This window comes from Miscanthus floridulus, chromosome 1, assembly GCF_019320115.1.
Source record: "Miscanthus floridulus cultivar M001 chromosome 1, ASM1932011v1, whole genome shotgun sequence".
Lineage (NCBI taxonomy): Eukaryota > Viridiplantae > Streptophyta > Magnoliopsida > Poales > Poaceae > Miscanthus > Miscanthus floridulus.
The window spans coordinates 180,792,357-180,864,445 of record NC_089580.1 but is presented as its reverse complement, the minus strand read 5'-3'; the positions used below and the strand labels follow the sequence as shown (position 1 = coordinate 180,864,445).

Here is a 72,089-nt window from a genome sequence, read left to right as displayed (position 1 = left end):
CGGCATTCAACAAATAGTGCCAAAATTTGGTACATGAGTAATACACACACAAGCAAAGTTTTTCTGTAGCCGAATACCTTGTTTCCGGGTCTAACAGCTTTCGGCTAAGATAAGCTATGATTCTTTCTTTTCCTTCAAATTCTTGCATAAGGGCCGATCCTATCGTTAGGCTATCGGCCGCCACATACAACCTAAAAGGCTTGTCAAGTTGTGGAGGTACCAGCACAGGTGGTGCCTTCATATATTGCTTGATCTCATCAAAAGCCTTTTGTTGTATGTCACCCCATACAAATTTTTTATCCTTCTTGAGCTTTAATAAAGGAGAAAAGGGTAAAACTCTCTCTGATAGATTAGATATGAATCTTCTTACAAAGTTGATTTTGCCTAACAATGACTGTAATTCTGTGAGATTGGTTGGCGGCACAACTTTGTCTATTGCTTCCATGCTCTTCTTCCCAACTTCAATTCCTCCTTTATGAACTAAAAATCCCAAAAACTCACCAGCCGAAACTCCAAAGGCACATTTGTTTGGATTCATCTTAAAGCCATGTTTTCTTGTGCACTCTAGAGTCTTTCTTAAATCGGCTAAATGTCCTTCATGATTTCTAGACTTGACCACTACATCATCGATGTAGATCTCTACAATCTTGCCTATCAGCTCATGAAAAATATAATTCATAGCTCTTTGATAAGTTGCACCGGCATTCTTTAACCCAAATGTCATGACTATCCATTCAAACAAACCAATATGACCGGGACATCTGAAGGCTGTTTTTGAAATATCTTCCATTACCATAAAAATTTGATTATAGCCAACATTACCATCCATAAAACTAATGACTTCATAACCTGCTGCTGCATCTACTAGTAAATCGGCAATTGGCATTGGGTAACCATCCATGGGAGTGGCCTTATTAAGATTTCTGAAATCTATGCAAACCCTCATTTTTCCATTTTTCTTGTATATCGGTACTATATTTGAAATCCATTCTGCATACTTGCAGGGCCGAATGAAGTTTGCTTCTATTAATCTTTCAACCTCTTTCTTCACATCGGCCAATACCTCCTCTTTGTATATCTTCCGTGGAGGTTGTTTGTAAGGACGAAATCCAGGTTTAATGGGTAATCGATGCTCAACAATGGAACGATCCAATCCAGGCATTTTCGTATAACCCCAAGCAAAACAATCTTTAAACTCTTTCAATAAGTCTATCAACTTTGATTTATATTCTGGGTCTAACTTTGCACTAATATACATCGGCCTTGGCTTAGAACCATCACTAACATCAATTTCTTCCAACTTATCAGCCGACATAAAACCACGTCCCAACTTTCCTTTGTTGCCATCGACAGGATTTCCCATTAAAAATTACTATGAGAGCCGACTGCTTGGATCGGCTGTTGGCCCTCGCTGAAAACATTTATAGGACCTTCTTTTCATAGTTTTCCAGAGAAACAATCGACGCCTTCATATTCCCAGTAGGTAGATTCTGTGGCAGCAACACTTACCGAATCGTCAGCATGCACAACTTCAACATCATCTCCAATCCATTGAATGAGAATTTGATGCATGGTCGAAGGAATGCAGCAATTAGCATGGATCCAATCTCTGCCCAAGAGTAGACTATATGCCCCCTTGCCATCAATGACAAAAAAAGGTAGTAATCAGAGTTTTAGACCCAATAGTCAGCTCGACATGGATAGCACCTCGGGTATCAGAAGGGTTGCCAGCAAAGTCCCTAAGCACCATGTCAGTTTTCAACAATTCTTCATTAGTCATCCCAAGCTTTCTGAAGGTAGTATAAGGCATGATATTGATAGCAGCCCCTCCATCAACAAACATCTTAGTTAAAGGCTTGCCATTGACATATCCCTTTAAATAGAGTGGTCTCAAGTGATGATTCTTGATTGGTTTGTCAAAAACAGCCTGCTGTGTTAATACAAGCTAGGCCATCAAATCCTGACATTCACTTTCATCAAAATCAGAGTACACTTCTTCTTGGACATCTTGGCTTTCGGGAGCTATAAACTCTAATGGGAGGAAGAAAGCCATGCAAGCGTCAGCCGAAGGACCACATCCATCAGGCTTCTTTTTAGGACGCCATATTTGCTTTGCTTCGGTAACTTCCTGTTCCAACTCCCTATTCCTCAGTCGTTGAACTCTTCTTTTCTGACTTTTCCTCAGGCCTGGAGGACACCACTGTCCTTTTTGCCATACGTATCTATAGGAATCAGCTTCTTCATCCTGCACTCTATCATGAATCCAACCTTGACCTGCAAATCTTTTCCTTTGCTGATTCTCAAAATCATCTATTTTTAAGCGCCGATCATCTTCAGGAACCTTCTTTCCAAGTCTTTTGTAGACGGGACGGCGGTTGACTCGAGATTGCCTATACTCGGAGTACTGAGCACTACATTCCGGACAATTATTTCTTGCAGGCAACCTCAAACCTTCATTCCAACAATGCCTAAAGAATGAACAACCCCAATGAGACTGCTCCTGTTCTGTCATGTATTCTTCTTGCTCCCTTCGGTATACCTCTTCCTCATACCTCCGGCATTCTTCAATAAACCATTGCTTCTTATAGTATTCCTTCTCTTGTTCTCTCTGCCACTTGTTTAGCAAAATACGTGATGTAACTCTGGGTTTGGAAGTTTGACCTTTCTCGGTTCGGCTATTCTGAAACCGAACTTGTTGCTGCAGCTCTTTACTGGTGACTTGCTGATCCGGGTCAACAGCACCACTTTCCTTTGCTCTATCAGAAGTCAACACCTTCATCTTGCCTTTACCTTTGAGATCATTGGCAGAGACCATGTTCACAGAGAAAGAAATCATATTTTGTGGAAAAGGCTGATCATCAATTTTCATTTTGCCATCAAACTTCAAATGTCCCTCTTGGATAGCTTTCTGGATTCGGATTCTGAACACCCGGCAATCATTGATAGAGTGAGAATTAGTGTTATGGAAGCCACAATACTTTTTGTCTTTCACTCCTTCAGGACGTAGCATGGGATGTCCTTCTGGCAGTTTGATGCGTCCTTCCTTTATCAATAATGCAAAAAGCCTATCTGCCTTAGTAACATCAAAATCATAGGTTCCCTTTTGTTGTTTCAACCAGCGTTGACTAACTTGAGTGGGTTCCTTTGCCCAATTCAACTCAGCTGCAGCTATCTCATCTTCATCAATATACTCAGTCGCTTCCTCCAGAAAACCTTGATACACTTCATTAGTGGCATTGTTCTTCTGAAAGCGATTATCTCTCCTGAATCCTTGGGCCTGATTACTCATAGCTGCTAAACGCTGCGCAAGTTGGCCAAGATCATCAAACTCCATGCCGAACAACTTCTCCCGGATATTCGGCAACATTCCTGCTATAGCTATTCCAGGTAGTTGATCATCTGATAAATTTAGAGAATAACACATATTCTTGGTCTCCCTAAATCTGCGAAGATATTCCAATGGTGTCTCATTTGTTCTCATCCTCAGACTCATGAGATCAACCAACTTTTTCTCATTAGTACCCGTGTAGAAATATGAATGAAACTTCTGCTCTAACTCTGCCCACGTACCAATGGAATGAGCTGGTAAAGACGTGAACCACGTGAAAGCTGGTCCTGTAAGAGACAAAGGAAAATATCGAATCCTCCAAGCTTCATCTGAAGCAGCTTCTCCAAGCTGCATTAAGTACCGACTGACGTGCTCTATGGTACTAGTATCATCTTGACCAGAAAACTTGGTCAAATCTGTTGGAGGCTTCACCCTTGGAGGTAACGCCACTCTGTTGTACCACTCTGGATAAGGAGACTTGTATGAATAGGATTGATTTTTTGGCTTCAAACCGAACTGATTCTGCATCATGTCAGCCATCCTGTGCATCAAAACATCAATGCCTGAATCCTAATTTCCTTGTACTTGCACTCTAGAAGACAATCCTGAAACACTCCTATACCCTGGATTTGGCACAGCATTGATAGCACTGTAATCAGTAAATTCTTGATACCCATCTCCATACATATTCTTCTGCAATCTGTTTGATGCTGGAGAAACTCTATAAGCTGAAGGTGGCACTTCTCCCGTGGTACCAAATGTCACCTGGCCATAGGTGGGATGTGATTGCTTTTCAGTGTGAGTCAATCCACCTATATTTGAAGGCGACGCTACTTCTTTTCCAACAGGCTTCTCTTGACGCTTTGGAACATTGAAAAGCGTCGGTCCACTGAGTGGTCCAACATTTTCTTCAAAGTATTTATCAACCATTGGACCAAAAGTACTGATCATGATTGCCCAAAAGGTATTCAGAAAAGCTGTGTGATGGTTTGTCATGGTTTCTCCCATAGCTTTATAGACCAGGGCTGCCATCTTCTGAGCATCCTCCTCTTCAGTGTAATCAGTTTGATGCGGAAGAAGAACCCTTGGCATTGACTGTTTTTGAAACACTTTATTGCTCTTGTTTTTGGAAAAAGACATCAAACACTTCCGTTGGTATTGCTCACATGCTTGTAGCACTAAATCCCTGTAATTATCTGGCAATTCTGCCATGCTCACATCCAGAACATGATCATTGTTGATCTCAGACGCCATCTTAAACTAATAGATTGTCCCACCGGGCGTGCCAAAAAGTGTGTTGACACAAAATGTGACGCACTGTGCCTCACACACAGGAAGCCGAAAAGCGTAGCTTCAATCGGGTTCCCAGGTGCTTCGTGACCCGGAAGCGTGACAGTCAGTTTGACCTGAAAGAACTAACAAGGGATAAAACAGTTAAATGCCAGACCGGAACATGTCAGGTGAGACCAGACAGTTCCAAATATACGGCCCTGAAGCCACTTACAACGACATACAGCTATAGGAAGCTGTCTGCCAACAAGTTTATAAACTATTCGGCTAATCGTAAGATGAACACACGTAAAGATCCGATTGCCGAATGCATGTGCATGGGAAGACATGTTTGAACAAGTGAAATTAACTATGAATTAATGCATAACCAAGCTCAGCAATCCAGCCAAGTTGGGATCCATGAAGAAGGAACGTGCAAATAAACACGATTAAACTAATCTAAAACCTGCATCTGCCGCACGACACCTAGTTCCGTCAAAGCTTAAACGTAATTATCATGCATGAACCCACAACATGTAACAATCTAGATTAAAATAATTCAGCCATTATGAGCATGTTATCTATTTGCAGAGGTAATATGATAGTAATGATCATTGAGGCACGAATAAGACCACAAGAGAGGGCCGAATAATATCAATCTAGATTGGGCAGAAAGTGTGTTACAAATATATGAAATATTTAAAACATGCAACACAGGATAACTTAATGAATCTATTTAGATTTTGCCGTATCTAATAGAGCCGATAACTGTCTTACTTTCACTAAGCATATTGAGCAAACGCCTGCCGCATGGTATCTACTCAATAACAAAGCATAAGCAAAGACTTCTTGATTGTCAAGCAAAGATCCGCCGCACGATCATTGAAAACAAACAAGACTACTTGCATCACGTCTAAATCCACCGCATGATACTAAACATGATAACAAGGTTGTCGGAACTTACGGAGGTCGACGGATCGATGACTCCTCTCAAAGAACTCGACGACATGACAAAAGGACTCGAAAGTTGGCACGGGGCCGGTTGTATTGATTTGGTTGTGAACCCCTATTACAATGGTCGAGGGTCAATATTTATACCCTAGACAAAACACGAGTCCTAGAAGACTACGATTTACAAAGGAACTTCTAAACAAACTTGGAAACTTACGATTCCTTACCCTAAACTCTCAGAGTCCTTTATTATTACAACTTTCATCTTTTCGATCGGCCTCACCTGCCATCTTCTGCTTTCCCGAATGGAGTCACTGCCTTCTGGAGTAACCGACCGCACAAGCATTTAGCCGACCGCTTGTTTTGTTTGCCGAATACCCTTCTTCCCGCATGCGGGTCCACCTGTCATCCTCCAGAATCGACAAAAATCCAGTGTTAACAATTATCTTGTGCACATGTGTTAGCATATTTTCACAAACATTTTGAAGGGTGTTATCACTCCACTAGATCCTAAATGCATATGCAATGAATTAGAGCATCTAGTGGCACTTCGATAACCGCATTTCGATACGAGTTTCACTCCTCTTAATAGTACGGCTATCTATCTTAAATGTGATCACACTCACTAAGTGTCTTGATCACTAAAACAAAATGGATCCTACATTTTATACCTTTGCCTTGAGCCTTTTGTTTTTCTCTTTCTTCTTTTCCAAGTTTAAGCATTTGACCATCACCATGCCATCACCATTGTCATGATCTTCGCCATTGCTTCATCACTTGGAGTAGTGCTACCTATCTCATAATCATCTTAATAAACTAGGTTAGCACTTAGGGTTTCATCAATTAACCAAAACCAAACTAGAGCTTTCACACACCCTTGACATTGAGCCTTTGGATCATCTTCTCCACCTTGTTGATTAGTTTGATTGATTCTTCATTAAAGTCAAAGGTAGTGGAGGAAGATTGATCATCTTCACTTGAATCTTAATCATCATCATCATCGTCCTCATCATCTTCTTCTTCTTCACTTGAGGAGCTTGAGCTTGATCTTGTCTCAACTTGCTTGCCCTTCATCTTCTTTTTCTCGCTACATGCGAGAGCTTTGCCTTTGCTCAATGAAGAAGCTTCTTCTTGACCCATCTTACATGACATTTTAAATGCCACTATCTTGCCAATGACTATGCCCGGGGTCATGGTGCTCAAGTTCTCCATGTTGTGAAGAATGGTGATGATGCTTGCATATTTCTTTTGTGGTAGCACGGAGATAATCTTCCTCACGATGTCCGCATCATCTAGCTTTATTAATCCTATTGAATGGAGCTCATTGATAATTAGATTCAAACGAGAATACATATTACAAACAAGCTCATCATCATTTACTGTAAAGGAATCATAATTTTGTTTAGCTACACAATGTTCTTCTACATTCTTAGGTTCAACACAAGAGACAAAAGAGTGATGTTCAATAAAAGAAGCAACCTTTTGAGATCGAGTCATTACACCCTTTGAAAGGCTCCCTATGATGAGATCTTATGGATGAGCTTGTAGTAGGGGTGAATTTCTTCTATCAACCACTTGAGGGGGAGGTTGTGGAGCATCAACATCTTATGCTTGTGCCACCATTTGATCATGAGAGACATGAGTATCTTCATTTTCTACTCTCCAATCTTTATCACCATTGAAGGCACCGTGACGCCTAAGAGGGGGGTGAATTAGGCAACTTAAAATTCTAACTCTAAACTATAGCCTTTTTTCTAACCTTAGCAAAAACTATGCAAAAGGTAAATGTGGCAGAACCGCCTAATTTAATGCCTCACAGGAGTGCTTGTCTTCATTAGACACTAAGCACTCGAGGGAGAACGCTAAATTACTCGATTCCGTCGGGCACACCCCAGGGGAGAACCCGAAAATCCACATTTTTGCCATCAGGATTGTAACACCCCAGGTGTTTGTCACCAGTTAAGCAATGGGTTTAAACTCAAACATGACATGTGAAAGGTCCTTGTTGGTTTTGGTAATTGAGTGACAACCTAGGTGGACTAATTGTGTTTATGTGAGATACACAGGTGATTAGTCCACAGGTACATGTGTGTGAGCAACATATGCCATGAAGGTAAAAATGGCTTAGAGATGTTGCAAAGCTCACACATGTGATGATGAAGGAGCTTATTGCACATGAGACATGACATTGAGTCATGTGATCAAGGTGGAGAAGATCAAGACATGACTTGGCTTGATGGACCGGTTGCAAGCGTGAAGGGCAAGTCGAAGGCTTTGGAGTGATGGACCGCGTGGCGGTGAAGCTTGAGCAAGACTTGGCGCCGATGGACGATGGCAACGGTGAAGAGCAAGTAGAGTCAAGATTGATGAACCCATATGATCATGTGATGATATGAAGTGGATCATATCATTGTTGATCGTGTTGGTGCATGTGTTGCATCGACATTGAAGGAGATGGAATGGAATGCGCAAGGCAAAGGTATAACCTAGGGCATTTCATTTCACCGGTCATAGGTGTGTAGAGAAGTTTATGACCGGGTTTAGGATAGATGGTCGTACTATCAAGAGGGGCAAACTTGTTTGCATATCGGTCATCTAGTGCCACTCGAGTGATCTAACTTTGCATTGTCGCTAGGATCGAGTGGCGTGGCAAGTTGAGTGGCTAACATCCTTTGGGAAATGATTGTGAAAATGCTAACACACATACACATGATGGTGTACACTTGGTGGTGTTGGCACATTTACAAAGGAGGTGGTGTTTGCAGGGGTAAGATGGGTTTTGGGTCCCTCTCGCCGGATGCAAACTCTTGGTGGTTGTCTCTTTGGAGCAAGGGTGAAGAAGATAGAGGAGAAAGGATTTCGGTCTCACTGTTTAACAGTGACCGGACGCTGAGTCCGAAACGACCGGACGCTGAAGTGGTGCGTCCGGTCAGGCTGTTGGTCGGCACAGTGCTTAGGGTTAAGCACCGGACGCTGGCTGCGTCCGATCAAGTGTGACCGGACGCGTCTGGTCATGCTCGGGAGCTTACTGGAAATGACCGGACGCTGAGGGTCCAGCGTCCGGTCAGTTGAAGTGCTGCGTCCGGTCGGCAGATGACCGTTGGGATCGGAAGATGACCGTTGAACGTAGGGGACACGTGGCGAGTATCGCGTGACCGGACGCTGAGGTCCAGCGTCCGGTCGATCGGACCGGAGCGTCCGGTCGGCCCGAGTTTTGCCCAGTGTAGGGGTAACGGCTCTATTTGTCCATGGGGTTATAAATAGAGGCCATGGCCGGCCTTGGGCCGGCAGCTGAGCACACTAGAGCCTTGGTGGCTTGTGTAGTAGTGCTTGGGAGCCCTCCATCTCACACATACATGATAGTGTTCATCCGATAGTGTGAGAGAGCGATTCTAGTGCGATTGCATCGTGAGGTTGCATCGAGTGGCACTAGGTGATCGTGTTGCAAGCCGGTGGTGCTTGTTACTCTTGGAGGTTGCCACCTCCTAGACGGCTTGGTGGTGGTCTCCGTCGAAGCCCGCAAGAAGATTGTGCGGAGCTCCGGAGAAGAGCTTGTGAGGGGTACTTGTGCTCGCCCCGCGGGAGCCGCGAAGAGCAACTCTAGTAAAGCGAGACGCGAAGGGCGACAAGTGGTCCGGCCAGGTCAAGTGCTAGAGCTTGTGGTAAGCACTCCACGTGGGAGAGTGTGACTTGCGAGTCACCACTAGCAAGAGGACCGGCGGCAACCTTGAAGCTTGTCTCAACGGGGACTAGCGTGTTGGCAAACACGTGAACCTCGGGAGAAAAATCATCGTGTCAACTTTGTTCTTCCCGTTGGTTTGCATCTCCGTTACACAAGCTTGCGTTTACGTTCATATACATTACGCTTGTGTTGTTGCTTTTGTAATTAGATAGCTTGTGTAGCTTGCTAATTACCTTCTTGCTTGTGTAGCATAGAAGTAGCTCCCTTGCGTGGCTAATTTGGTTTGTGTAACCTTGTTAGTCACATTACTTAGTTTGTGTAGCTAAGTCTTTGTGCTCTCTAATTAGGCATTGGTTGCCTTGTTATTGAGCATTGCTAGTGAGCTTAGTTAGCTTTGTGCTTTTGCTTACTAGCATGTGTAGGAGCTCCCTTGTTGCTTAAAGTACTAGTGGCATAGGTTTGTGTGACCTTGCTCCTAGAATTGTTTAGGAGAGCTCTAGCTAGCCCGGCACCTTAGTTGCATAATTATTATCTTTGCAAGGTGCTAGTGAACATATATAGTGGGGTATAGTCTTGGCTAGACCAATAGTTCTAATTCCGCACTTGTTTCGGTTAGCCAACGTGATTAAGTTTTAAAAAGGACTATTCACCCCCCCTCTAGTCGCCATCTCGACCCTTCAACATGTTAAGTGGTGATGAAAGTTTCAAGATCAAATCTACAAAATGAGCGACCACTTAAACATTGGACCATGCACCATTGCTTACATGTTGCCCTTTCCAAAAAGTATGCTTGAGTAATGTTGGATCTACTTCTTTCATGTGCCCCACATCAATTTCCACCCACATGGATGATTGGAAAAGTTTCGTGAAGTTTGGAATCAAAAAGTTACATGAAATGATAAGTTATAATCTTTCTTGGATTGCTTTATTAAGTGAATGGAATTATAGATCGTCAACCAAACCTTGCTACCTTGCCCAAACGACTCAAATTGAAATCTACAACAAAAGTCATGAAGGGTTCGTGTTGAGCGGAGGACAAGAAAATACCTCCATCGGTCTAAAACTTGGATTTAAGCTTTACCGCGATGCTACTTTGACCGACGTTGACCAATTGCTTATAGTGCTTGCATGGAGTTACACCTTAAATAAAAGTTGAAGTTTAAGTCAAATAGAACCAAATTTGTTTGATGCTCAAGAACTAGTTTGGTCCATAACCTAGTCAAACAGAGCTCACAAGATTCAATGAACCGCTGTTTTTGGAACCCTGAAATTTGGCTAAGTGTAGATGACGAACTTCCCGTTTTCAGTTTCAATGTACCCATATTTGGCGAATTTTAGTTTGCAAACCATTTCGAATTTGGGAAAACTCCTTTAAGGAAAGTTAGAGTACTCTTGTAGCCCTACACAACGGTATAATCGGTGGAGCAAATAATCGATCGGTTTAGGAGATATGATGGGAGGAAAATGGGATTTCAGCTTGTATTTTCGCGGTGGAATTGAAATTTTGAATTTGATGAACAGTAATGTTCATGGCCGACCGCCTGCAGTGCTTCGTTGCCGCGTGGCCTCCCGCGCTTGCGCCCGTTCGCCACCTTGCCTCCATGTGCTTGAAAGCCGAGCGCCTGAGCTCCACTCCGCACTCGCTTCCCCTCACCTCAACCGCTCTCCCAGCGCTCGCCTCGTTGCCTTGTGCTCGCCATAGCCATGGACAGCAAGCCGAACTCCATTGCCGCTGTCATTCCTCCTCCGTCGAACATCCTTGCAGCTCCCATTCGCATCCACCTTAGCCGCTCCCTGCTCCACAGCCCTTTCGCGCCCTCCTCCTTCACCTTGGCTCGGCCGTAGCTCCTCTCTGCCGGGCTGCCGCCATGCGAGCCTGTTGGTGCTAGCGGTTGCCGTGGCCGGGCCACCTCAGGCCGCCTACCGGCCATCAGTGACCACCGGCGGGTGCGCGTGGACCCCCTGGTGCTCCGCCGCCGCCCCATCGTCGCTGACGAGCCTCCTCCGGCCGGATTCGACGAGCCACAGTGCCTCCTTTGCTTCCTAATCCCGTCAGGGACTGTTTACTAGAATTCGACGTAAGTCAGGGGCCTAGCTGCAATGTCATTGACTCAAGTGAATAGTGCTTCCGAGGACTTATTTGTTGTAAAACGGGTAAAACTTTGAAACTTCATAGTAAATCATAGGAAATTCGTAAATTAGCAAATGAGGACTTTTTGGAATCCTTGTGAAGTTTTCTATGCAGTAGATCTATAATCTTTCATGTTTTAGTTTAAAATTTTAGCTGTAAAAATGGATTTATGCATCTAGGTTTTCAATTCTAGTTGTATTTGTCTTTTTCATAACTGCAGTTGTAGGGCTCCAAATGAAGTGAAATTTTTGTGGCATGCTACTCATGTGATGTTTGATGTGTGGTAAAAATTTCAGGATTTTAGGCTTGATCAATTTAGAGATATGAAAAATAACAAATGACATATGCTGCTTTGCTTCTATTCTAGATAGTTCTGCATGTATGCATTGTTTGGCTTAGTTAAGTTATGAATCATGCCTTGTTGATAATAAATGAGTTGTAGTAATTTTCATAAGCTTTTCAAAAAGCTAAAGAGCACAATTTTTGGTTAAGTGTGTGTTTAGCTATAGTTGTTTAAAGTACTGTGGCAGTTTCTGCCCAAACCCAGACAGGGTTGCTTTGTGTGCCATGTGTGACCTTGTTAGTGGTAGAATTAGTTCTAGATGTTTATAGCAAAGTTGTTCACAAATTTGTTAAGCTTTCCAAAAATTCTAGAACCATATTTATTGGACATGTGGAACTCAACTTATAGCTGTTTAAAGTAGCATATAAGTTTCTGTTCATGTTTTGGATAGAGACGTCTTCCTTGGTTTAATTGACCTTGTTAACTATGAAATCATCTTAAGATGATAATAAGAAAGTTGTAGGTAACTTTATAAGCTTTCCATAAAGTTAATAATCATGTTTGTCAGAGGTCTAGAACTCCATTTATGCTTCTCTAAAGTTCCTATAAGTTTTCTGTCCATAGCTGTGCCTCTGCTGTTTAGGCTGCTGGTGCAAGTGTTACTTGTGCAACTAGTTTCATGGTGTAAATGATGTTTACTGTAGTTTTGGTAAATACAAAAGTCGTAGATGATTATCTTATCTTGCTTGTGTTAAATTTTCATGATCCCAGGTCTGATAGTGTAGGAGTTACATGACTTTTAAGTCTTCTAGCAAGTTTTGATTTTATTCTGAGCAGATCTGAAAGATGCTAGTGTTTGATCTAGTTAGAATTTGAATGAGCTTTTGGTGATAATAACAAATTTGTAGATAATTCATGTATCTAGATTCTGTTAAAATTTGGTGGTATTTGGCCAAGTAGTTTGTGAGTTATGCCTGTTTAAAGTTGGGTTACAGAATTGATTACTCTCTGTCTTGTTTAGACCAGTTTCTGTAAAGGTATAATTTTGATCTACTTAACTTGGGAATCATGCTATGATGGTTATAGATGAAATGTAGATAATTTCATAAGCTTTCCAGAATGTCTTCTTGCAAGTCATTTGGATTTGTGTAACTCCAGTTATAGCTAAATCTTATAGCTGCTGTTTGCATGTCCAGAAATTGACAGATTCCAATTATAGTTGTTTGCTTGTATATTGCTAAGTGTGGCTCATACCTTTGATGATGGTTGAGTTAGAGTACCTGAAATCTTGGGAAACTTGTGTCATGCTTGGTGTTGTCGTCTTCTTTGCTATCGTGGCATGATAAATTGTGTGATATTTAAAGTAAGCAATGCGAAGTGCTTGTGCATGTTAACGTAACCTTGTGCTTGCCTTACTTACTGCATGCGATGCATTGTCTATTGCACTTCCATGTATTCATACACATGCATCTTGCATCTCATTTAGGTACGCTAGATGAACCACGTGAAGGATGTGATGTGGAGTCAAACCCGAAGATGGTGTTTGGTGGATCTATCCCGAAGATGGAAGGACTAAGCGAGTGCTAGGATCTGAGATGTCACCAAGTCGGTGCCAGCTAACTGAACTGACTTGTGTCGGATCCCAGGCAAGCCCCGGAGCATTATAAGTCTCCCAGTAATTTACAAATGTTTACTTACGTATTTATGATTGATGCATTAGGTTATAAGAGTTGAATGGAACCACTTGATGCATATAAATTTCTTGTCCAGATATTACACCTTTAACCGGTATAGGTCCAGGATCGAATATATGCTTAGCCATGCTTAGACTGGTAGAAGTCGGGTGATATCCTGTCACCTGCGAGATATAGGTGGATACCAGAGCACGGTTGGCTATATTTGCTATCGTAGAACAGAACCATGGGGTAAAAGAAAATCGAGGCCGGGCGGAGTCTATGCGTAGGATGACTCATGTGATTCTGTCTGTGCCGATCAAGGACCGTACCATTGTTGGAACTTCTGACAAGATTGAACGCATGCCTATCACTTAGCTGGCCGGATAACTCGTTCCGACCGCGAAGCCGAGTAGCTCAACTCAGGCCAGGACCCGTTTTGTTGTGCGCTCCTTGCGGGGGGCGATCAGACTGAGCCCAAGGGCAGGCTAGGCCTGAACGTCCTGGCATCTGGTGTCCCAGACTGTGCGGCGCGGTACGGACCTACGAAATGTGTACCTGAGTTGTACCAAAGGTGACCTAAGGTGACCGTTGATCTGGTCTGCCTGGGTTTGTGTTAGGAATAAATTCCCAGCTGGTTGAAATCGATTCGAATCGCCGTCTCTCCCGGATAGTGAGAAACTTGGCTAGCTCCAACATCGTAGTAACTGTGTTATGGAATATGATGGTTCGAATGAATTTGGAATTTCAATACCTGCTATGGTTACTATTGTATGCTCTAAAAAGATATACCACATGTTTGGCACAGGATAGTTGCTAATCTAGAGATGGATAGTTATAATTAACTGGATGACAGAATTATAATTGTATAATTGAGTTAATCGCTTTTTATGCAAATTGTTGTCAAGCTACCTCCACTTATAAAGCATTGCATACTCCTTGGAGTCAATTTTATTTCTGGTTATGACGGGTAAGTCTAGCTGAGTACATTCGAGTAATCAGGGTTTATCCCACCATGTTGCAGGTAAGGTTTTGACCTGCTGAGGATGGTGGCTAACCACCGGTGGGCTCGGTGACTCTATATTCACTTCTCATCTACATGCTTTTGCCTGAGGATGTCACTTATGCTAGCAATGTATTTGGAACTCATATTAATGAAATCCTTCGAAAGCAATGTTGTTTTCACTAATCGGTTTTGAAATCCAAACTTGTATTATTATTTATGAACCTATTTGTAATATTATTTCCGCTGCGACTCTGTGTATGTGATGTGTATTTGCTTAATCACGCGATCTTGGTTGTGAAGTTGATTTACCGAGGTCCTGCGTGACACTCGGCGGACTACCGGGTTTATATAAGTGAGAGTATGCGCGTGTCAACGTGTTAAGCGGGGACAGCCGTACTTGATCTTGTATAAATTGGGCGGTTCTGTCACAGCTGGTATCAGAGCGAGATTAAGCATAATACTGTCAGGTACATAGTTTTAAAAAGCAAGTTTTGGTTTTAAAAAGTCTATTTTAACTAAAACTTTAGCTACAGGCAAATTTGTTAAAACTTATTTGCAAAACTATGCTAGCGACATCCTCCTTTATGCCCAGTTAAGGACTATTAGGTGGCTATCTAAGTACTAACTTTGGGGGTTTACTTCTTGTAATTTTTACTTTCGTCATCCATACGGCGTGCTATTGTATGGATGCTGTTCACTTGAATGGTAATGTATGGATCAATTGCCTCTACGCACAGGTAAGTGTGAGTTGTGAGAGCATGACCGTCCAACTATTGGTCTAGGGGAGAGTTAGATATGGTTACTGGAATATTTACATGTTACACACATGTATATATGAAGGTACTTAATTGTGGGTATATCTACCGGGTAGCTATGGATACCGAAGTATATATATCTGGGTATGTATATATGGAAAGTATCTTAGTTTATTGCTTTCATTGTGTGCTTATTTATCTCTTGTGGGACTGGGCTGCAATGAATTTGCCTGCAGGTATGCTAACCACGAATGCGTAGCTTGAATATAGCTGACGACTAGCTATATATCGAGAGAGTACGTGTTATGCCACCGACATAGAACGTGATTGCCACCTTAGGCTGGCAATTTTGTGAGGACGAATAGGACAAGCATGCATCATGATTGTGCTTGTGCATAAATATGCTTCCCTCATCTTGTTCTAATACTAAGTAACTTGTGATCAATGTGATGCTACTATTTTTCTTTGTGTGAAGATAGACAAAGTGCCTTGTTCCATGCCGCTTGAATAGCTGTGCTTGAAGATAGTGGGTGATTAGCTTTGCCTTGTATGTTTGCTTCCAAAGGAAATAGATGACAAAGTTAATAGTTAGCAAAAGGTTCACCCCTTTCAAAACTAAATTGCTAAATGTAAGTAAAACTTGTTTTGTAGAGATATCCACCTACTCAGTAAAAAGGAAATAAAAGATAACAATACTTTACCACCATGTTTTGCATGATATGTATAGCGGTATTGTTGTAGGTGACTAGTTGTTAGGTGTGAGCTTTGTGCTTAGTAATAGTCGCTTAAGCTAATTAGATTGAGTATTTCGAAATGCTTGCTGAAGACCAGGATGTAGGTGCGGATGCTCATTATTTAGGTCGTGCCGTAGTGGTCATCCTTTTGTCCTCAGAAAGCATATGAGTGTTGAAGAGCGCTATCCTGGAACAACGTCCAAGTTTGGTAATCGCATGGTTGTCATCTTCAATTAAGTTCTCTCTTAGGAGCCTGAGCATGTACATGTGGTTGCTAGCCATTGAACGTTGCGTTACGAAGATCTTTATCCATGCCTTTGCTTGACCTTAGGCCCAAGCTTGGCCCCCTTCTTTGCTCGCATGTTTTGTGGTTGTCCCACTCTTGTGTGGAAGGACCTTACTCCGAAATCCTTGTCGGACTTCATTGCTCCTTCTTCTACAGATGATCTGGTGCAACACTAATCGCTATCTACTCTGGCTTAGGAACCTTTTCCTCGTAGATCCTGTCATTGCTTTATCAACTAAATCCCTAGTCAGTGCAATGGCTCTGTCCCTTGAATCTCATTTGTTTGTCCCCAACTCTTTCAAGTCTCTGAATATTTATCAGTCTTGACCTCATGTTGCTACTCGACAAGACCAAATCTCATGTTAATCTTGACCTGGTAATCACTTGATGGACACAAGGCGTATATGAAAATTAAGCAAGAGTCCCCTGCTCAATGGTCTTTAGCAATTAGGCTATGTTCTCTTGCGCTGTGTTTTGATCTTCAGATCGCTTCCTTGTTGACTCCTAACCTTGTGACTACCTTTGTTGCTATCCCTCCTTCTCGTTGTGCTTGCTCTTATGCAACCAAATTTGTGCTACATGAGAATGCGTGTGGGTTGTATGTTCAGTAATGGTGCCACGATTAGCAATCTACGGTGCCGCGACGAAATCGAGGACATCCTGTGGACTGCAGCCACAAGGTTGTGCTGCTCGGCACGCGCTGGTATCGAAGTTTCTAGTCATGATCCATTGCAGGACTGCATCGATGTGTTATTTTCACGTGAGCTCCTCCTTGATTATCTCTCCTTCTCTTGTTAAAAGATCTGTACGTCGAACTAGATACCATAGGACTTCCTTCTGGAGTCATCCAAAGGATAACCTTTGAAGAACAGGTCACTGATAGGAACATTAATAGACTACAAGAGATGGTAGACAAGTGGCTCTACTGGACTATCCCTGTAATGACGTCGATCATCTAGTGAGCAACTTATGTCATTCTCGTTGGATTAGAAAGGAAGCTTCAATGTCCAATGTAGTTCAACAAAGCTAGTTTTGTTATAGTGTTAGTCAAATCAACTTACTGCGCCACTGCACCATGAAGTACGCAGGACCGTGCTATCTTGGATTCCTCCCAATGTAACAATGCTTTATGGACACCAATGAAGAAAATTCTTCAGACCAAACTTACTGCGAAGAGCAAGTATCAAAAAGTGTCTTGACCCAATTAGCCTCTCTGATACTCCAAACTTATGTAGCCTAAGGCTATCACTGATATTGGAAAATGAAGGACATGCTTCTCTTCCCTTAAAGGTCTTTCGCATCGAATCTCGGGGCGAGATTCCTATAAGGGGGAGGGCTGTAACACCCCAGGTGTTTGTCACCAGTTAAGCAATGGGTTTAAACTCAAACATGACATGTTAAGTGGTGATGAAAGTTTCAAGATCAAATCTACAAAATGAGCGACCACTTAAACATTGGACCATGCACCATTGCTTACATGTTGCCCTTTCCAAAAAGTATGCTTGAGTAATGTTGGATCTACTTCTTTCATGTGCCCCACATCAATTTCCACCCACATGGATGATTGGAAAAGTTTCGTGAAGTTTGGAATCAAAAAGTTACATGAAATGATAAGTTATAATCTTTCTTGGATTGCTTTATTAAGTGAATGGAATTATAGATCGTCAACCAAACCTTGCTACCTTGCCCAAACGACTCAAATTGAAATCTACAACAAAAGTCATGAAGGGTTCGTGTTGAGCGGAGGACAAGAAAATACCTCCATCGGTCTAAAACTTGGATTTAAGCTTTACCGCGATGCTACTTTGACCGACGTTGACCAATTGCTTATAGTGCTTGCATGGAGTTACACCTTAAATAAAAGTTGAAGTTTAAGTCAAATAGAACCAAATTTGTTTGATGCTCAAGAACTAGTTTGGTCCATAACCTAGTCAAACAGAGCTCACAAGATTCAATGAACCGCTGTTTTTGGAACCCTGAAATTTGGCTAAGTGTAGATGACGAACTTCCCGTTTTCAGTTTCAATGTACCCATATTTGGCGAATTTTAGTTTGCAAACCATTTCGAATTTGGGAAAACTCCTTTAAGGAAAGTTAGAGTACTCTTGTAGCCCTACACAACGGTATAATCGGTGGAGCAAATAATCGATCGGTTTAGGAGATATGATGGGAGGAAAATGGGATTTCAGCTTGTATTTTCGCGGTGGAATTGAAATTTTGAATTTGATGAACAGTAATGTTCATGGCCGACCGCCTGCAGTGCTTCGTTGCCGCGTGGCCTCCCGCGCTTGCGCCCGTTCGCCACCTTGCCTCCATGTGCTTGAAAGCCGAGCGCCTGAGCTCCACTCCGCACTCGCTTCCCCTTGCCTCAACCGCTCTCCCAGCGCTCGCCTCGTTGCCTTATGCTCGCCATAGCCATGGACAGCAAGCCGAACTCCATTGCCGCTGTCATTCCTCCTCCGTCGAACATCCTTGCAGCTCCCATTCGCATCCACCTTAGCCGCTCCCTGCTCCACAGCCCTTTCGCGCCCTCCTCCTTCACCTTGGCTCGGCCGTAGCTCCTCTCTGCCGGGCTGCCGCCATGCGAGCCTGTTGGTGCTAGCGGTTGCCGTGGCCGGGCCACCTCAGGCCGCCTACCGGCCATCAGTGACCACCGGCGGGTGCGCATGGACCCCCTGGTGCTCCGCCGCCGCCCCATCGTCGCCGACGAGCCTCCTCCGGCCAGATTCGACGAGCCACAGTGCCTCCTTTGCTTCCTAATCCCGTCAGGGACTGTTTACTAGAATTCGACGTAAGTCAGGGGCCTAGCTGCAATGTCATTGACTCAAGTGAATAGTGCTTCCGAGGACTTATTTGTTGTAAAACGGGTAAAACTTTGAAACTTCATAGTAAATCATAGGAAATTCGTAAATTAGCAAATGAGGACTTTTTGGAATCCTTGTGAAGTTTTCTATGCAGTAGATCTATAATCTTTCATGTTTTAGTTTAAAATTTTAGCTGTAAAAATGGATTTATGCATCTAGGTTTTCAATTCTAGTTGTATTTGTCTTTTTCATAACTGCAGTTGTAGGGCTCCAAATGAAGTGAAATTTTTGTGGCATGCTACTCATGTGATGTTTGATGTGTGGTAAAAATTTCAGGATTTTAGGCTTGATCAATTTAGAGATATGAAAAATAACAAATGACATATGCTGCTTTGCTTCTATTCTGGACAGTTCTGCATGTATGCATTGTTTGGCTTAGTTAAGTTATGAATCATGCCTTGTTGATAATAAATGAGTTGTAGTAATTTTCATAAGCTTTTCAAAAAGCTAAAGAGCACAATTTTTGGTTAAGTGTGTGTTTAGCTATAGTTGTTTAAAGTACTATGGCAGTTTCTGCCCAAACCCAGACAGGGTTGCTTTGTGTGCCATGTGTGACCTTGTTAGTGGCAGAATTAGTTCTAGATGTTTATAGCAAAGTTGTTCACAAATTTGTTAAGCTTTCCAAAAATTCCAGAACCATATTTATTGGACATGTGGAACTCAACTTATAGCTGTTTAAAGTAGCATATAAGTTTCTGTTCATGTTTTGGATAGAGATGTCTTCCTTGGTTTAATTGACCTTGTTAACTATGAAATCATCTTAAGATGATAATAAGAAAGTTGTAGGTAACTTTATAAGCTTTCCATAAAGTTAAGAATCATGTTTGTCAGAGGTCTAGAACTCCATTTATGCTTCTCTAAAGTTCCTATAAGTTTTCTGTCCATAGCTGTGCCTCTGCTGTTTAGGCTGCTGGTGCAAGTGTTACTTGTGCAACTAGTTTCATGGTGTAAATGATGTTTACTGTAGTTTTGGTAAATACAAAAGTCGTAGATGATTATCTTATCTTGCTTGTGTTAAATTTTCATGATCCCAGGTCTGATAGTGTAGGAGTTACATGACTTTTAAGTCTTCTAGCAAGTTTTGATTTTATTCTGAGCAGATCTGAAAGATGCTAGTGTTTGATCTAGTTAGAATTTGAATGAGCTTTTGGTGATAATAACAAATTTGTAGATAATTCATGTATCTAGATTCTGTTAAAATTTGGTGGTATTTGGCCAAGTAGTTTGTGAGTTATGCCTGTTTAAAGTTGGGTTACAGAATTGATTACTCTCTGTCTTGTTTAGACCAGTTTCTGTAAAGGTATAATTTTGATCTACTTAACTTGGGAATCATGCTATGATGGTTATAGATGAAATGTAGATAATTTCATAAGCTTTCCAGAATGTCTTCTTGCAAGTCATTTGGATTTGTGTAACTCCAGTTATAGCTAAATCTTATAGCTGCTGTTTGCATGTCCAGAAATTGACAGATTCCAATTATAGTTGTTTGCTTGTATATTGCTAAGTGTGGCTCATACCTTTGATGATGGTTGAGTTAGAGTACCTGAAATCTTGGGAAACTTGTGTCATGCTTGGTGTTGTCGTCTTCTTTGCTATCGTGGCATGATAAATTGTGTGATATTTAAAGTAAGCAATGCGAAGTGCTTGTGCATGTTAACATAACCTTGTGCTTGCCTTACTTACTGCATGCGATGCATTGTCTATTGCACTTCCATGTATTCATACACATGCATCTTGCATCTCATTTAGGTACGCTAGATGAACCACGTGAAGGATGTGATGTGGAGTCAAACCCGAAGATGGTGTTTGGTGGATCTATCCCGAAGATGGAAGGACTAAGCGAGTGCTAGGATCTGAGATGTCACCAAGTCGGTGCCAGCTAACTGAACTGACTTGTGTCGGATCCCAGGCAAGCCCCGGAGCATTATAAGTCTCCCAGTAATTTACAAATGTTTACTTACGTATTTATGATTGATGCATTAGGTTATAAGAGTTGAATGGAACCACTTGATGCATATAAATTCCTTGTCCAGATATTACACCTTTAACCGGTATAGGTCCAGGATCGAATATATGCTTAGCCATGCTTAGACCGGTAGAAGTCGGGTGATATCCTGTCACCTGCGAGATATAGGTGGATACCAGAGCACGGTTGGCTATATTTGCTATCGTGGAACAGAACCATGGGGTAAAAGAAAATCGAGGCCGGGCGGAGTCTATGCGTAGGATGACTCATGTGATTCCGTCTGTGCCGATCAAGGACCGTACCATTGTTGGAACTTCTGACAAGATTGAACGCATGCCTATTACTTAGCTGGCCGGATAACTCGTTCCGACCGCGAAGCCGAGTAGCTCAACTCAGGCCAGGACCCGTTTTGTTGTGCGCTCCTTGCGGGGGGCGATCAGACTGAGCCCAAGGGCAGGCTAGGCCTGAACGTCCTGGCATCTGGTGTCCCAGACTGTGCGGCGCGGTACGGACCTACGAAATGTGTACCTGAGTTGTACCAAAGGTGACCTAAGGTGACCGTTGATCTGGTCTGCCTGGGTTTGTGTTAGGAATAAATTCCCAGCTGGTTGAAATCGATTCGAATCGCCGTCTCTCCTGGATAGTGAGAAACTTGGCTAGCTCCAACATCGTAGTAACTGTGTTATGGAATATGATGGTTCGAATGAATTTGGAATTTCAATACCTGCTATGGTTACTATTGTATGCTCTAAAAAGATATACCACATGTTTGGCACAGGATAGTTGCTAATCTAGAGATGGATAGTTATAATTAACTGGATGACAGAATTATAATTGTATAATTGAGTTAATCGCTTTTTATGCAAATTGTTGTCAAGCTACCTCCACTTATAAAGCATTGCATACTCCTTGGAGTCAATTTTATTTCTGGTTATGACGGGTAAGTCTAGCTGAGTACATTCGAGTACTCAGGGTTTATCCCACCATGTTGCAGGTAAGGTTTTGACCTGCTGAGGATGGTGGCTAACCACCGGTGGGCTCGGTGACTCTATATTCACTTCTCATCTATATGCTTTTGCCTGAGGATGTCACTTATGCTAGCAATGTATTTGGAACTCATATTAATGAAATCCTTCAAAAGCAATGTTGTTTTCACTAATCGGTTTTGAAATCCAAACTTGTATTATTATTTATGAACCTATTTGTAATATTATTTCCGCTGCGACTCTGTGTATGTGATGTGTATTTGCTTAATCACGCGATCTTGGTTGTGAAGTTGATTTACCGAGGTCCTGCGTGACACTCGGCGGACTACCGGGTTTATATAAGTGAGAGTATGCGCGTGTCAACGTGTTAAGCGGGGACAGCCGTACTTGATCTTGTATAAATTGGGCGGTTCTGTCACAAGGATCACAAATGAGAGAATAAAGCTTACATCATTCGTAACCATTTCTTACATCACTTTTAATACAACATCAGAGTATAATATTTATTAATATGACAGCGGAATGAAATCATATTATCAGAGTTATAAACAATTTACTTGAATAGCGGAATATAAATATGTGATCAGAGTTACAGCGGAAATAAACCTCTATTAATGACATGATGAAGTATTGATATATAAACTACGACAACAGATTATTAAACTTCCATTTATAAAAGTATTTGGTGAGAGTTATAAATAACAACTACGATTGCAGCGTAAAGGAAATCCTCGCTGAGCCCACCAGGAGGAATCCACACACAAAGGTCAGCTCTAGCATCCACCTGTCACCTACAACAGGGGGAATAAAACCCTGAGTACTCAGTTGTACTCAGCAAGACTTACCCGATAGGAGAAAAGAAAAGACTCCAAGGATATGTAAGGCTATCTGGTTTGTGGGTTGCATTTGCAGAAAGCATTACTAAGCGTGCGTCCTTATATTTGATTTTTAATAATAGCCGCATTGGTTCATTAACTAACCATTCTATGTAAGCACCTGTGCTACTTTCAAGCAAGTGGTAAGCAATCAGATTTCCTTTGTCCATCTTCCATCTTTCATCTTTCAATTCTTACTACGATGCTAAACCGTAGACAAGCCGTACCGGATAGCCCGGTGATTCGCGAATCAATGCCCCCAGCTGGGTACCCCGAAAACACACGCCCTGCATGTACCCCGGGCACAAGCAGGACCAACCCATCACTCTCCTGTCCCGGGTGTCCAGGTCCCCGTCCAAACTGGGACTCCAAGCCCCCGCCCCTGAGTCCCGGACTCAGCGTGGTGCAAGGACCTCCTCCACCAGAAACAAACCCTGACAGTCGGTCCGGAAAGAGCCGGATCCACGACAAGAGAGCAACAAGTCTTCCAAGCGCCCATACACAAGTATGTGCTTGGGATAATAAGTCTGTGACCTGCCTAGAGTCATATGCAACGATCGGTCCTTAACTGACCAGACAGGGAAAAACGGTGTAACCAAGCTATGACCCGCCTCCGCGGCGACACAACTTCTTACACCCACCAATACCCAAACCATATCCCTGTCCGGTCACCATTTTCCTTTCCACCATTTTATATATTCCAAGTGATAATCATATAGTAACATATTTCCTATATCTCGTGAGTGACAGGCGATCACTCGACTTCTACCGGAGTCCTGTAGCATAGCATTCTACACGATCCTGTCCTACTAGTAAGACTCATAGGATAAAGATATATATGCAAGTGGGTTTCATTCAACTCCTTAAAACTTAATGCACAAATATAATTTAAACTACAGAAAAGTAGGGGTTATGCACCGGGCTTGCCTGGGTGAGATATATTTAAAGTTAGTATCTGCATCTTCAGATCATCCACCATCAGCTGGATAACAAGCCCATTGCATCATCTCCTAGAGAGAATACCAGTACACCATCTTTGGATTCCCAATCATCCTTCAATTGATCCGTTGATCCATCATCGTACCTATATGATATGCAATGTGATGCAAATGCAAAGACATAATTAATCGACTACAATCGTGACTCGTAAAATACGACTTACGCAGCTCGAGTTAACGGGCTAGTTCTAACGACGGCCGTACTTACGCTACATATCCATTTAACCATTATTCGAAATAGGGCATTATTATCTATCTAGCAAACTAATCATTCTAGAACTATAAAATTATAGTGAGTACCTAATATTGCTAGGAGCCTAATGTAAACATTTCAGATTTAACACTATTACCAATTTATCAGAAAAATTCCTACAAGTTATCTTTCTACAATTTTAAATATCCCAAATTAATTATATAGCTCCTAAGATTATTATCCCACTATGTGAACAAGTTACACTAGTAGGTAGATCATGATTTTAGGAGCCTAACAAAACTGATTTGGCATTTTTACGATTTTTCTACACTTTATTTTCAATTTCTGAATGTCACTGAATTAATAAAACCAAAACAACGTTCAAGACAAGACCTGGGTGGCCAACTCGGCTCGTAGGCAGGGCGCGTGACCGGCAGCCCAGCCACCAAAGCAGACGGCCCAGGTGGGGCGCACGGCCAGCGGCCCAAGCGCGGCCAAGACAAGCCGACCCAGGCGGCCCAGCCGGCTCACGCCAGCAGCGCCAAAGGCCCAGGCGGCAACGCAGGTGGCCCAGCCTTCTCTTTCTTTCCCCAAAAGCAGAGGATGGAACAGAGGAGCACTGGCCGGCGGCCAATCCCGACCGGGCTGCACGGCGACGGCGGAAAACCAGCCGTGGAGCAGCGGCGGACCTGGCCGAGCTTAGCACGGGCAGCGAGGACGCGACCGCATTCGGCATGGGCGCGCAGGGGCTCAGCGCGGGACGGCGTTCTAGGCGTAGCGTGGAGCTCGTGCAGAGGTGGGGGCGACGTGGATGGCTCCTAGACGGTGTGGGTCCCGACGGGGCAGCAGATGTCGTGGCGGCTTGGTGGTCCTGCTGGCTCCGAGGTGGCGTGGAGGGGTGTAGCGCCGAACTCGGGAGGGGCAGCGCCATGGACTACTGTCCAGCACGGCCGAAGGGGACCCGCACGCACTCGCACGACGACCGAATGACGGCGAGCGCCGACCCGCTCGAGGCCAGCAGAGGGAGGCAAGGTGTTGGCGATGGAGACCCGGACGTGGTGGAGCATGGCATGGCGGCCACACGGCAGCGGCACACGGCACACGGCGGAGGAGATGCCTGAGATGGATGGCACCATGGAGCAGGCGAGGAGGAGCCGCGTGAGGCTCGATGAGACAGAGGAGAGCGGCGGCACTCTAGGGCGCGGTGGTCGCGGCTTGCCGGGAAGACGCAGCGTGCGAGAGGCAGCAGCCGAGGGGCTTCGCGCGCTCGCGCACGGTGGCCGAGCAGCGGGGATGGAAGGGACGGCGCTGTGGGACCACAAGTGCGTGACGGATGGCAGCGGTCCAGAGCGGACCGGGAGGAGCAGCGTGGCTGCGCAGCAGGCCCAGCGCAGGGCTGAGCATGGTGTGGTTATGAGGAGGAGTGAGGCGAGGCAGAGTAGCTCGGTGTCGTGCGGGCCACGGTAATGGCGCTACGGCGGTGCGGAGGAGAAGCAGCCCATGGGATCACCGAGCTAGCGTAGGTGACGAGGGACCTCGCTACAGCCAGCTTGGATCCGAGCAGAAACAGCAGTGGACAACGTTGAGTGGAGTCACCTAAAAAGGATGTGCTGACGGACGGAGAAGGAGAGAGCAACTGAATGATTGGATAAGAATTGCCTCTGATTTGTTCCTATTATTGCCTGAGAGAGGATACAATGGCATCACTCATGCACCTACCGAACACACACACAAGCCACTGTAGTGCACTGCGTTCATAAAGGTGGTCAGGTTGAGGGCCACACAGTGAGGCTACAGCTGCAAGACTGGTGATGAGGGCCACCGGTGTGGTGCCTTTTTGCACTGCACACGGCCGGGCCACAGGGTGTGGGCGAAAAATATCCTAGTCATCAGTGGGAGGAGCAATGGTGGTCACTGCTGCCAGCTATGGAGCTCTCTCTGCTTCTGATACGATGCTTGCATTGCAGCGCGCCCGTGGCAGATTGCAGTGCTAGCTGCACGAGATGAGACAGTACTCTGCTACTTGGGTGACGAAAGAGGGACAAGGGTGGGGCGGGGCAGCACGGCACCACGCGGCCGGCAGTGGCATGCCTATGCATGCACAAGAAGGTGAGAAGACACAGCGTGGCAGGGGTTCGGCAGCAGAAATAGAATAGAGAGGAGAAAAATAGCGCGATTCGGCCAACTCCATCGATGCAGGGACAGCGCGACGTGCTTCAGCAACATTGTAGAGCGGCGGGACAACGGAGGCAGGACTGACTCGGCCACGTGCCCCAGCGTGGCCGACACGACATGTCGTTTGGCACGGACAAGACTGTGGCCTTCATTGCAGCAGAGATGACGCGATGAAATGGGCAGTCGAACGTTGACGCTCACATAAAAATATCGGACGCGACGCAAGCGTGGAAGAGGGAGCAGCGACACGACAATGGGACTCGATGACGTGGTGCAACGCAAATGTGAACAACGATACATCATCGGCACTCCAAAAGATTTAAATCCTATGGACCATCATCCCTAAACATTTCATGTGATAGTTCCTACTCCATACCCAGCCATAGAACAAAACATTAGGTGTTATATACTTATTTTGCGCAAAACAATTCACCACAAATAGCGATTTAAAATATAATTTCTAATTTTTACCGTTGACACGAAAAATTGGTTTTTAAATTCTTAAAATCCAAGAAAATCGGTTTAGAAATTTTTCTTAGGCCTAAATCGCGGTGCTAAACAAGCTCATAACACTAGGGGTGTTACAGTAAACTATCTAAATGTGCAACTACGGTTTTGCTAATGTGTTGCTATCTCTACCGCAAAAGAAGTAATACAATTAATGTAAATGCGGAAGCTAAAGAGCAAGGTAGAGATATGCAAACTCCTGTCGATGACTCTGGTATTTTTATCGAGGTATCGAGAAGCGTGCAAGCTTCCCCCTAGTCCTCGTTGGAGCCCCTCGCAAGGGCCAAGCTCCTGGTCGGGTAACTCCGTGGATAGCCTCAGGCCTTCCCTACACACAAGTGGGTCTCCGACGTGCCTTCCGGCAAGCCTCTCCTGGATGCTCCCCGCCGTCTTCACTATCAAGCTTCTGGCCAAAATGCCACAGGCCTTGTTCCCTCTGGTACACGGTGACGGCCACACCACAAACGCGGTTGGTGTGATCTCGCAAGACTACAAGCCCCTCTAATGTACAACAATGGTGCATGCAATCACCGAGTGGTAAGAGGTATGCAAACCTCACTAAACACTAGGCCTAAACCTAGAGCAAGCGCATAAGCGGTGGTCTAATGAACCTAAGCACTTCGCAAAGCTCCTACGCTAATCACCTAATGAAACACTAAGCACTATACAAGTGGAGATCACTAAAATGGTGTATCAACACCCTAGATATGTTTTCTCAGCTCCACGCTTCTCAAATGGCCAGTTGGGGTATATTTATAAGCCCCACTGAGAAAGTAGTCATTGGGGATGAAATCCCACTTTTCTGCTATTGACCGGACGCTGATCACGTCCTGACCAGACGCGTCCGGTCGTCTCGACTGTTGGAGCCATGAACAACTATCGGACGCTGCCAGCGTCCGGTCATATGCCACCAGACGTGTCCGATCACATTTTCCCCACTCTAGAACCTCTTTGTAATCGACTGGACTCTGCTGTCCGGCGTCCGGTTGATCTACCGCCAGCGATCGGTCACGCTTGTTGCCGAGCCTCTTGATCGGAGCGTCCAGTCACTTTTCTCCAGCGTTCGGTCACTACTGTGAGCTCGTTTATTCATGATCTTGCGTACAACTTAGTTCCTATCTTCATGCTTGAACTTTGCTTGATATCTTGGGTCTTCTCTTGTGCTTCTAAGGTCTTGCTTATGGTGTTGATCATCGGATCATCACGTTGCCTTCGTCTAAGTCACGTCTTGCATCCTATTGAACTACAAAACAATCACTTGCAAATTCATTAGTCTAATTTGGTTGTGTTGATCATCAAATACCAAAATCCAAAGTAAATGGGCCAATGGTCCATTTTCCTTACAACCATCTTGTGGCACATTTGATGAAGAAGGTGGATCAATCACTTGTACATCATCTTCATCATCTTTGGGCTTGATGTCTCCAACCGGAATGTTCTTCATGGCCTCCCTCAATGGTTCATCACTTACATCATCAAGATTTTCATGTGCTCCTTGGGAGCCATTAGATTCATCAAATTCCACATCATATGTTTCTTCAACCAAGCCGGTAGCATGATTAAATACTCGATATGCTTTGGACTTTGATGAGTAACCAACAAGAAAACCAATATCATAACATCTTTGAAACTTCCCTAGGTGTTGCCGCTTCCTGTAGATATAGAATTTGCAACCAAACACCCGAAAGAATGAGACGTCCCGCTTCTTCCCATTGAGCAACTCATAAGGTGTCTTGCCAATAAACTTTTGAATGAATAGGCAGTTGGATGCATAGCATGCGATGTTGATAGCTTTCGCCCATAGAGCTTTGGGTGTGTTGTACTCATCAAGCATTGTTCTTGCAAGTGTAATGAGTGTCTGGTTCTTTCTCTTAACTACACCATTTTGTTGAAATGTGTACGTTACGGAGACCTCATGCTTGATCCCAACTTCATCACAATAGGCTTCAATGTTTGTGTTATCAAGTTCCTTCCCATTGTCACTTCTAATTTTCTTAAGCTTCACTTTAAATTTATTTTGTGCTCTCTTGGCAAACTTCTTGAAGCAAGATGCAACTTTAGATTTGTCATGAAGGAAGAATACCCATGTGTATCTTAAATAGTCATCAACAATCACAAGACAATAAAGATTTCCTCCCAAACTCTTGTATGTTGTTGGTCCAAATAAGTCCATGTGAAGGAGTTCTAGCACTCTTGTGGTTGACATGAAAGCTTTTGTTGGATGAGTATTTGCAACTTGCTTGCCGGCTTGACATGCACTACAAAGCTTGTCCTTCTCAAACTTCACATCCTTCAACCCTCTCACCAAATCATTCTTCATTAGCTTCTTGAGTGAGCCCATCCCAACATGAGCAAGTCTTCTATGTCATAGCCACTCAAGTGTTGTTTTGGTGAATAGGTATGTTTTCAAGTTAGCATCTTCGGAGGTGAAATCCACTAAGTATAGGTTGTTGTATCTAAATCCTTTGAATATCACTTTATCATCATCCTTCTTAGATACAACAACTTCCTTCTCGGTGAACAAGCATTGGAAGCCAAGATCACACAATTGTCCAACGGATAGCAAGTTGAAACTCAATGAAGCAACATAGAGCACATTTGAGATAAAATGATCATTTGATATTGCCACTTTGCCCAATCCTTTAACCTTGCCCTTAGAATTATCTCTAAATATGATTCTTTCTTATTCATCTACTTTTTCATCTAGTGAGGTGAACATACGAGGATCACTGGTCATATGTTGTGTGCAACCACTGTCTATAACATAATGACTTCCACCGGTCTTGTAGTTCACCTACACACAAAAGATCAAGCTTGTTTAGGGATCCAAACTTGTTGAGGGCCCTTGACTTTCTCTACAAGTGACTTTGCAACCCAAATTTTCTTAGGTCTATTCTTATTGGGAGATCCTAAGAATATGACTTTCATTTTATCACTAGAATTCTTTCTAAGCATATAATGAGCATTGAAAGCAAAAGGTCTAGCATGCTTGGGCAAGGGTTGTGGTGGTGGAGTTTGACACTCATGGGCAAAATGGCCTTTTTGTCCACACTCAAAACACCTCTTTGGCTTTGGCTTTAACTTTTGTTGTTGTTGAGCTTGAGTCTTCTTCTCTTGATTTGCCAAATATTCAATTCCACTTCTATCCATCTTTATGATGGTGTTCATGAGTAGCTCACTTTGAAGATGTTGACCTCTTGTGAATTTGCTCAACCTGGTTTTGAGGTGTTCTTTTTCTAACTTGAGCTTCTTGTTCTCTTCTTTGAGCTCATCATGATTTTTCTCCTTCTTGAGTCTCTTGTTCTCTTCTTTGAGCTTTTCATTCTCAAGAGCTAGATCACTATCATGGTCAAGGTTCTCTAACACAATGGTGTGGGTGGTTGATAGCTTCTCAAGATCTTTCTTTAGCTTCTCATTCTCATTCTTGATCTTGACATACTCATCATAGTCATCAGACTTAACCACTTGCTTGCCTTTGCTACTAGAACCTTGCTCAATGCTCTCAATAATCAAATCATCACAATCTTAACAATATGGTTAGTAGCATCATGTGACTCATTGGATAAAAACTCATGAGAGATAACAAGATTGTCATGATTAACCTTGAGGTATGTATAATCTTCTTTTTAGCATGTTATAGCTAGTGATGAGCTCATTATGTATCCCTTCAAGTTTATCATATTTTTCTTTAAGCTATTTCTTAGAAGATTTGAGCTCCTTGAGTTTGGATGACATAGCATCATTTGCTTCTCTAAGCTCAACACTAGCCTTTTCCGCTATATCACATTTAGCTAAAAGAGAGTCATTCTTAAGTTCTAGCTTTTCATTCTTAGCTCTTGACTTTCTAATGATCTTAGTGTATTGATTTAGCAATTTAACAAGATCATCATATGAAGGTGATTCAAATTCATCATCATCACTATCACTATCATCATTGCAAGCATGTTCATCACCACTACTTTCATCATCATTTGATACCTTTTCATTCATCCTTGGCCATAAGGCATAGATGTGTAGAGGATGATGGTGGTGGTGTCGGTGAAGATGATGAAGAGTCAATTACAATAGCGGCCACCTTCTTGTTGTCACTATCATCATCAGATGAATAACTTGATCAATCAATGTTCGTGAGCCAATCACCGATGATGTATGCCTTGCCATTTCTCTTCTTCTTATGGAAGTCCTTCTTCTTGCCTTCCTTCTTGTATGGCTTGTTTTTCTTCTTCTCATCTTCATCTTCATCACTTGAGTCATCTTTCTTGCCCTTGTTCTTCTTCTTGTATTTGTCTTTCTTAGGCTTGGGGGCATTGATGTGCTAGATGACCAAGTTCTTCACAATTATAGCAATCCATCTTGGAGATTGACTTCCTTCTAGTGCTAGTGAAGAACTTCCTTTTCTTGCCATCAAACTTGACGCTATTCTTGTTGAGCTTCTTTAGCATCTTAGCGGTTCTTCTCACCATGAGAGCAAGACTTGCATCATCAATTTTATCATCACTTGAGCTCTCATACTCAATTCTTGTTTTGCCCTTCTCTTAGCTAGCCTTAAATGCCAAGTCCTTGTCTTTCTTCTTGGTAGAGGATGAGTCATCTTGTGGTGTGATGTGCATGTACATCTCATGAGCATTGATCTTTCCTAAGATTTGAGTTGGTGTAGTGGTGGAAAGATCACCTTGATGAAGCACGGTCACAATATGCCCATATTTGTCAATGGGGAGGACACTCAAGATTTTTCTTAGAATATCGGATGGTTGCATTTGTGTAAGTCCAAGTCCATTGACTTCCTCTACAAGAACATTTAAGCGTGAGTATATTTCATTAGCACTTTCTTTCGGAAGCATCTCAAATGAATTAAGCTTTTTTATAACAATATGATAGCGTTCCTCACGCTCGCTCTTAGTTCCCTCATGGAGCACACAAATATCCGACCATAGTGTATGGGTGTCTTTGTGGTTCCTCACCCGGTTAAACACATCTTTGCAAAGGCCTCTAAAGCTGGTGTTTCTAGCCTTTGCATTCTATTTTTGGTAATTCACTTCATTGCCTTGAAGGTGCGTGGGATCCCTAGGTTTTGGGAAACCTTGAGAGGCGACTCTAAGAATTCCAACATCTAGAGCTTCTAAATACGCTTCCATGAGGATTTTCCAATAAGGAAAATCATCTCCCTCAAAGATAGGAGGATGTCCATCCCTGTGAGACATCTTTGTCTAGGCGGTTAAGCCTAAATACGTGAGCACGAGGCTCTAATACCAATTGAAAGGATCAAGATACCCAAGAGGGGGAGTGAATTGGGCTAATTCTAAAATTCTTTGCAATAATTAAACCCTACACTTAGCCTACTTCACCCCTTGTGCCTAGAAAGTGATTCTAATGATCGACCGCACAAAAGTTTAGCACCCTAAGTTCCAATCCTACTCTAGCATGGCAATTCTAAGAATGTAAAGACAAGAATTGAATTGCTCAAAAGTAAATGCTCAAAGTAAAGAGAGGAGAAGGAACGCGACGATGTTTTACCGAGGTATCGGAGAGTCATCACTCCCCACTAGTCCTCGTTGGAGCACCCGCGCAAAGGTGTAGCTTCCCCTTGATCCATGCAAGGATCAAGTGCTCTCTATGGGTTAATTCTTCGACACTCCATCGTGGTGAATCACCCACAACCGCTCACAACTTGAGTTGGGTCATCCACAAGCTCCGCCGGATGATCATCAAACTCCCAATCACCACCAAGCCCTCTAGGTGATGGCGATCACCAAGAGTAACAAGCAAGAACTCTCACTTGACCACAATAAGTCTAATGAGAAGGGTGGATGCACACTTGCTACTCTCTTTTCACTAATGAGGCCTTAATCTTGGATTCTCAAATCTCAATCACCTTACTAGGCTCTTGCTCTCCTAAGCACTCTCAAGGGTGTTTCTCAGTCGTTGAAATAGGCAAGAGTACTCCCTTGAATGAATAGAGGAAGTATTTATACCCCCTTATTCAAAACAAATCATTATGTGCTTGAGTCAGCACCCTGTGGGTTGACCAGACGCTCCAGTCAAGGTGACCGGACGCTCCGGTCAGTTCTCCCTGCCACAAAACCATTAAGTTGTGATTGAACTCTAACCAGCGCCCGGTCATGAAAACTGCTATCTAGACCTTACTGATGTTGACCGGACGCTGGAGCCTAGAGTCCTATCACTTCACTGTTCAACGTCCGGTCAGTAATCGAAACCTGACCAGCGTCTAGTCAGCACTGACCGGACGTGTCCGATTAGGATTCTCCCTCTCTAGAACCTTACTGGAGTTGACTGGACTCTGGCACCTAGCGTCCAGTCACTTTACACTCAGCTTCCGGTCGCACCTAGATGACCACTTGATCAAATAAACTGACCGGACTCTACTACCAGCGTCCAGTCAACATTTGACCCTCCATTCAATTCTAACTCAAAATCATGTGTGAATGAAGTTTTCTTCAATTGATCTTAGGGCCACTTAGGAGCGTCCTAGTGCTAGATTTGACAAGTGTGCACCACACCTAACCCACTAGACTCATCTAGGTCAAGCTACTAGTCCATACGCCCTTAATAGTATGGCCAAAGGACAAACAAAGTCCTAAACTACACTAAGTGTCTCTTCAACATCAAACGACACTTAGAACTAGTCCATTCTTAACCTTGTCATCCATCCTTTGAAAACCGAAACAATTTCCATCGTAGGGGCATGCCAACCATGATTGCCCAATCAATTAACATTACCATGACCTAACTTAATTTGCCTCTGCAAAACACACGTTAGTCATAGTAATCACGTATTGTCATTAATCACTAAAACCCAACTAGGGGTCTAGATGCTTTCAGGTAGCACTACTCCAAGTGGTGAAGCAAATGAAGATCATGACATGATGATGATAATTCTATGGTGATGATTAAGTGCTTGGACTTGGAAAAGAAGAAAGAAAAACAAAAGGCTCAAGGTAAAGGTATAAGTGGTAGGAGCCTTTTTGTTTCGGTGATCAAGACACTTAGCGAGTGTGATCACATTTAGGTTCGATAACCGTACTATTAAGATGGGTGAAACTCGTATTGAAATACGGTTATCAAAGTGCCACTAGATGCACTAACTCATTGCATATGCATTTAGGATCTAGTGGAGTGCTAACATCCTTGAAAATGTTTATGAAAATATGCTAACACATGTGCACAAGGTGATACACTTGGTGGTTGGCACATTTGAGCAAGGGTAAGAAACTTCACCAGTGGAGTGTCCACCCGTAGAGTGGGGACAGTCCGACGGTGCCACCGGCGCCCTATACAGAAAAGATAGGATTTCATAGAGTGCACCGGATGCTGGCTTCAACTGGACCGGTGTGTCAGGTCAGTGGAAGCAGTGAAGACGCTGGCGTCGGTCTTCGACCAGATGCTAGGTCACTTTGTGACCGGACAATAACGTGGTGCGTCTGGTCCTGCTGACGTGGCAGCGCACAGAGAAGAGGGTGACTGACCGAACACTGGGTGAGTCCGGTTAGGGGTGACTGAACGCGTCCAATTGTGAATTTCCACCTCTGGAAGCTTACTGGAAATGATCGGATGCTGGGGTCCTACGTCCGGTCACTTTGAGCAGCGCGTTCGGTCACTACTTAAATGTACTGATGACCATTAAGATCGAGCGATCAACGTTTGAAGCCGATGACACATGGTAAGCATCGGGCAACCGAACGCTGGGGTCCTATGTCCGGTCGATCTGATCAGAGCGTCTAGTCACCCTGAGCAGTGCCCAGTGAAGGGGTACAACGACTCTATTTCATGGGGGCTTCTATTTAAGCCCCACGACCAGCTCAAGCTCACTCTCTTGGCCATTTGCATTGACATAGCAACCTTGTGAGCTTAGCCAAAGCCCTCCCACTCATCTCCATCATAGATTCAACATCTTTGTGATATTGGGAGTGAATCTAAGTGCATTGCTTAAGTGTTTGCATCTAGAGGCACCTGGTGTTTGTGTTTCGCTGTGGGATTCGCTTGTTACTCTTGGTGCTTGCCGCCACCTAGTTGGCTTGGAGCAGCGAGGATCGTCGAGCGGAGGTTGGTGATTGTCTCTGGCTCCAATCATGGTGATTGTGAGGGATTCTTGACATTTTCTCGGTAGAGAGCCAAAAGGTACTCTAGTGAATTGCTCATGGCTTGTGATCCTCATCTTGTGTTGGTTGTGTGGCACCCTATTGAGGTTTTAGCCTGTGACGTCAATTAACACGTGAACCTCCAAGTAAGTGAATCGCCACAACGAGGAGTAGCTTACCGGCAAGCAAGTGAACCTCGATAAAAAATCATTATGTCAACATTTGATTTCGAGGTGATTGGTCTTCATTGATATTGATTCTTATGATTGATTGGTTTATTCCTCGACTCGGGGGTATAACCATCTTTCTCTCTCTTTACATTATCGCAAACTAGTTATCAAGCTCTTTAGTGTAGCTAGTTGTGAGAGCTTGTTAGTTTGGTTAGTGTGGCTCTTTAGTTAGCCTTTGAGAGCACACTAACTTAGTGTAGTGACATAGCCATTGTGTGGTTAGAAACTAGAATTGTGGTAGGTGGCTTGCATTTTTTGTAGGCTAGCGTAACACTTGCTTCGCCTCATAATTGTCTAACCGGTTTATTAAGTGTTGTTGTAGATATTTTAATAGGATATTCACCCCCCTCTAGCCATTAGGAGCTTTCACACTCATAATTAAACAATAAGATAACCGGTAATCTTTTAAACTTCATATGGTTCAACTTAGTGACCACTGACTGACATGTCTGCCCTATTTCAAATGTCGTACAGGTCTCTTGCCTAATATAGACTACTGATAAAAGAAACCGAGATTGACTGGGATCTACCATCCTACGGATAACGCTATAAGGGAGATCAGATAAAACAAAATCTGTTATGAACATCATCATTTCTTCCTTCAGGCTTCATCTTCAGAATCATGGTGATCCTGATGCTTCTCCAACAAATGAAGAAGAGCTTGAGTTCCTTCTTCTGCAACCTGTTCTTCTCTAGGGATGTTGCTAGATTCACCATCTTCAGGCTGTTCCTAACAATTCTTGCTCTGGCTACTGGATGAGTCTTCTTTCTCTTTGTCTTAGTCTCAACCATTGCTGGGCTCTTTGTACCAGCTCTCTTTTTTTTATGTAGGGGAGGTGGAGGAGTCCACCATTTCCACTGCATGTTCCTCCTGCTTTCCCTTTTCTAGATTCTGGTTTTTATCATCTTCTGCTGGAGAGAAGAACAAAATTTAGTGTAGTGTAGACAATGATGGTCCCCAACAAAATTCAGCATTAATGAGATTTGCTGCCATTGTTCATAACCAGGTAGAAGCAACTAAATAGTCCTGTGGGTTGATCCAATGACCCTTGATCATGATCCACTGGAGACATAATAAATTCATGAACTAAATTTTGACAGATTGCGTATGAAACAAATGCTTTGCTCACAGAAGCATGAAAAGTAGGCATACTCATATCTCCATAGCTGAAACGCAAAGCCAATGAGCTTGTCACTGCGTTTTGAAGAGAAAAATTCTAATCTCGAACTATGATTGGGTTTCCTGTCAGCATCTTATCATGAGTGAAATTTCCATGTCATCCTCTAATACTAATGGACAATTTCACACCAGGGAACCAAATAATTGCAAACATCGGACCTCAATCAATCCACAAAGAAACTTCCACATTCAGAAATCCATGCACACACCGAAAGAAAAAAATGAAGAAAGAACAAAGAAGATTCTATTCACCTGGATCCATTTCTTGTTTAACATTTACTAGCATAATAGTACGGTATATAAGCCAACAATTTAAATAGTCTGGCAAACAAAATTGTTCTCGATTTATAGTCATGTTGTTTGCTGCTTGTTGGCGGGTTGCACGTCACGAGGCAACAACTGAGACACTATCACACTACGCATCACCCATCGTTGGTCGATTGTCGACGGCGATGCACGGAGCCAAATGCTTTCGCGATCCCAAGGGTCCACCTGTCCGGGGCCCTAGTCCGACGAGTCAAATCTTTCTTTCGAGTCACTTGCGTTGACCTACACGATCTTTGTTTTTATCTTTTGATTTTTGGTAAGGCCAGTCTCAGTAAAAGTTTCATGTGAGTTTCATTTGCATTAAATAGTTTGCCATATGGACATTTTTATGACATGACAGTGTATTTAAGAAGAGAGAGAAGAAATGAAACTCTCTCGACACGATAACCAACTCTCTATGAGTCTTGAAATTAAGGGGCTCTTGCGTTTGTACCCTTGTTTTGTATCGAAATTATGATTTTGCCCCTATTTTTTTGACTTTGTGAATTTACCCCTACTGTGCCATTCACGAAGCAACGGTTTGCCCCTGCTCCGTCATCCAACCCTAACGGTGTTAAACTTTGTACAAAAGACATGAATGCCCATACGATTTTGCCCCTTATTTTTATGCCTAATTATGATTTTGCCCCTGTCTGGCCGAGGCTCGGTTGCGCACGGCACGGGGTCGACCGTCCGGCCATGGCGCGGCCACCGAGGACGTGAACGTGCGGCACCCGCATGCCCCCGCACCAAGCCCCGCGCGTTCGGCTGCCGTCTTGCGTGCCTTGCGCCGAGCCGCGCGGCACCCGCACGCCCCCGCACCAAGCCTCGCGCGACGCGCTCGCGGGCGGGCACCGCAGCCCTGCGAGCATTGTGCCCCGCGGCCAGGCGCTGCCGCTGCCCCGCGCCTTGACGACGGTAGGTCGGCGCGCAAGAAGCTGCGCCTATCCAAGGAGCAGTCTGCGTTCCTGGAGGAGAGCTTCAAGGAGCACGCCACGCTTAACCCGGTAAGCAACCCATCACGCAGAAATCATCAAGTCTTGTTTCCTCGGCCGATCTCGCTCGATCCTGACGTTCGTTGGTGCGTTCCGTCCGTGGTGCGTAGAAGCAAAAGCTTGCGCTGGCGAAGCAGCTCAACCTCCGGCCGCGCCAGGTGGAGGTGTGATTCCAGAACCGCAGAGCCAGGTGCGTGCGCGCATGGTTGCATCCGAGATCTTTGTTCTTTGATTAATTACCCCAACAATCATCGATCGACTAAAATATATAATAAAACCCGGTGCCTCTGCCGGCCGTGCTGCGTGCAGGACGAAGCTGAAGCAGACGGAGGTGGACTGCGAGTACCTGAAGCGCTGCTGCGAGACGCTGACGGAGGAGAACCGGCGGTTGCAGAAGGAGCTGGCCGAGCTCCGCGCGCTCAAGACGGTGCACCCCTTCTACATGCACCTCCCGGCCACCACCCTCTCCATGTGCCCGTCCTGCGAGCGCGTCGCCTCCAACTCCACCGCTCCTATCGCCGCACCGGCGGCGCCCGCGTCGTCGCCCTCTCCTGCTACGACTGGCATTGCGGCGGTGTCGGCCCCGCCGGAGCAGCAGAGGCCGTCGTCGTTCGCGGCTCTGTTCTCGTCCCTGCTCAAACGCCCGCTGGCCGCCCACGCGCAACCGTAGCCGCCGACCAGCTAGTGAGGCCAGTCCTCTGCTTCGCCTCCGACGACGCGAATGGATGGATGGAGGAGGATCTAGCTGTAAATACGCCCACCTTGTTTTTTTCTTCCTTGTTTTCACTTCATGCGGTTCTTGGGAATTTTTTGTGGTTGCCGATGATGCGGTTCTTGGGCTGCGGAGGACGCGAACGCGCGGCACCCGCATGCCCCCGCACCAAGCCCTGCGCGTTCGGCTGTCGTCTTGCGTGCCTTGCGCCGAGCCGCGCGGCACCCGCACGCCCCCGCACCAAGCCTCGCGCGACGCGCTCGCGGGCGGGCACCGCGGCCCTGCGAGCTTTGTGCCCCGCGGCCAGGCGCTGCCGCTGCCCCGCGCCTTGACCCAAGCATCGCGGCCGGGCGCCGCTGCTGTCCTGCGCGCGCCGCGCTCAAGAGCGGGTGCCGTAGCCCTACAAGCACTGCGCCCCGCGACCAGGCGCTGCCGCTGCCCTGCACGTGCCGGGGCCCGCGCCCAGGCGTCGCCGCCGCCCCGTGCCTTGACCCGAGCATCGCGGCCGGGCACCGCTGCTGCCCTGTGCGCGCCGCGGTCGTGGGCGAGCGCCGCGCCCCGCAGCCAGGTGCCACTGTCCCCCGCACAACGCGCCCCTGCGAGCGCCGCTGTCGTGGACGAGCAGGAGGTTGAAGATAAGATGAGGGGCAACATGGTCTTTTTGCCTCTGTTTGTAGGTATTTTGATTTTTTTAATTCATTTATCCCATGTCCATCTAACAGACATCCAAAAACAGGGGCAAACGGATGGTTCGTTTTAAAATAACAGGGGCAAAATCACAAAGTTGAAAAAACAAAGGCAAAATCACAATTGGACTGCTGAACAGGGGCAATAACACCATTTTCTCTGAAATTAAATACCTATAAAACTATAGAATGAAACTCTCCATTATAAATGAGTGTTTCATCTAAATTTTATTTCATTTCATATAACATGGCAGTCTTGAAAATAACACCACGAAACCCCCACTCTGGCCTGAGCGAACATGATTCTTATTTGGTCTTATTTCATTTCTCCATCCCAACTCGCAAGCACCGAGCAGCTACCCGCCTTTGACCCTTCAAGTGCACGGTCTGCGCTTCTTCTCACTCCGAAGGAGACTGATGTCAGAAAATTTTGACGCGATATTCCCTCACGTTTCACACTGACGTGCCGTGAAGTATAGAACAGAAAATGCCTAACCATCGGTAAAAACTCCAAAACATTTATTGCGGACTCATCCGCAAACCTTTTTCTTCTGTCGGAACGGGCTGGATCGGCGACGTCATCCCGGACCCGCCAAGCAGTGTCTTGGCTAGGCACGTGAGGCCGTGCCGTGTGATCGACGCGAACGCTACCTTTCCGTTACCCCCTCCACGTCACGGGAGCGCATCGCGGCCGCCCGTTCCAGATCGCACGGGCCGCGGTGCCATCCAAACCCGCGCGGCCCCACCTTCAGCGAGAGGCTCGCGCCGTGTCCCCGTCCCCCGCTCCGCCTCCCTTAAAACCCCACCGCAGTTCCCGTCCTCATCTCTCTCTCTCTCTCCTCTCATCTCCATCTCTCCTCCGCCTAGGCGTTCACGCCGTCGCTAGCGCCTGCCGCGGCGAAGCTTCTGCCCTCCCCGGCGTCGGGCTCTGGTCGTCGTCGGCCAGGTAAATCTGCCCGCTCCTTCTCCTTACCCCTCCTAACGGTGTGGATCTGGGCTCTCGACGGGTTTCAGATTCAGAGGGTGTGTAAGTAGGATTGCTGAGATCCGTGGCGGTTTCTGATGGGTACGAGGATGGGCGGATGGCTTCGATGTTTAGGGGCTTGGATTCGTGCTTTATTTTTAGGGATGGTTGGTTTCGCCCGTGGGATCGAGCAAAACCGATGCAACAGAGGTGACGGTCGTTTTGTCATGCTAAGATAAGAATCAGCTAAATTGTTTGGATCCGAGCTAATTGGATCTGAGCTAATTGGTTAGTAATGATCGCGTATTTGCCACGGCATGTTCATCCATTCGTGCAGTTTGTTGGGTAGGCACGGAAATTATATTATTATAGAGTAGATATTTGCAGATGGTCTGCATCCTTTTCTAAGCTTGTGTGGCTTGGGTTTACCCAGCACTTTACGCCGTCAGACAAAACTTGATGCACAGGACAAATATTGTTTTGCTTTCTGAGCATTCTGTTCTACTACAAACTGAACACATGTCCTATCTGTGCCTTCTCGAGTAGATTGGATAGGTTCATTTATATTACGGTAAAACTGGTTCATCTTAGTAAACTTATTACCCATAATAGACTGTATGGTCATATTAATCATTGTAGCATGAAAACTTGGTCATTGTACTATGCAAAACGTTTACCAACTTCTCTTTTCCTGATTACAGGAAGATGGCTGGCGGCTTCAGGGTACTGCATCTGGTCAGGCCCTTTCTGGCTTTCTTGCCAGAGGTGCAGAGCGCTGATAGGAAGATACCATTCAGAGAAAAAGTTATCTACACCGTCATTTCTCTCTTCATTTTCCTGGTGTGCAGCCAGCTCCCACTCTATGGCATTCATTCGACTACTGGAGCTGATCCTTTCTACTGGATGCGTGTTATCCTCGCATCAAACCGTGGGACTGTGATGGAGTTGGGTATTACTCCAATTGTGACCTCTGGGATGGTAATGCAACTTCTTGTTGGATCGAAGATCGTTGAAGTTGATAACAGTGTGAGAGAGGATCGTGCTCTGCTGTAAGTGTCGTCTTACTAAAAATGATGTAACCTTCAGTTTCTCACATTTATCACAATTCTAATTGTTGGTGGTTATTTCATCCGTAGTCTTTCTGTAGCATTTCTCTATCATAGTCTGCCAAAGTAGATTGTAAACCTTCTAATTTGTATTTATTATATATATTTCTTTATTTACTCAGGAATGGTGCACAAAAGTTACTTGGTATCCTGATCACTATTGGGGAAGCAGTGGCATATGTCCTGTCTGGAATGTATGGCAGTGTAAGCCAACTTGGAACAGGGAATGCTATTCTCATTATACTTCAGCTTTTCTTTGCTGGCATCATTGTCATCTGTCTGGATGAACTTCTCCAGAAAGGTTATGGTTTGGGATCTGGCATTTCTCTGTTCATTGCTACCAATATCTGGTAAGCACATTGGATTTAATCCTTTTATTGATGTGCTGTTCTGTTGCACTTAAGCTTATAATATGACTGCTTTCATGTAGCGAGAATATCATCTGGAAGGCATTTAGCCCCACAACCATCAACAGTGGCCGTGGTGCTGAATTTGAAGGGGCTGTCATTGCACTGTTCCATCTGTTGATTACGAGAACTGATAAAGTCCGTGCTCTTCGCGAGGCTTTCTACCGCCAGAACCTTCCAAATGTGACCAATTTGCTTGCCACTGTCTTGGTCTTCCTCATAGTCATCTATTTCCAAGGCTTCCGTGTTGTGCTTCCAGTGAGATCAAAGAATGCTCGTGGGCAGCAAGGATCATATCCAATTAAGCTGTTCTACACTTCAAACATGCCCATCATTCTGCACTCTGCACTGATTACCAACCTCTATTTCATATCCCAGGTACACACCTCATTTCCAATGCTGTAGTAAGTTATATCTTTTGTATGTGTAAGTGCTAATGTATTTTATTTCTATCACAGCTTCTCTACAGGAAGTACAGTGGAAATTTCCTTGTTAACCTTCTTGGGAAGTGGAAGGAGTCTGAGTACTCTGGCCATTCTGTTCCTGTTGGTGGTCTTGCTTACTATGTAACTGCCCCATCAAGGTGAAAATCAGTTCCTTCAATGGGGAGGCCTTTTTGTCATGACGATCGTTTTTGTTGTTTTTGTTATTCCAGAAATAATTGATCGTTCTTTTGACTAACAATAGCACATTGGAAACAATGCAGTTTGGCTGATGTCCTTGCAAATCCATTCCATGCACTGTTTTATGTGGTCTTCATGCTGTCAGCTTGCGCTCTGTTCTCAAAGACGTGGATTGAAGTTTCTGGTTCATCAGCAAAGGATGTTGCTAAGCAGCTCAAGGTACAAACAATTATACACATCTTTTTATGTAAAATTTCATCTGCCAGGCTGAGGTAGTTTTATCATAAATTGTTATGATTGATAAATTTAGATGCCAGTATGAGTACACTAATAGCATCACTACGAACAACACATTAACATTTGATGTTTCAGTGTCAGATCTTTGCGTGTTTTGTATATGATACTGTACTACATTTTCTGGTTCTTGAATCAGTGTACTATTATGAAACCTGAGATGGAAGAACATGTTCTTGGTTGGGAGGAACACACATAATCTTTCTAATGGGATATGGTATATCTTAATGAATTTCCACATGCCTATCAGTTGAAGATTTGGTGTGGAGCAGTTTGCTTAATGCGTTGAGCTACTGTTTATATTTGCCTCTCTTATATGCAAACTCACTACTACAACAATTACCTGTGATCTTCTGACACTGGATATTCTACAGGAACAACAAATGGTGATGCCAGGCCATCGTGAGTCAAACTTGCAGAAGGAACTGAACCGTTACATCCCCACTGCTGCTGCATTTGGTGGCGTATGCATCGGTGCATTGACTGTCCTGGCTGATTTCATGGGTGCGATTGGTTCAGGAACTGGTATTCTGCTCGCTGTGACAATCATATACCAATACTTTGAAACCTTCGAGAAGGAAAGGGCGACGGAGCTTGGTTTCTTTGGTTTTTGATTAGTAGCTGTGGAACCTTGACTTGGCTATAGCTGAATTTTCTTGTAAGTCGCTGTAGTGCTTAGCCAGTTGTAACTTAAAGAGTTCTGTTTAGGTTGCCTTCTTGCGGCCACAATCATGTAGCAGAATCTGCGTGTGTTTCAGGTTAGTGTGGGGGTATGCGCATCTGTCCAAAGAAGCGTGCTCAACCATCCACAATCAGTCATCTGCAGTCTACAGTTTGCTCATAGATTACCCTGGCAACTGGATGTTTTGTGATCAATTTCAGTTACTTTTGAACTGAGCATGTTCGTATTTTCACTTTCTGTTTTGATCTGTTATTACTAATTTCTCAGAACTATAGATGCTCACAGGCGCTTTATTTCAATGTCTCTATTTTATGACGAGACACGATTATCTCTGATTGCTTGTTTGGTAATCCTGTTTGCTGAAACAATGGGCGAAGAAGGGTATCTTTTTTGTTACATTGCGTGCGGCAAGTATATATATATATATTTCTAGAGTTCCAGGGGTCAGCCTTTGGTCATATCGTATCTCGGCGCCTCCCTTGACATGGTATAATGTATCTATACAATTTAAAGATTAGTAGTGTCCCAAACCCTGGTCCACCTGAATTCCATTGTGATCAGAATGTGCAAGCCAGAACGTTGTTGAAGCAAACATATAGGTAGTGGTAGCTTAATCACTAAATCAAAGGAGCCAAAGGTTTCGAGAATAACTCTTGTTAATTTGGCCGCCATCTAAGTTGTGATTTTCCTTTTATCAACGCTAGCTACTTTTCTTTGGCTCTGGCCTCTGGGGCGACGTTCGTTTCAGCAGCACGTCTTTTCACTCCTCCTGCATTGAGACCTGTGCTATAATTGTAACAGTAAAAAAGAGACGTGGTAAATGCACTTGTTCCAAAAATTGGGTTAACATACAGCCTGGCTCCTCCATACGACCGCAGCGTCCCTCCCCTCCGTGGCGGATCCGGGGGGGGGGGGGGGGGGGGGGCTACCCATGCTGCAGCCTCCCTCGGGAGCCTTAAATCACATGTAAAATACTGTTTATTAGCCTCTAAATCACTATTATTTTCTTAACTCTAGCCCATTATTTAGCCCCTCCGAGGAGTTTATCCTGGATCTGCCCCTGCCTACAGGCGGCTATTATGGCGGGGGAGTAGCAACAGTGTACTGTGTCCCGTAGGTTTCTAGCGGCGGAGGCGAGGAGACAAGCCCTGCACCGTCGGTCGCCATCGCGGCATCCTCCTCCCGTCCTCTGCCTTCTCAACAGGCTGAGGTAAAGCTTCTAGAATGGCGGTAAGCTTCCTGCCTTTCTCTATGTATTTAAAATATAGGTCTGTTTTCTCTTTTGTCTTCAATGGGGCTTCAGATTTGTACTTATGATTTTGCAAGGTTGTCGCTGCGTGGCTCTTGTTCTTGTTCTCTCCATTTGCGTTTTGTTTCTTGGCACTAAAAACTTTAGATCCGTGTGCCGGATCAGAGTTACATATGGTTTTAGCTTTCGGATGGGGTACTCACATTGCTATTGGTTTTGGTCCAATTGTTACTTGAGGTATACCTGAAGCGTGATGAACTCTTGTCTCACAGGACGGGTCGGTGGCGGCGACCGAATTTTTTACAATTTAGCCCTTTTTTTTGAAAGTTTCTCACAAATAGACCCCTGGCGGAAAGAATTCAGGAAATGGACCCTTAGCTCGGCGCCATTGATGCTGGCGCCGAGCTCGGCGCCACCGTCTCTGGCGCCGAGCTCCTGGACACGGTCGATGACCTGCCAGGGGGCTCGGCGCCAGAGTGACTGGCGCCGAGCTCCCTGCATTTAATCCCGGCCCAACCTTCTTGCCCGAGCGTTCTTCCTCTTCTTTCTCCTCCCTCTCGGGTTTTTCTCTCCCCACTTTATCCTACCTCACGAATCGACATATTGGACCTTTAAAACCTTGATTTGATCCGTAGATCTTCGAGAGCAAGGTATCCTCGCTCACCTCCTTATTTTTTCGCATCGATTCGGTATATATTAGTCGGATTTTTGAACCTAAATATATCCTCGCTCACTTAGGGTTTCATTGTATCCCTCAATATATGTATTATACAACCGTAGGTTGATTCCAAGGTGTGGAAAAAGCTAGCAAACCTAGGCGCATGTAGTTATGTTATGGGTTCATTGTTGTGGATCAAATAAGAAACCCTAGGTTTAGGGTTTAATATTAACTGCTTTCGGTTCTTAGAACGAAATTGGTTATATTATAGTTATGGTTCTCATTGATATTTATTTGTGATGTTTTGATTTATGTTTGTTAAATTACATCTGTTTTGTTAGATGCAAGAAATGTTTCGGGAGGAGTTTTGGCAAAAACAGGGTCGTCCTTGAGAATTATACCCCGACGCGTCTAGCAAAGATGCCCCCGTCCCTCCTGACCTTCCTGTCCCTAACTGTGACTGTGGTTTCCCGGCCCATGTTTTTCAATCGAAACATCCGGACATAGCCGCGCGTTGCTTCTACACATGTAGTCGGTTTAATGTAAGAAATTGTTTGCACTATCCTTTTTCTTTATTTGTGTAAGTATGGTACTAATATTTTGTTGGAATCTTGTTGTGTAGGACCATGAGAGGTGCTTTTTCTTTCAGTGGATCGATGGTGCAGACAAGTTTGATCCTAGGTACCTCTTTTTCGACGATTGGTTTAGAGGGAGACATCCACGTGAGCACTTCAAGCGGTGGGTTCCACCCCCCTAACCCTCCGGCAATGACGGCTAAGGAGAAGCACCTAGCCACAGTTAGACGACTCGAGGAACCTCCTCTGTGCGATTGCGGAGATCGAGCTGTGATAAACCCTGAGAATACGTTGGAGTTTGTATGTCCAAACAAGCATAAAGTAAGTGCAAAGTGTATGTGTTAAAATCTTGAGCTATATGTGTTCACGTACTAATGTCTCATTATTTAGGTGTTTTCAATGGTGAAGTGTCATTTCAAGGAGTGGTTGTATGGTCCTAAGAACCCATGGCCGGAAGAACCGCGGAGGGTTAAGGAAAAGAAGAAAGAAAGGGTAATCTACAAAGCACCTCCTATCATATGCGAATATGGTGTAAAATCCAACTATGGCCTAGTCCCTTTGGAGCTTGGAATAGGCCATTATTGTGGCCATATGATTGAGTATGATGAGGTTTGTTATTTTTCTGGTAAACATGAAATCGTATTTTGTTTGTTTTGCTAAGACATATATGATATAATATTTCTTTTGAACAGAGCACTAGGAAATGCAGTTGGGAATGTTATGATGGTCAAGCTAAGTTCTTGGATGAACTGAAGAAGAGGCAACTAATTGCACAGAAGAGGAGATATGGACCTAACTACGTCAACCTATTCGTTAAACATCACAAAGAAAATATGCGTGAGTTTGCTAGACAGCGCGGTATTTGTAACCCAATCGATGTTGGGCTTAACAAATGGGGATTGGAGAGGCGGATGACGTTAGAGGAGGAGAGGGCAAGGAATGAGGCAAGGGAGGAGACAAGAGTACAGATGCAGGTCTTGAACGAGCATGTTGCTACATTATGTGCCAGTGAGTGCTTGAAAACTTTTTTTTTCGTTGCCTGGTTTTAAATGTAATATAATCATGTTGCTAACTGATTGCATTTTATACATGAAGGGATTGGTTGCAGCGGGGAACATGCCGCAGAGGTGGCTCGTGCAAGGTATGAGGAGAAGAAGTTAGATGACCATAGATCACGAGCTGGTCGCACCGTTCAATCACTGATTGTGTTGTCTGATGATGGAGACGAGGATGCGGACGACACTGCTAGACTGAGTGAGCTCATTGCTTTAGCAGAGGCGGACATACAAGCGTAGGAGGCTGAGGATGACACTGACAGACTTAGCGAGCTCATCGCTCTAGCAGAGGCGGACATTTAGGCGTAGGAGGCTAAGGACGACACTGGCAGACTAAGCGAGCTCATCGCTCTAGCAGAGGCGGGCTTACAGACAGAGGAGGATGATGGCGCGTTCTTCACTCAGGCCATAGCGGCCGTAGATGAAGCGGAGGCCGCTTACTACAAGCGACAGACAGGTCAGAGCAACGCAATTGAGCCTAGCCACAGCAACAGGGTTGTAGTAGAGGACTGGTACTCGGATGATGAGTTGCTTACTCAGTACGTTTCAGACTGAGGATTTGGAAGTGCATTTGCCCCTATGTCTACTATCGGCACGTAGTTGTAGTATTAATATGTTGTGTAATGTGGCATAGTATCGAACTTTTCATTATGTGGTTGTTTTCATTATCTATGGTCTTAATATTCTGCTTAATGATACGGACGTATTAAAATTTGAACACGTGCTACAAAAAAACTTAACGACGTACGTCATTATATAAATCAACACACGAAACACATTAAATGGCATGTGACTACATGTACCGAACCTAGGTACAGAGTTTCCTTCGACTAAACCTAACATGCCTTAGGTAATTAAACCATGCCTTAGGTAATTAAACCTAACATGTCTTAGGTAATTAAACCTGGGTACATGTGAAAAAGATAAAGTCATCCTAATAGTGTGGCCACATAGCAAATTGTGTTGCACCTTCTCTATAGTAGCCTCCCGTTGTTGTTGGTGGTGGTGGCGGGGGTGACAGGGGAGGCCCCTTGTTCTTGTGGTTAGGGCAGGTGCAATATGGATCATTGCAGAGTGCCTCCTGTGAATCGACACCATTGTTGTTGTCGTCCTGTCCGTCGTCCTTGTAACCGCTGCTAACTTTCCTTTCTAGATCGAAGATACAGTCCTATAGGTAGTAGATGTACTCCGCATGCGGATAAATAGGTCAAGGATCGACCCACCTACTGAATCCACAGTTTTCTTCGGCCAAGGAAGACTACAATAAGTATGTCGTGTAAGTGATATACAAGACAAACATATTGAAGAAACAAATAGTGATAGCAAATACCCATGCTCGTAGGCATTTGAAGAAACAACGACCTCCATCTATTCCCTCGGTGAACATCTGCACTAGGCAGTCCTCACCATGCATGCATTTTGGCCACTCTTCTTTTCTTTCATCGTATCCTCTCAGTGGTGTCTCTTTGGTGAAATCACTTTTGCTCTTAACTGGGAATCTCTCATAAAGAGCTTCCTCAAAAAAATCAGGACCAAGAGGACCCTCCCACCCCCAGATAGTCTCCTTCCCCTTTCCTCTCCCTCTGGATGACCCTCCAGACATTGGTACTGCAACGAAAGCAAATGCTGAGGAGTGTTCTTCTTCCTTGTTGTGTGTGTGAATGAGAGGGAGTGAGTGGTTATTTATAGGTTGAGAGGAGGAATGGAGGCCTCTCAATGTGCCATGTCAGTGATCTGTGTGCCTCTTCACCTCAGCCCTTGGATCAAACAGTCATAAGATGGATGGTGGAGATAGAGTGGAGTTGTGCTTCCTTGCATGCCAGTACTATATCAGTGATGTGATAATTCGATGCTATCCGTGTATCTGAAAAGTCTATGTTTATTGTCTGAAAAGCATAGATTCGTTCACTGTTGCTTGGTAATCCTAGATTCATCTACAAAGCATATGTACAATATTTCCTGGATTATACACGTTCCAATAAATTTATAGTTAATCTGTGTACTATATTTATGCCTTTGTAGAAGTGTAGTATGATTAAAGGTTCACGGAAAAAATTTGTTAGATACGGTCTTGTTTTAGGAGCATCCACAGTTACAAACAGAGACATCAATATATATTTCAAACATTTAATCATCCAAGGAACATAATGCAACCACAACGAATATAACAACCAACATAATATGTCATGCAAAGTCCAAATAGTCCACAATGTCCATACAGTCCTGAATAGTTACAGAAAAGTAAATACAAAATCCATAATAGTTCATACTAACACCTACCACATCCCTCACTGCCTCCTACTCTTGCCCTTACCCTTGTGACCCAGAGCGCTGATGCCTGGAGTGTAAGGGTAACGCGGACGGCATCGCCTAGTGCCTAGAGGCGGTGTAGGATGAGTCGAGGGAGCGTCATGGAGCTGAGAGGGGCCAAGCTCATCGTGCCTCTTGTCTACGTCATCGTCGTCGTCGTCCTCCTTGTCCTCGTCCCCATCCCCTATAGCTGCTTGACTAGAGAAACCCAAGCCTCCTCTTCCTGCGGAAGGAACGTACATGTCTTGCGTCATGTCTGTTCTGCAACCACAACGACTAGCCGCACGGCGTAGACGACATGACAACCTCTGTTGTACAAAACTATGTTAATTAAAAGAATATAATGTATTAATGATATATTTTTTTGTAGCCTCCTCGTTGTTGTCGTCCACGTTATCATGCATCTCCTCCCATTCCTCAATGAAGGACTGGTGGTGCCTCTCCCAGTCAAAAATCTTCTTGTTCCTCTGACGATCCAACCTGCACGTATGTCATCGTTACATGAATCCACGTACGTGTCACCATATTAATAGAAATGGACCATCATCATGAGACATTTGAAATATCAAAACACTTACTTATGTAAGTCAACGCCAGTCGAGAACAAAGCCATAGGCCAAAGTTGTCTCACTCCAAATTAGCGTGCAACCCTATCTGGCAGGTGGTACTCGACAGCATAGAAGCAGATTAGAGGGCACCTCATCCTATAGAAGTCATCGTTGGCCCCACAGATGTTGCTCAGCTGAAAAGGAAGTGCGTCCTCTCCACCATACGACTCCCACTCCACCTGCAACATGTCCAAATAAGATGTTAGATGGTATACTAATCATTTTCAAAGCAGCATGGAAAATAAAAGTTACTTACACTAGACGCTGTCAGCGTATCTAGCTCATTCGTGTACTCAATGTACGCCCGATCTATCCTCATGTGTGGAACCCTAACCTGGTCCCAAAGGTACATCCATGTCGGCTGGCGACTTGGAGGCTGACCTTGGAACCACTCACGACGAGCCAGAACCTCTAGACGACCAACTAGAAGACGAGCCCACATCCACAGCTATAACAGGTACACGCATCCACCAAGTGACGGGTTGGACAAAGGCCGACGACACCCCTCGCACAGCTGCCTGTATAGAAAACACAAGACTGCAGAGCCCCAGCTGTACTGACCCGCCTGGTCCCAGTCACTGAGGCAGTGGATCCACATCCAGGACGCACTGTCACCCGTGGCGTCGGGAAAGAGAACGTAGGCAAAAAGGTGTAGGATCCACGCCCGGTAGTAGTACCCAACCATTCCTCATCTGCCTTCTCGGGGCACTGTGCGAACTCTACACGTAGCCAGGAGATGGGAACTCTAGAAGTGCGAGCCCCTTGCTCGCCAAGCTCACGCCCAAGGAAGGCCTCCACTCATGCTCTCCAACCCTCTGACCTGCACTGCCTGGTGACTGGGTTGCCATGAATCCTTAGGCCTAGCATCTTCTGACAGTCCTAGAGCGAGACTGTCATCTCCCCGAAAGGTTGGTGGAAGCTGTGAGTCTCCGGCCGTCACCTATATTTAAGACAAAGCAAGATTACTTGTCAAAAAGTCAATTGCATGAACAAATGGCCATGAATGGAGGCAATGATTCACTTTAATACCTGTCTACCAACGTAGTTATCGCCGCTGAGTTGAACTTGGGCAACCCACGATGAACCTAAAAAGAGATGACATCCAGGCCAGCTCTTTGTAGGAAAGGAGTGTATCTGTCGTCGTACCGAATGTCCAAGAACCCACTATGGGTCCTAGAACGAAGGTGCGGAAGGTCCTGCATCGAATAAAACATAGTCACCTGTTACTTCACGAACACATGTACGAATAAAACTTATAGATTATTACCTGCCCTAGCGCAACGAGATGTCCTCGGTGGGTCGCCTCGTACGTCAGGTCGAGCAGGTGGAATTGCTCCATCCTACAAAAAAGTGAATGAATTAGAGTTCCAATATACAATGAAACATGAACTTAGAAATATATAAGTAATTGACATAAATACAAGTATAAATTGAGACATGCATAATTAAATATATGAATAAGACAAATATAAAATAATAATATAAACCAATAGTCCTACCTCACTAATCTGCCAACGGCAACTTCGTGAGTTATGGCCAAGTCTACCGCACTTGCCGCACTCGTACTGCTCGAGATCAGTAACAAATGGAGTTCCTCTCCCACGCCTAGTTCTTCCGGGTATCTGATCCATAACCATTATGTGCCTCGTCCTCTGCCTTGATCCATGCTTGTTTCAACGGTAAGCTAGATCCGCAATGTACTTCAGCCCATCATATGGAGGCCACTCTCCAGGGTCCCGGAAAGGCACGAAGCGGGGGCTCCATGTGTTCACAAGCGTGTCGACACTGAACTCATAAGGTATCCTCCTTTTGATATTATAGTTGCGATGCCTAGCTGCTGCCACCAAATGAGAACATACAAAGTGGTATTGCCTTGGTTTACCACAAGTGCACTTGAAATCTTGGAGGACAACCACATGTATCCTCGACTCTCGGACCTCGCCGTCGGACGTTGTACCGCCCCTATGCTCGACCTGATAAGTCCCTGTGGCATGGTCAAAGCATGCAACCTCATGTGTGCCAGCCCTTTCTCTTGCCTTCTCTAGGTGTGCCTTTGGTTTCGAAGCCTATATCTCTCCATCACTCTGCAACTGCAATGCATAGGCGTGTCTATCGTTGAACCAGGCAACAAGCTTATAGAAGGTGAATTGAACGATTGCATTCATAGGCATGCCACATATCCCCAATAGCAACTTATTGAATGACTCTGCCATATTGCTGCACTGAAACTCGTATCTCTAGCCACCGGCGTCGTGAGCTCTCGTCCATTTCTCCAAATCCCTCATCAAACCTATGAGCCATTGTCTACCTTCTACATTTGATGCGGTTCTGACCTGCTCCAACTTTTCCTTAAAGTACTTGTCCTCAAGCTATCGAGCAGTCTCCTGGAATAGATCAAAGTTACCCTTGACACCATCCTTCCGGAGTAGATTCTCGGCAAGGTGCCGAGTACACCAACGATGGTGCAACGGTGCATACCCCTCTATCTGCTCTCACACGGCATTAAGTATGCCCTTATGCCTATCAGATATGACGCCAACCTCCCTGCCAGGCTCAACCACGTGTATCCGGACTAACCTCAAGAATTATCCCCAACTATCATTGTTCTTCTCAACCAAGGCAAATGCCAAAGGAACCAACTTGTTGTTCACGTCACATGATATGGCTATAAGAAGTGTGCCCTGGTATTTGCCAATCAAGAATGTACCATCAATGGAGAAGATGGGACGACAGTGCCTAAAGGCCTCAACACACTGAGGGAAGCGCCAGAAGGCACGGAAGAATATCTGCCTCCCATCCTTTCATGCATTAGGTTTTGGGATGTACTCATAATGCATGCCTGGATTCACCACTTTGATTGCATTGAAAAGAACTAGCAGCTGCTCATACCCATCCTCCCAGTCCCCATATATCATCTTCCACGCTCGCTGCTTAGCCCTCCATGCTTTACCATAAGTTGTCACATATCCTCCATACAATGCTTCAATGGTCCTGATAATTGTTCTCACCTTCATGTTGGGTTCTCTCTGCAAAATTCCCATCAACCGCTTGGCAATGAGGGTAGATGTCAACTGCCGATGCCTTAGTGTCAGCTCATGGTCAGCACAATTGTGTGGCCCGACAACTTTTGTGATCTTCCATTTTCTGGTTACCTGTTGCTTCCTTGCACAAACCCTCCATGGGCAGCGTTCCTTGTCACACACAACTGTGTAACGGTGCTCCACATATGAATGCAATACCCTGTAAGGCCTTTTTGTATCACTGCAAAAGCCTGCAACCACCTCTTCAAAGCAGGGAGGTCATTGAACACCCTCCCATTCTCAATTACAATGTTAGGACCGGCCTCAGGAGCTTCTAGGAGCTCATCATCATGTCCTTTTGCAAACGCCTGATCGGAATGAGCAAGATCGCTGAACTCGTGAACTCTAGGATCACGGCGGCCGAGAAAGATACGCCTCATTATCTCAATATCACTCTCCGTCAGCTCTCCAACAGGGCGATCATCATCAGAATCAAGAGCCCTAGCCATCTCATATGGCTCCAAATCATGCATAATTTCAACACTATTTGACCCACGAAATCCATCTCCAATTTGCACTTGCGCAGCAACAGGGGGCACATCCACATTCTCAGGAATATCTCCTGCAACATCATTATAGAAATGAGGAAAGAATGAAAGAAATAGATGTAAGGAACGGGGTAAGCTCCCAAAAACCATGCGGTTAAGATACTTACTCGGATGATTCTGTGTCAAAGGGATCTCATAAGGAGGATCTGCCACGAAAAAATGAGTCTGACAACCATCTCCAAATACCGTATTGGGGGCAGATTGAGCATCGGGAACCGTAGGTGCAATCTGCACATGTAGGTAAGGTTCCAGAACGGGAGGGTCGATGTATGCCTGATGATCCATTGCTGTGGTAAACCCATGAGGGATGGGATCAACTAACACCCGACGCACAACCATACCACGTCCAAACATTGCAGCTGGCTCTTCATAGCCGATCTTACATAGTTCTCCCACTGATTCACACAACCAATTGAGATCATTCGCCTGAAGATGTTCGGAGGACAACCTAGGTGTAGTACACCATCAACTGCAATACCATCATCTACAAGGCAATGCAGCTCCTTCCGAGCCCTTGCAACCATGTCACTAAATGAAGGTCTATCATTGAATAGCACAGGCACACTTTGCATGCCAAGAAACTCAACATATCCATAGCGATCGCTTTCAACGGTGCCTCCATGATATATGGTCACTAGGTTGTCCATCTATTTCAAACAAGTAACGAAACACATGTCCTTTAGTCCAAATTAGACGATAGATAGTACCTAACAAGTATTTTCTAACTACAAACTAAGTAATCAAGATAATAACTACGAATATATTTACAATGTACTCACTAAATAGCTAGATCATATGTAGATAACTAAAAATGTAACTACATATCTAAGTAACTATCTAACTATATCTATGTGCCTATGTGTCTATGTTTCTATCTATCTACATATATATCTCACTAGATCACTAACTAAATCAACTACCTGAGTCATCACATTAACTAATAAATAACAAATACTAACTAAGTAGGTACATTGCATATTCATAATTTTTACCTGTCCGGGCCGACGGACGATGGGCGTGGATCAGGCCAAAGATTCGGGCCGGCGGTGGCGCGGCAGACGACAGCGGTGGCGCGCGGCGAGCGCGGGATGCCCGGGGCTACGCGCGGCGAGTCTGGCTTAACGGGCGCGGCCTAAGGCCGACGGTGGAGGCAAGGCGAGGACGGCGGTGGAGGGCGGCGGAGGCGTCGCGGCGGCCAACCACGGGAGACAGCGCGGCGAGGGGCGCGGCGACGGGCGGGGGGGGGGGAGGGCGCGGGCATGACCTCAGGCGCGGGAGGAGGCGCGGCCTCGGAGCGGCGAGGGGCGCGACGCGGGGCGGCGGCACGGGCGCGGCGCGGAGCGGGCGTGGGCACGGTGGCGGCCGTGGTGGCGCGGGCGCGGGCGCGGCGGGAGCGGGGGCGGCGGTGGCGGCGGGGCTAGGGCGCAAGAGGAAGAAGAAGAGAGGGCGCGGGCTCGGTAGATATTTCCGAGCTCGGCGCCAAGATCTACGGCGCCGAGCCCCCTGGCAGGTCATCGACCGTGCCCAGGAGCTCGACGCCAGAGACGGTGGTGCCGAGCTCGGCGCCAGCATCAATAGCGCCGAGCTAAGGATCCATTTCCTGAATTCTTTCCGCCAGAGATCTATTTGTGAGAAACTTTGAAAAAAAAAGAGCCAAATTGTAAAAAAATTCGGTGGCAGCGACGACGGTGACAAGTCCGTGTGGGACAGTGAAGGCGAGGTGGCGAGGAGCCTCGACGGCGCTATCTCGCCAATTGCGACCTCGAGGAACAAGCTAAAAGGTGCTCCTGGCCCGTCCATGCTGGTAAGGCAGCTAAGTGATAGGTACCCACGCGAACGCGTAGCTAACTCACTACATTGATTATTCGGTGTTGTTCGTCTCATGTTAGTATTTACCTTGTTGTGCTTATGACCCTAATGTGGTGTCTGCTTGTGGAATTGTGTGGAAGCATGGTGATGGAAAGGTCAATGGAGCAGGGCCATCTGCCTCTTTGGTGGAGGACTTCGTAGGGATGGGTCTCATTAAGGAGAATGGTATGCAGTAACCGATTTCCCCTCCTGTTTCTTTAGGCTGTGACTGTTTTTTAATTATTCATACTTATTTTGACGACTGATTTTGTTTTCAGGAGATGGTGGTGCAGAGTCATTACTCGAGCTTCTTCTGGCCTACATGGTACTCTCGCCAGTTTGCCTCCTTTTATTGATCATTCGTTTTTATCCTCTTATTGGATGGTGGGAAAGATATATTCTATTTCGCAAAAGTGATATTGTGAAATGCAGGCGATAGGCAATGACCCTTCATTGGATAACTCCTCTGCTTCTGTTTGTGGCCCCCGGACCATTGGTGATGACAAAGACATTCTTGCGAATTGGGATGCACATGATGCTAGTACGAGCAGCGACAGGGATCATATATCTGATGATTCTAGTGATGAGGTACTTTCAAGCTCAACAGCCCTCCCCCCTGTGACTACAGAAACTTTCACTGTACTTGAGGATTCATGGTAACCATGCCCTAATTTTGTACTTGTTTCATGGTAACCATGCCCTGCATTTTCGGTACTGCACAAATCGATTACTTGGCCCAAATTGTAGGGTCATGTATCGCTGCCATTCCCCTTTATTTTTTTTCAAAGAAACAGGTATTGCCTACATGGATATATAGCTGTAACAGAAATTGGATGTGCTTTATTTCCGTTTTTTTTCTTTTTCTTTTTTATTTATTTTGAGGGTCTGTTGTTTTAGGCAAACTTTCATATTTCCATATGATTATTAAGCCTGCTAATCCAGATATTGATTCCATGCCTCTTTCATCTTGACCTTTAGTTTTTACCTATGATAATTGTCTGGTGCAACCTGCAACGGCATCCATAGTTCTATCTACCAACGAATTTGTCTTGTATTATCCAATGTTTTACTTTGCTATTTTTTCTATTGAATATATGTACAAGCAGGTTACAACTAGGTTGGAGTTGTAATTGATGGTTAGGGATAGAGTTTGGGTTGTGCTATAAATATAAGGGCATCACTATTGTGATATGGATAGAGTTTGGTGGCTGGTGTGGGCGGCAGTGACGGTGGCAGTTTTACTGCCTTCATGCAGTCTGCTGCGAGTGGCTGTGGTGGGATGAGCATCCGTAGTCATCGCCCTAGTGATGTAGGCCACTTTGGCTGAACATAGTCAACAAATATTGCGCCTTGACATCATTCTCTTATGTGGTTCTTGAGATAAGAGCATGGTGTTTGTACTTTGTGTGCTTCCGTGATCAATTTGAGGCTGTTGACGTGTTGATATTATTGATTGTTTTTTTACAGACTTGTGTATCTAGAGTTGCATGCAGCTAACCGGTTGAATTAAACAAATTGATACCTAGGTACTAAAATTTTGTATTTCCTAGTTATAGTAGCCCTCGGTACCTTCCAAGGACTATTAAAATGTTGTTCCATAGAAGTCCTGGTTCCATCTATTTGTATGATCTCAGTGCTTTCTAATATGGTTTCCTGTGCTTTTATGCAGGATTTCCTACAAGGCTTGTCACAGAAGGACGAAAAAATTGAGTCCTTAGTGAGAATGGGCTTTCCTAAAGATGAAGCAGAAATGGCTATTGTCAGATGTGGTATGCTCTCTATTGAAGTTTCTACAAATGTCTTTTTGGTCATGAGTAGCTATTAGCTCCTTTCTGTTGTTTATACAGGCAATGGTATGGTATTTTACATTTTAATCACCTTATTTCACCCACCTCGTTATGCATCTTTGCTTACAGTCACAGTACCCAGTTATATATACTCCTCAGCAAAATAAGTTAGTTTTGTAGTGAGAGCACTAAGGGTATCAGTCACTCGCTATCAAATAAAAATATTTTTTGTTTCCTGTAAGCAGACATATATCTTGCAGACTCATACTGTCTTATTTCTGAGTTACATCTACCTTCAGAAATTGTTCCATAGCTTTCTAGTTAGACAGACTCCAAATGCCTTAATTCACTGATTCTTACTACTTTGGTTTAAAACTACAAGGTCAGGATGCACCTATGTCTGTTTTGGTTGATTTAATCTATAGTTCAGAAGCTTCAGAAGATGGTTACTATGGCAATTTCTCTGACCATGAGGTAAGTGTTAGTATATATGTCTATTTCGTTTACCAAAAAAAAATGTTTGGTTCCTTAAATTGGATGGACTGAAACTAGAACTGTGTTTTGTAATTCTACAGGATGATTATTTTGGAGGAAGAAAGGAAAAGAGAAAGAGATCTGAAGATGCAGAACAAGGTAGTAGAGGACCCTTAGATGGTAGCCATGATGAGCCGATGCCTCTCCCAAACCCAATGGTTGGGTTTAACCTGCCAAATGTGAGCTTAAGATCAGTGGACAGATCTCTACCCTCAAAAGTTATTGTGCCACCTTTCTTCTACTATGAGAATGTAGCCATTGCTCCAAAGGGTGTCTGGACAACGATATCACGGTTCTTATATGACATCCAACCTGAGTTTGTGGATTCAAGGTTCTTATGTGCTGCTGCCAGGAAAAGAGGTTACATACATAACTTGCCAATTGTGAACAGGTCACCTCTCCTTCCCTTACCCCCAAAGACAATATTTGAGGCCTTCCCCCATACTAAAAAGTGGTGGCCCTCATGGGACCCTAGAAAACAGTTCAACTGCCTCCTGACCAATATGGCTAAACCTAAGTCGACGGAACAGATTCACCATGCTCTTGCAAAATGTAAAGATCCACCACCTCGACATGTTCAGAAGTATGTCTTGGAAACCTGCAGGACGGCGAACTTGGTATGGGTTGGTCTGAACAAGGTTGCTCATCTAGAGCCTGATGAGATGGAATTCCTGCTTGGTTTCCCCAAAGACCACACCAGGGGAATCGGCAGGACTGAGAGGTTCAAGTCTTTGGGCAATTCATTCCATGTCGACACCTTCGCATACCATCTCTCAGCACTTCGGGACATGTTTCCACATGGCATGAATGTCCTTTCCTTGTTCTCTGGCATTGGAGGAGCAGAGGTAGCTCTCCACAGGCTCGGCATACACATGAAGACGGTCATTTCGGTGGAGATATCTGAGGTGAACAGGTTCATCTTGAGGACTTGGTGGAATCAGACCCAAACAGGCACTTTGATAGAGATCGCCGATGTTCAGAGCCTGACTACCGAGAGGCTCGAGTCATGCATCAGGAGGATTGGTGGTTTTGACCTGGTGATTGGGGGCAGCCCCTGCAACAATCTTGCTGGGCGCAATCGATTCCACCGTGATGGCTTGGAGGGCGAGCAGTCGTCCCTTTTCTACCACTATTACAGGATCTTGGACACGGTGAAGTCCATCATGGGCAGAATGTAGAAGATTATTGCAGCCTACCATGGAACTGAACTGTTTTTTTTCTCTCGAACACCATGGAACTGAACTGATATATCCCTGCTGCTGAATTTTGTGGGGGTATGCATTGGGGCAATGACTGCCCAGCTCCCGATCTCATGGGAGCGCCTGGTTTGGCGACCATTACCATCAGTAGCGGCAGAAGAGTGCCTTGCTGTGGCTGAATCTTCTGCCAGCCACAATAATTTATTTCGTTTGATTATATCCATGCTCTGTGACGGGCAGTGCTTGACCTGATTTGTGATAATCTGTCCAGTAAGTTCTGATTGGGTTGTCGATTGAGATACCTTTAAGCTGTTATTAAAATGGACACGGGAAGTTTTTTGTTTTCACGAAAGAGCCGTTTCATTGTTTTAGTTGTACAAAACCTTGTTTCTTGCAAACAACAATTAATCCAGTTTTATGCTCACACTGTAATTTTCAGCAAATAGGTTTGTTTTTGGGAAAGGCTAGCGCCCGGACGTCAACTGAGGCTAGCATCTAGACGCCGCACCGCAAGCCTACGCTGCTTCACATGGTGGCCCGCGCTGATCCGTGTCCTGAGCCGCTCTTAATCCTGCACTCGCTTTGTGTCCCGTGCCACTCCGTCTCGATCTGCACCTGCACAGTATCCCACTCGCGCCCCCTTCACATCCACGCGCATGCAGGAGGGCCCAATAGCTACAGCGGGCTGCTGCTGCAGATGAGTTCTACTATAACATGTGCAACACTAGATACACCTAGATTCATTTTTGTAACATATGTAGGAAATATTTTTAACATACGTCTGAAACAGTTGAAACACTTGCAACATACGTATAAAAACATTAGAAAAACACACACACACACACATATATATATATATATATATATATATATATATATATATATATATATATATATATATATATATATATAGGGAGAGGCTATTCAGTAGCCGGCTACAAAATAAGTTATTCTGTAGCCACCTCCATTTACCATAATTTTATATACTAATTTACCATAATGTCAATACATATTTACGATAGTTGGGTTACTATAACATATGGGGATATTTACCATAACGTTGTAGTAAACTACTTTGTAAGGAGTTACTATAATCTCGTAAATCAACATAGTAATTATCGTAACTCAAAGTGGCTACAGAATAAATTATTTGTAGCCAGCTATAGAATAGTAGTTCTATATATATATATATATATATATATATATATATATATATATATATATATATATATATATATATATATATATATATATATATAAATAACTACAACTCTGTGTGTGTGTGTTTTTCTAATGTTTTTATACGTATGTTGCAAGTGTTTCAACTGTTTCAGACGTATGTAAAAAATGTTTCCTACATATGTTACAAAATATTTAGAACCTACACTTGAAACATAAGTGTATAGCCATTGTAACATCCAGATTAAACACTTGCAACATACGTCTGAAACAGATAAAATATTTAGAACCTACACTTGAAACATAAGTGTATAGCCATTGTAACATGTGCAACATCCCGATATACTTTTGCAACATCAATGTGAAACACTTGCAACACACCTTAGAAACCTCTGAAATACTTAAAACATAGTTTGCAACATGCGCTTTCCAGCGTAATGTCACCTTACTGCTTGAACGAATGGAGGCTCATCTTTGCGAAGCTCGACATCGGTGCGGAGGTCGACGGCAGCGCATGGAGCTTGCTGGTGCCCCAGCGGAGGCACTACTCTGGGCGAGCACGCATGAGGTCGCGAGAGCAGTGCTGGGCGAGCACATGCACGAGGAACAACTGGCGAGCACGGCGGCCTGCTCGGCGAGCACCCCTTGCAGCACATCTGGCGAGCGCCCAGCAGCCGACGAGCACCCCCTGGCGAGCACGAGCACCACCTGCTGCACCACCAGCTGGTGAGCACCCTCTGGCTGGCAAGCACGCGAGTTCGAGATGGAGAGGAGAGTCATAGGCTCCACGACGGAGAGATGGAGGAGAGAGAGGAGATGGAATCAGAGAGAATAAGGCTTGATGGAAGTAGATATCTGTGCGGTGGGAAAATACGTAGACCACGTGAGACCACGTAGCGTCCGTTCGTCAGGCGCGGGACGAACACCCACGATGGAGCATTTCCATTTTGTTTTTAAATTAACTAAAATAGTAACCCTCGGATTCCTTCTTAACTGAAAAATTAGCCGAGCTCAAAACTCTGAACGAGCTTCGCGATGTTTTTTTCCGTGCGCTGCTGCTGCTTTTTTTTTCCGCCAAACCTCCGCACGTTTCCTGCATTCAGACAGTCAGCCTAGACCAACATCTACCGAGCTGCGATTAGCGAATAGTGAAACCCCTGCTATATATTTTTTTTCTAATGTGTGTCCTGTCTTAAGATTCAAACCTTGTATTTTCTCCATTGTAAATTATAAGTCATTTTACTTTTTTTATATACACATTTTTATTATGGAACATCTAGATATACATTATGTCTATACTTTATATGTAAAAAAATGTCAGAACAGCTTACAACTTGGGATGGAGGAAGTACTGGTTTACAATCAATAATCGGCCTTACAAGACGTGAACTTTGTTACACAGAAGTGATTTCATTGAACATATTTAAGAGCGTTACATGTCATTGTTGCTAAAAAGGGTTATAGCATAGGAAAAATTATATGCCGGGGGTATATAAGTTTAGAGACTATGTCTAGTGATCCGTGTCTTATATAATTTATATTTTTGAAACGGAGGATATCCTCCTTCTCTCCTCTCCACTCGCTAGCGAGCTTTCCTTACTCTTTGGTGTCTTTTGGAATGAAAAAAAAACTTGACGAATTTTAAACGATCCATTTTCTATAGTAAAATTTCTATGAGGCCTTTCCAAACAAAGGAGTGCTTCCCAACAGTTCATTTGAAATTTTTATGGATCAGGGAATTTTGAAGGAATTTTAGAGGAAATTAAAGTCCCTCTAGATGCAGGAATTTCATATGTTTTACGCCTTCCTGTGTAAATGGGCTAATTTCTGTGAAATTTATACGTTTTAGGAGACCAAACAAGATCTCCAACTTTATTGTTTCGTTTTCTATGTTTTTTCTTCGTTGTTTCCAAAGACATCTTTCTAAACTTTTATTTGTTTTAAGATCTTATGGAATTTAAAGTGATAGAAAACAACTAATATTATTCTGTTTGTTATCTTCCACTTTTTCAACAAATCATAATTTGCCACGTCACATGATACAACAAAGCAAAGAAAATTTTAAAAAAAAGCACCTGTGCGTCACATATCTGGAAAATCTTTATGTTAGTTATCTTCCACTTCCTGAAAAGTGACGTGGCAAATTCTCAGCCGAAAGAAAACACAGAGAAACCATACTTGACGGAGAAGAAAAGAAAAAAAAAACACGGCGCCGTGTAACAGAACAAAAACCGCGGCAACGTAGATGGCCGCGGCGGCGGCGCCGTAGCAGTCAAAAGAAAGACGATGAGGACCAAAGCAAAAGCAAGACCAAACTTGAAATTAACACCCAGATCAGAAGCAAAAGAACAAGATGCAACCTAGGTAAATCATCAAAACCAGTCCACCCAAAAGCACCTTCATCTGAGATTTGTTTTTTGCATAGATATGCATCTAATTTTGGTACAAATTACTAATAGAAAAAAAAAACATTACAATTTTCAAAACACAGGCATCAAGATATGCATGTTCACTGCATCCAATTGGGTCACCAAGAACAGGGATCCAAACACAGGCATCAACATTACAAAAGCCAGGAGAAAATCATGAAAGCAAGGTAACCTTTCCTGTATGCTTCTTTGGAGCAATTCTTTGCAGTACCAGGTTGAAGAAAGCTTCAGATATGTCATTAAGAGAATCTTCAGATTTTTCCAACGAGATTTCTTTTGCTGTGGTCATACTTAAACTTACTTGAATTTTCTTTTTTCCTTAATGAGGAACATCTTTATTATTAAAGATTGTCCCCAATCCAAACACCCAGTGCAGAACATTGGAAAAGGACGGGATGCTATCCTTCTCAAAGCCCACCTTTTCATATCATAGTCCCAGTCCATATCACAAACCCATGGTGCGCATCCATACACCACCTAAGAAATAAATAATAAATCAAACAGAAGAGAAAGAACCTTTAAGCGGCCTTTCAGCAACAGACAAACGAGCACGCTTTGTTGCTCTCCGGATTTGCTTGTCGGTCTCAGGATCCCAAGAGAGAACAGACTTCTTGCTGACTAGCGGAGGCACCATCCATTTCCAGCCATCTTTCTCCTATCACAATGAATACAAACCATCCATAACACAGTACAGTAACACAGAAAGAAGAAACAGATGTACATACATCATAATCCCATGAAGGACGCCCTTTCCTCCTGTTATATCAGTTGCACCTTGCAGCTCCTTTATCTTTGGCAAGGGTCTTGGACGGTCACCGTGATCATCACTAAAATCAGAGCACAGATGTCAGCAGGAAGACTAGTCTAGTAGTGATGAGGCGAAGTGTTTTGTCTAACCTGGTCCAAGGAGCTGGTTCATTGTCACAGCGTACAAAAGAGATACCTGCAGACCTTGAACTTACCCTGTGGCAAAAAAAGACAGAAGAGTAAATACATTTCCACATGCTTATTCACTTTGTCAGCTAATAAGTAGCTGCATATTATGAAAGTATAGCTACATCTGCAATATGTAATGTATACAGGAGAACTAAGTTACCCGAATACCAATCTTCCTCCAGCACTTGTCAATTCTGTAAACCCCATCGTACCTCACGCTAGATTCAGGAGCATATGAGGATCGCTTCTCTTTGTGCAACCTATTAAGAAATATAGAGTGAGACAAAGGTCCAACGATTGGAGGACACAAAGCATATATAGACTGTCAAAACACCCAAAACCTCAATATTTAAGAATTAAGGAAACAGAGAAATAGACAAGAGGAAAGACAACAAAAACAGAAATATGCAGGACAATTCAAGGCGAACAGAAATTATAACACATAATTAGAGTTTGCTATGCACACATAATCAGAGTCCTAACTTCACTGAAAATGTTTTCTCAAGTTTAGACAGAGTAGCCTTCTCCTTCTTCCCTGTTAAAACGCAGCATGTCAGAGCAGCAAACTCATAAAATAAAACTGAAGAAACTAGCTATCAACCGCTTACTCTGCAGTTCATACTGCACAAACAATTTCCCTTTATCATCTTCAAACTTCGAGAACAGGTCTGCAGAAAATAGTACACAGATAGGTCAATTAAAAAGATGAAGATACCTGATTACCTATCTCAATGCAGAGGAAAGTGAGGCAACATAGGCACAGCACAGTGATCTATGGGTGATTTCACATTAAAATTAAAATATTATCCCTTTCTAAATCACAAATTATAGGAAAGTTTGAGTGTGTGACAGTATAGGTACAACACAGCGATATATGATTTGCATTTACTAGCTGCAAAACTGCTAGCAGATTAAGCACCTTAGGTGAGCTTGTCTATAGATTTTCTCAATCTACTTGCCAGTCACTTTACGTGGATTCAGTTCAGTCAGTAATAATGCTCCCTTCAGCAAGCCTAGGCCAAGGGACAACAAATTCTCTAATCGTTAACTACAACAACAATCAGTGATTCACTAAAGCACCCAGGGATTAGCGAACAACTTGACACCCATGAGAGGTGCCCTGCTAAACTGTGGTTTCAAGCACAGCCATCTGAAGTGCACAAATCAGACACACACACACCAAAGCTAGCACCCACATACAGTCACACTCACACAGAGATCACAAAGCTAGCATACAAATGTACAGAAAACTAAACTAAATAAAGAGAAAAATAAAAAGAAAAAGGCCCACAAAAATACACACACAAACAGAGGGAGAGAGACACAGACATACAAACAAACAAACCAGAAGCACCAGAAAACACAATCACACTCACACCAAAGCTAGAAAGCACACACACTAGGTCGGAATTTAACAAAAACTGCTAAAAGCACAGAAATGTGCGAGGGACATCCAAACATAACAAAAAAAAACATGAAGTCCATATTAAAATAAAAAACAGCTAATGATATTTTAATAATTGATATGTGTCATTTTAGTAATACAACTGATCCACTATGTACGCATCAAGGTGTTAATGTGCTCTATGATTAGTTGTACATATTTGAAATAGACATAGATATGCATATAAGCAATCTCCTTTCCGTTTGTAAGGAAAATAGACCCTAGGCCTATTTACTTTGGATTTTGGTGTTTGATGGCCAACACAACTAAATTGGACTAATGAATTTGCAAGTGATTGTTTTATAGTTCAATAGGGTGTAAGATGTGACTTGGACGAAGGCGACGTGATGATCCGATGATCAACACCATAAACAAGACCCTAGGAGCACAAGAGAAGACCCAAGATATCAAGCAAAGTCTAAGCACGAAGATAGGAACCAAGCCGTACGCAAGATCGCGAATAAACGAGCTCACAGAGGTAACCGGACGCTAGACCGGACGCTGGTAGAAAGTGACCGGACGCTCCGATCAAGAGGCTCGGCAACAGCAGGCGTCAGCAGCAGCGACTGGACGCTGGATCCAGATGCTGAGCAGCAAAGTGACCGGACGTTGAGTGCTAGAGCCCGGTCAACATTAGTAAGGTTCCAGAGAGTAGTTTTCGTGACCGAACGCGTCCAGTTAGTGCTGACCGGACGCTGGTTAGAGTCCGGTCAGTAGCAGAAAAGCAAGATTTCGTACTCCAATGGCTACTTTATCAGTGGGACTTATAAATAGACCCCCCCCCAATTGACCATTTGAGGTGTGTGGAGCTAAGAAAACATATCAAGGGTGTTGATACACCATTTTAGTAATCTCCACTTACATCGGAGGGGCTTGTAGTCTTACGAGATCATACCAACCGTGGTTGTGGTGTGGCCGCCACCATGTACCAGAGGGAACAAGGCCTGTGACATTTCGGCCGGAAGCTTGATAGTGAAGACGGCGGGAAGCATCCAGGAGAGGCTTGCCGGAAGGCACGTCGGAGACCCACTTGCATGTGGGGAAGGCCCAAGGCTATCCACGGAGTTACCCGACCGGGAGCTTGGCCCTTGCGAGAGATTCCTTACGAGGGGCTGCAACGAGGACTAGGGGGAAGCTTGAGCGCTTCTCGATATCTCGGTAAAAATACCAGAGTCATCAACGGGAGTTTGCATATCTCTACCTTGCTCTTTAGCTTCCGCATTTACATTGATTACTTTACTCCTTTTGCGGTAGAGATAGCAACACATTAGTAAAATTGTAGTTACACATTTAGATAGTTTATCTTTTGCATAGGTTCTGCTAAGGTTAAAAAAAGAGGCCATAGTTTAGAGTTAGAATTTTAAGTTGCCTAATTCACCCCCCCTCTTAGGCGTCACGGTCCTCTACAAGTGGTGGTATCAGAGCTCTCACTATCAATAAGGTCATGGGATGATTCTTCAAGTAAAGAAGAACACCATCACAAGAGCTACGAGGCCGCAAGCACTCATCATCAAGCTCTTCTCGTGTGTGTAACACCTCGGGTGTTTAAATACTAAAACCTACCATGGCATCATATGCATTGCAAAGTATTTGGCATTTAGTGAAAATTTTGATATGCATATACTAAAACAAGTTTACCTTTATGTGGTATGTGTTGAATTGTATTGTTTGAATCAAGTTCAAAGTTTTGGTTGGATTTGAATTTTCGAGAAAACCCTGATTTTCAGTATTTAAATCCTACCCTGAAAACTCATTTCAAAATCTAAGCATATTTTTGGGTTGAGCCTAAAAGAAAAAGTGTAGAGCTTGGCAAGTTATACAAACTTTGTTTTTGGAGTTTTCAAAGTTGTTATAAAAAATTTGAAGTAATTTGAAAAGGCAAAATTCTTTAAATGTCCCCCAATTGAATTCAAAATTTCATTTCAAAATGTAGACCGAATTAGGGGGTGGTTATAAAAGCAAAGTTGTAGAACTTTGAATTTTGAGCAACTTTTATTTTTGGAGATTTTTGAGTTGTTATACAAATTTGGGAGTAATTTGAATTTTAAAACGAATGGCAATTCTGTAATTAAGTGGAACAGTGCCACGACCACCGCCCCACCGCCGGCGTCCTTCTGCTCGGTTCTAGACGCAGCCTGTGGCCACTCTTGGCTTCGCGCTGGCGCTGGAGAAGGCCACTGTGTGTCGTCTCCTTGATCCCTTGGCCGCTCTATAAAGCTCAGACGTCGCCGTCGTTCTTCCTTTCTTTGCTCTGCTTTTCCCGACTGTCGCTGATCATCTCCGTCGAGCCCTCGCCGTCGAACCAGCGTCTGTGCCAGTCGCAGCAAAGCGCTTAATAGCTTCGCCTACTCCTTGCGCACCTAGCCATCCAACTGTGGTTACTTGATTTCACCGGGAATCGTCACTAGCCGCCTTTCTTCCTCGTGGCCGGTAATCTCTCCGTCGTGCTTGCGCCGTCGTGGCCAGCGCTCTCTGGTGAGTCCTTTCCTCTTGCTCAGTGCACCTCTAGCTCCACCTTATTCCCGAGATGCTCTATGACTGGTTGATTGCTCATTTTGTCCATCACGGTCGCCTGAGCACCGCCGTCGCCAAAGTTTGCTCCGCCATCGCCGCTGTGAACGTCGACCCAAGTCACTGTTGCTTCTCCGATCTCGCTCTTTGCTCCAACGTGTTTGTGGTGAGCTACTGAACCTTCCCATGCCTTTTGTTTACACTCTACCGGCCTTGTTTTGCTGGTGTGGCATCGCTGAGCCGCCGCGTCCGCCATGGCCGACGTCAAGCTCGTAACTCGCTATAATTGCTCAAGCTAGTGCCTTCAAGCGATGCGGGGTGGTGTGGGGAGTGTTTTGGTACTTTGGCCGTCGCCGTTGGTCTCACCGTCGGTGAGTTTTCGTCGGTCAGCGCCGTCGCCGTCGTGGTCAAAGCGGGAGGTCGGGGATGACATGTGGGGTCACCCTGTCAGCGACTGTGTAGTTGAAAAATGAATTTTCTCCTTTTCTGAAATGTTTGAATAGTGTTGTAATTTGTTATTTTTGTGTAGATTTATTTAGGGCTCCAAAAATTATGAAAAGTTTTGTGTGACCTCTTTGTGATTTATATTATTTAGGAAAAATATTAAATGTTGATTTTCAGTACTTTTTGAATGTGATGAAAATTGCTCAATTAATTAATAAATGAGTTTCCATGATTTTTATAGGCTTAATTAATTATCCAAAAATTATGAAATTTGTTTTGTCACTTACTTATCATGTGATGAACCTTTACAAAAATTTTGAGCTCAATTGGAACAAGTTGATTTATTTCATAATTTTGAATTAAATGATTAATTCATAAAAGCAAATAGTAACCTTTAATGATTTAGGTTTTGTTTGAAATTTTGGATTGAGTGATGACCTTGGATCATTAGTTGGTAATGATCCTTGGCAATTGATGTATGTGTTACGAAAAAGGTTTAGTTAGTTTGACTTGCAACTGTACCACGAAGAAAAGTTGTATTCGAATTGTTAATTTTGCATCCATCATCAAGCATCATATTTCGTATCCCGCATCATGTTACACATGGCATTGTTACTATGTATAGTGAATGAAGGTAAACACGTGGTAGTTAATCAAGTTGCGGAGGAGGTTAATCCGTCTGTTGAGGTCGGATCTGATAATTGTGGAACGTCGCAGGAACCTAACTTTTCCGTCAACAAAGGCAAGCCCCGGATGCATTTAAACCTTCCTTGTGTTTTACAAATTGATTTCGCTTTTGCTTTTATATACTGCATTAAGTGATTAGGAGTCAAGTGGAAACCTAATTGGTGCATTACCAACCTTGTTTTTCCATATCTACCTTGTTACCAGTTTAAATTTGTAAATGCCTAGTTATGCTTAGTCATGCTTAGCCGGGTGATTACCTATCACCTGTGAATTTTAAATGGATCTTTGGTTATGTTTGGTTACTTATGTTCTCATGAAATATGAGCATGTGAAGTAATAAATCTAGACCGGGCGGACTCGGTGTGTGAGAGCCACAAGACATGGAGGTCTTGTGAGCGGCTTCTTTCTGCCTGTGTCGATTAAGGTCCATCCGTTGTTGAACTGTATGAGATGAGACTTTGTAGTACTAACCACATACTCCGATAAGCCTTAACTTGGCGATTCTATTACGAGAATGGCTACTCGCGCACTGGGAGTGGAGAGATGGCGGGAATAGCATGTACCCACATGGCCATGGGCTGGAATGGTGGAGTACTATATTCTCGAGTGGCACGGATCCATTCTTGTTTTAGAGGATCTGATTGTAGGTTGGTATATGTAGGTCGGGGACCTACATATGTCGTGTGGTCTGGAATCCCCAGCTAGGTTTATAATCGGTTCGAATCGTCGTTGCTCCTCGGTTATGGAGACTCAACTCTCTGTTCATCATCGTAGTTAATAACTGAAACTAGAGCTGGATTTGAGAAAGAGTTTGATATGAAGTCATGATCTCATTACGGATCATGGCAGATTCATATATTGTTCTTATGAAGTTTAAATATTGAAATACTGAAATTTTGTAAAGAGCTTTTACACAAAAGAACTTTGAGTATTGCTAAAGCCAAACCTTGAATCCCTGAGCCTGCATTCCTGAGTCTTCTCAGTTTTTATTTTGGTTAAGTCTTGTTGCGTACTTTTGTACTCAGGGTTCGTTGACCCTTGTTGCAGGTGAGCCTCATGAGCAGGTCTATTTTGGACCTTGCTGCATGACTGTTGTTCCTGTCGATGATGATAAGTGAATGTGTGATCCTTGGGCAGGATGCTTATTTTGTGTGTTATGTTTATGTTAATTATGCCACTCCACTACTACTATAGTTTGTAATAATTATCGAACTTAGTTTGTAAGGTTTGAAACAACTGGTTTGTAAACTATGTTATCGTAAGACTTCCGCTATTTTACTCTGATGTATATATTTGAATAAATGTTGTAATACTGCAATGACTCTGTAATGTGATCCTACTCGGAAATCATGGATGATTCGGGGTTCCCCGAGGACACCCGATAGACTTCTTAAGTTACCAGGAACATACACATAGTTGTCAAAGGTCATTGGACAGTGATAAGTGCATGTGGGTCCTATAACTTAGGAGATTCTACCAGAGAATGGTATTAGAGCGATCGTTACAAAGTCTTTGCTGTATTGTTTTACAAAAACTTCAAAATGATTTGGGACAAATAGATATAACTTGATAATTTGGTCCAAATTGGTTCTGGCTTATCTTATTTCATTCTCACCATTCCTTAATTGATTAAAAAAGCTTTGTGTGGTGGAGTAGTAATCTTATTATGCCCTATATGAAAATAATTATGGTTATGTACCTTATAGCTTTGATGTTTTTATTCATAAGAACGATTCATGCATCATGATTAATTCACTTGTTACTTCCTTCACCCTGAGCCTGGGTTGGGTAGTGAGTCTGGGTTGAGTTATGTAATCCATCCTGGCTGCTCTTTAGATTTTGATCAGATTGTCTTAATTGGATTAATCTTGCTTCCTACAGTATGGCTTACACCAAGGTAACACCCCGTAAATCTGTTTGACCTAAAGGAGTTCCTCGTCACCAGCTTGCCCCTAGAAATGATGGTGCTAGCAGTAGCAGCTCTAGGCCTGATCCCCAGGCAGAGATACAGAGGCTTTCAACTGAGTTAGCACAGGCTACTAGGGATAGAGCCTTGGATGCCATCCGGGTGGGCAAGTTAAAAGATCAATTGAAGTGTCGCACCACCGCTCATAAGAACTACGAGCGAATGTTAGTTCGTATGGTGGAAGGGAGAAATGAGGCTTGGCATAGGGAAGATATAGCTAGAGCTAGAACGCATGAGCTAGAATTTTATGTAGAAGATTTAGAAGAACATAATACTACTTTGCATGAAGAAGTCCATAGGCTGAGCAACCTCCTGGATCCAAATCATGAACCTCAAGCTGATGCAATGGACCCTAGTGTCGTCATTGCTGATGATGATGAACTTGAAGAGGAGGAAGAAGAAGAAGATCCAGAAGAATTAGTGATGGTTGATGAAAGTGATAATGAAGGCGGAAATGTTTCTGAAATGGATACCGATCACGAAGTTTGACGTGGTCGAGGAGAAGAGTAGAATTGTAAATAGTGAGATCTGGTTAAGTTTAGTAGTCTTGTGTAGGTGTGGACTTGTGCTTAAATAAGTAAACTAGTGTAATGTGTTGTAGTAAGCTCGTTTATCTTTTAATAAAAGCTTGTGAGTAAAGTTTGGTTTGTCATGAACAGATGCCTCGTACTCGTGCTTTGGATATTCCTAGCTCTTCACAGGACGAGGGTGGTGTTCCTGAGCCACCACCAGTTCCACCGACTTTAGCTGATGCTATAGCAGCACTGGTCCATGTGACTGTTGAAAATGCTCGATTGCTTCAAGAGATAGCTCAGAGTAATTAGAATATGGTGCAAGGAAACTGTGGCCGCAATCATAACAGGCAGGAGGCTACGTATGTTGATTTCACAGATATAAGACCACCAGTGTTCACCAAGGCCGATGAACCATTGGAGGCTGATGATTGGCTTTGGACCATGGAGCAGAAATTTCATCTTATTCCATGCACGGAGATGCAGAAACCTATGTTTGCTGCCCAGCAACTTAGAGGTGCAGCAGGTGCCTGGTGGGCAAACCTAGTGGCTATGCAACCAGCTAGCATTCTAATAACTTGGGCTGAGTTTCGTACTGCCTTCAGAGCTCATTATATTCTAGAAAGAGTGATGGCCATGAGGTTGGATGAGTTCCTTGCTTTGAGGCAAGGGGACCAAATGGTTATGCAATATGTGGGTAGATTCAATCACCTGTCACAACATGTCAATACAGATGCCAAGAAAAAGAAATGGTTCATGTGAGGTCTAAATACCAAAATATAGACAATGATGACTGCATGTGCCAATGTTACTTATCATGAGGCAGTAAATATTGCAATTGCTTCTAAGGAAAAGTATCGGCAGCATAAGGAGATCAAGAAAAAGAAGAGTGTGTCGTCTGGATCTTTTGGTGAAAATCAAAAGAGGCAAAAGATAATCTATCATCCAGTCAACCATTATCGTCCTCCTTATCGTCCGCCGTAGTTCCAAGCCGGGCAATAGTCAAATGTCCGTCCTGCTATAACCTACCCGAATTCACAATAGACCAATGCTCCTGGTGGCAATGCTCCAACATCCTAGGGTCACAATTATCCGTGTTACAATTGTGAAAGGACCGGTCATTTCTCTAGGTAATGTCCGTATCCTAAGCAGGCTAATCAGAATTATCAGAAGGCCCCTACCAATCAACAACAGGGTCAAGCACAGAACAAGAACCACAATTAGAATGCTCAGAAGGGCAAAGATGAAAGGAAGACAGGACGGGTGTTCTATATTCAAGCTGGAGAAATTTTGGAAGGGGAGCCAGTGATGATGGGTATGTTTCCTGTTGCCGATCACCCTGCTGTTATGCTTTTTGATTCTAGTGCATCTCATTCACTCATTAATAGAACCTTTGTCATAAAGCATGCAATTCCAATTGGGGAAACAAAGGAAAATTTCTTTATACAGTCGCCCGGGGGACGTCTGTGTACTAAGGAAATAGTATACCAGATACCCATAAACTTGGGTGGGCATATTTTTCCCACTACCATGATTATTCTTAAGGATCAAGATATAGATGTGATCTTGGAAATAAATTGGATGTATC

General features: G+C 44.0%; 2 protein-coding genes, 1 long non-coding RNA gene and 1 pseudogene across 3 annotated transcripts; 3 read left to right on the top strand and 1 right to left on the bottom strand.

The window, feature by feature from the left end:
* Positions 1-25,101: 25,101 nt before the first annotated feature.
* Positions 25,102-38,224, top strand: LOC136467814 (homeobox-leucine zipper protein HOX15-like; annotated as a pseudogene).
* A 1,464-nt stretch (positions 38,225-39,688) lies between these two features.
* LOC136550135 (uncharacterized) lies at positions 39,689-43,160 on the top strand. Its single transcript, XM_066541623.1, has 7 exons — positions 39,689-39,812; positions 40,532-40,879; positions 41,059-41,286; positions 41,367-41,721; positions 41,802-41,926; positions 42,050-42,185; positions 42,635-43,160. The coding sequence occupies exons 2-7, from the start codon at positions 40,536-40,538 to the stop codon at positions 42,872-42,874; spliced, it is 1,428 nt and encodes a 475-aa protein (XP_066397720.1). The 5' UTR covers positions 39,689-39,812; positions 40,532-40,535; the 3' UTR covers positions 42,875-43,160.
* Positions 43,161-43,995: 835 nt separating this feature from the next.
* Positions 43,996-58,372, top strand: LOC136467806 (DNA (cytosine-5)-methyltransferase DRM2-like). Its single transcript, XM_066466597.1, has 13 exons — positions 43,996-44,172; positions 45,472-45,745; positions 45,815-46,033; positions 46,117-46,432; positions 46,520-46,715; positions 54,052-54,535; positions 54,677-54,829; positions 54,990-55,059; positions 55,152-55,198; positions 55,306-55,461; positions 56,543-56,642; positions 57,043-57,134; positions 57,236-58,372. Exons 2-13 carry the CDS (start codon positions 45,476-45,478, stop codon positions 58,370-58,372), a joined length of 3,240 nt encoding a protein of 1,079 aa, XP_066322694.1. The 5' UTR covers positions 43,996-44,172; positions 45,472-45,475.
* Positions 58,373-62,733: 4,361 nt separating this feature from the next.
* LOC136504090 (uncharacterized) lies at positions 62,734-63,452 on the bottom strand. Its single transcript, XR_010770770.1, has 3 exons — positions 63,098-63,452; positions 62,899-62,964; positions 62,734-62,828 (listed from the first exon to the last, which is right to left on the bottom strand). It is a non-coding gene; the product is annotated as an uncharacterized lncRNA (long non-coding RNA).
* Between the last annotated feature and the right edge of the window lie 8,637 nt (positions 63,453-72,089).

What these genes read in the sequence shown, in the direction of transcription:
- LOC136550135 (XM_066541623.1), top strand. Translation starts at nt 40,536, where the DNA reads ATGGCTGGCGGCTTCAGGGTACTGCATCTGGTCAGGCCCTTTCTGGCT. An exon ending in TATGTAACTGCCCCATCAAG is followed by an intron (nt 41,927 to 42,049) that starts GTGAAAATCAGT and finishes GAAACAATGCAG; the next exon opens with TTTGGCTGATGTCCTTGCAA. An exon ending in ATGTTGCTAAGCAGCTCAAG is followed by an intron (nt 42,186 to 42,634) that starts GTACAAACAATT and finishes GATATTCTACAG; the next exon opens with GAACAACAAATGGTGATGCC.
- LOC136467806 (XM_066466597.1), top strand. Translation starts at nt 45,476, where the DNA reads ATGAGAGGTGCTTTTTCTTTCAGTGGATCGATGGTGCAGACAAGTTTG. An exon ending in ATATGATTGAGTATGATGAG is followed by an intron (nt 46,034 to 46,116) that starts GTTTGTTATTTT and finishes TCTTTTGAACAG; the next exon opens with AGCACTAGGAAATGCAGTTG. An exon ending in TGTTGCTACATTATGTGCCA is followed by an intron (nt 46,433 to 46,519) that starts GTGAGTGCTTGA and finishes TTATACATGAAG; the next exon opens with GGATTGGTTGCAGCGGGGAA.